This window comes from Pezoporus occidentalis, unplaced genomic scaffold (genome assembly GCF_034315485.1).
Source record: "Pezoporus occidentalis ecotype Australia unplaced genomic scaffold, CSIRO_AGI_Poc_V1 ctg134, whole genome shotgun sequence".
Taxonomy (NCBI): Eukaryota; Metazoa; Chordata; class Aves; order Psittaciformes; family Psittacidae; genus Pezoporus; species Pezoporus occidentalis.
The window spans coordinates 1,591,626-1,663,474 of NW_026913146.1; the positions used below are offsets into that span (position 1 = coordinate 1,591,626).

General features: G+C 39.4%; 2 protein-coding genes across 4 annotated transcripts; one reads left to right on the forward strand and one right to left on the reverse strand.

Moving 5' to 3' along the window:
• Positions 1 to 29,268: 29,268 nt before the first annotated feature.
• ATP23 (ATP23 metallopeptidase and ATP synthase assembly factor homolog) lies at positions 29,269 to 34,006 on the reverse strand. Of its 2 annotated transcripts, XM_062609087.1 has the most exons (6): positions 33,789 to 34,006; positions 33,042 to 33,087; positions 32,857 to 32,938; positions 32,460 to 32,597; positions 30,563 to 30,646; positions 29,269 to 29,656 (listed from the first exon to the last, which is right to left on the reverse strand). In XM_062609087.1, exons 1-6 carry the CDS (start codon positions 33,970 to 33,972, stop codon positions 29,453 to 29,455), a joined length of 738 nt encoding a protein of 245 aa, XP_062465071.1. In that variant the 5' UTR covers positions 33,973 to 34,006; the 3' UTR covers positions 29,269 to 29,452. The 2 variants fall into 2 exon arrangements, with proteins under 2 accessions (XP_062465071.1, XP_062465072.1); XM_062609088.1 differs by lacking the exon at positions 33,042 to 33,087 and having other exon boundaries at positions 33,789 to 33,925.
• A 162-nt stretch (positions 34,007 to 34,168) lies between these two features.
• RPAP3 (RNA polymerase II associated protein 3) lies at positions 34,169 to 52,754 on the forward strand. 2 transcript variants are annotated; one of them, XM_062609089.1, is made up of 17 exons: positions 34,169 to 34,260; positions 35,888 to 36,046; positions 36,407 to 36,547; positions 37,046 to 37,168; positions 38,377 to 38,504; positions 39,098 to 39,219; positions 39,991 to 40,061; positions 41,051 to 41,182; positions 42,937 to 43,064; positions 45,270 to 45,391; positions 45,833 to 45,903; positions 46,051 to 46,164; positions 47,549 to 47,760; positions 48,986 to 49,181; positions 49,628 to 49,725; positions 51,077 to 51,177; positions 52,282 to 52,754. In XM_062609089.1, exons 2-17 carry the CDS (start codon positions 35,894 to 35,896, stop codon positions 52,371 to 52,373), a joined length of 2,004 nt encoding a protein of 667 aa, XP_062465073.1. In that variant the 5' UTR covers positions 34,169 to 34,260; positions 35,888 to 35,893; the 3' UTR covers positions 52,374 to 52,754. The 2 variants fall into 2 exon arrangements, with proteins under 2 accessions (XP_062465073.1, XP_062465074.1); XM_062609090.1 differs by lacking the exon at positions 35,888 to 36,046 and having other exon boundaries at positions 34,173 to 34,260; positions 52,282 to 52,753.
• The last annotated feature ends 19,095 nt before the right edge of the window (positions 52,755 to 71,849 follow it).

Here is a 71,849-nt window from a genome sequence, read left to right on the forward strand (position 1 = left end):
GTGCTAAGCGTTCAACACTGTCCCACACGACATCCTGGTCTCTAAATTGGAGAGACATCAATTTGATGGATGGACCACTTGGTGGATAAAGAACTGGCTGGATGGCCACACACAAAGAGTTGTGATCAATGGCCCAATGTCCGGCTGGAGACCAGTAACGAGTGGTGTCCCTCAGGGATCGGTGTTGGGACCGGTCTTGTTTAACATCTTTGTCAGTGACATGGACAGTGGGATTGAGTGCACCCTCAGCAAGTTTGCCAATGACACCAAGCTGCATGGATCGGTTGATATGCTGGAGGGAAGGAATGCCATCCAGAGGGACCTTGACACACTTGTGAGGTGGGCTGATGCCAACCTGATGAGGTTTAACCATGCCCAGTGCAAGGTCCTACAGCTGGGTGGGAGCAATCCCAGGCACAGCTACAGGTTGGGTAGAGAAGAGATTCAAAGCAGCCCTGCAGAGAAGGACTTGGGGGTGTTGGTCAATGAGAAAATGAACATGAGCTGGCTGCAGTGTGCGCTTGCAGCCCAGAAAGCCAACCGTATCCTGGGCTGCATCAAAAGGAGCGTGACCAGCAGGTCGAAGGAGGTGATCCTTCCCCTCTACTCTGCTCTTATGAGACCTCACCTGGAGTATTGTGTGCAGTTCTGGTGTCCTCAACATAAAAAGGACATGGAACTGTTGGAACAAATCCGGAGAAGGGCCACGAGGATGATGAGGGGACTGGAGCACCTCCTGTATGAAGATAGGCTGAGAAAGTTGGGGCTGCTCAGCCTGGAGAAGAGAAGGCTGTGTGGAGACCTCATAGCAGCCTTCCAGTATCTGAAGGGGGCCTATAGGGATGCTGGGGAGGGACTCTTCATTAGGGACTGTAGTGATAGGACAAAGGGTAATGGGTTAAAACTTAAACAGGGGAAGTTTAGATTGGATGTAAGGAGGAAATTCTTTCCTGTTAGGGTGGTGAGGCACTGGAATGGGTTGCCCAGGGAAGCTGTGAATGCTCCATCCCTGGCAGTGTTCAAGGCCAGGTTGGATGAAGCCTTGGGTGAGATGGTTTAGTGTGAGGTGTCCCTGCCCATGGCAGGGTGGTTGGAACATGATGATCTTAAGATCCTTTCCAACCCTAACTATTCTATGATTCTATGATTCTATGAAATGAAGGCTGAGGTTCACAAACCACACGCTTAGGAAATATCACCTGTAGGAAACTAGTCATGCAAACTCCTGCCTGATAAGAGATGCAGGTTGAGGTATGTCCCCATGGGGTCTCTTCACTGTGTTCAGGATGGGCTGGTAATGTCTGTTTTTAGAAGGATGGACAGTCAGGAACCATCCAGTGTTTCTAGTGACAAAGGTATAAAGCCTGTGTGTGTGTGAAATAAATACTAAAACAGCCAATAGGGACTGTACATTTCTTCCTGCTATAGCTTAAAAGAAGACACCTTAAAAGGTGGTCTTCAATATTTGGAATTTATTTACATCTATTAAAAATTCTTGCTTCAAAACAAAACTAATTTGGAGGAAAAGTTTTTGCTTGAATGCTGTTTTTATGCAGCCATTCCCAGCCATCAAGCTTGCTGGCTTATAACTCCAGTTTTGAAGTACTATTCACAACAACTAGCTAAAATGTCAGTTTTCAGTTTATCAGTCATTGTTTGATTAATTAATTGAATTTAAGCTTATTTTACAGCACATTTTCTTTTGGTTTTCAAAACACACGTTTGCTAGCCACTAGACAATAATAATTGTTTAATAACACAATTAGTTGGGCTTTGATTTGCAAGATATATGACTTGAAACCATATGATTTCCAGGATTCCAGTGGTATGGAAAACCTCTTTGGTCAGTTTGGGTCAGATGTTCTGTCTCTGCTTCCTCCCGGCTTCCCCTCCTCCCTGGCAGAGCATGAGGCTCAGAAAGTCCTTGGCCAAACCAAAACATCCTTGTTATCAGCTCTGTTCCCAGGCCGAAAGTCAAAACACAGCACTGCACCAGCTATCAAGAAGGAGAAAAATGACTGCTACTGCTGAACCCAGGACAGAAGGCAAGTCAGCACAGGGTTAAAATGAAATGGAATCTAGCAAGTAATGTCTAGAGCAGATCTGTCATGGACCAGCTTCTCTGTGGATACAGTATGAGAAGGTTTAAAAGCCTTCAGTGCAACAACATTCATTTTAAATAACCCAAAGGAAGCAAGCACTCTGGATATGAAGCACTGCTGAGCTTACTCTGTTTAGGTTTTCAGTACTCAAAAAATGTAAAAGAAGACCCCAGTTCCTTATGCAGGAAAAAAGCACTGATTTTGATACATACTCATTAACAAAATTTGTAAAAATATCCTTATAAATACCTTTTGATATAAACAATTAATTTTTTGAGAAAAAAAATATTTTCAATAAGCACTACATGCACAGAGATGTATCCTGACCAAAAGCCTGGTAAAATAAGTTGATTAATGTAGAGGACACAGAAATTAAAAGCTGAGCTGAATTCTGCCTCACGACGCATGATTTCCATCTATGCCCGTACTACACAGCTGCAATTTTTCTGAGCCCACAACACAGGAAGAGGAAAATGTTATTTACTTACAAAATTTATAAGAAAGTTCATTTTATGCACTCACTCATTTGCTCATAGGCTTTATTCACTTACACACTGACACCAACTTACTTCAATACCATGCATGTACTCGGAGATGGTTTGCTTACAGAGAACAGGGGATTATCTTTTTTTATTTAAGTTTGTTTTACCATGTTAGCATTTTTTTAAACTTACACTAGGAGATACCTTTTATAGTTTAGAACACTGATTTATAACTCATTTTTCATCAGCAAAGATATTATGAGTTTCCAATTTCATTTTCTTTTCTCAGTTATTAATAATTTTGGGTCAACAGCATCAGAATTCATGTAATTGGTTCTCAGGTCCTTTGGCTTCAATGATGATGATAGGACACATCAAATCTTTTGGTGTATTTGCACATTAAAATACAGTCCTGATACACACCTTGTTGATGATTAAAAAAAGCTCCTTTTCAGTGTCAGCAAACTTTCCTGAACAAAGTAAGTTGGCAGTCTAAGACACATTAAATACACTAAAATCTTCCTTCTTTATATAACATAAATTTGAATAATCTCTGTTGCGTAGACTTTGAGCATGGTATTTTTAATTGTATGATTCCATCTTGCTTCCGTCGACTCGAGGCAGCCCAGCCTTCTTTAACTTACCCTTTTTAATTTTTCCAAATATGGCAAAAGTCTTCATGGCTGTTAAATTATTTTTCCCCAGGTTTAGAAAGTACCTGCATACCACTTTCTTACTGTATTTGCTGAGCAGAATTGAAGAAAAGCGGCTGAATTTATGCATAAGACTCTGAAAATGCATTTTGTGATAAAGTGCTTTATGTTATTAAGAATTGTAAAATTATTACTGCACATCAGTTTCATTATGTAGCTAATTTTTAATGAGGCAGAATATTTTAATAGTTCAAGAAAAGACGTATTTTATAACTTACAACTGGAGATATATCTGTAATTTTTTGCATAAAATATGCATGGATGATTTTCAGCTCCATTTAACTAATGTGTTTTGGGAAGTCTTTGCAATAGTAAATGCAACAAATCTCAGGCAAGATGGGAAGTAATGTGCATGTGTGGTTAAGAGTAACTTTTCATTTTGCAGTTCAAATTTTTGACCAAATGTTTCTTTATGTAAAAAGCCTCAGTATTACTCCGGAATGCAACAGTGATCACCAGGTATAAAATTACAAACTAAGTCAGAAATAAAACATCATAAATGACTCACAGTGTATTTGCTACAGGAAAAAGAAGTGTGCATCCTTAAACTGGCTAGGACAACCTCTGAGAGCCGACTATCAGCTGCTCCACAGGTGGATGCAAAGACATTGTCCTGAACTGAGATGTGCTGTGCACAGAATAAAAGACAGTCACTGAGTAGAAGCAGGGGTTAGTTCACACTGCCCAGTGCAGATGAGAACAGTCTGCAGTCTGTTAAAGTCTCAGAATGCACAAGGCATCTGGGCCTGTAAAAGCCCATTGCCTTCTGCCCATCTGCTATGCAAAGTACCTCACACCTTTCCTCTGATGTTACCCAGACACAGATCAGCAGTGCCAGGAACTGGAGGCTTGTCCCCAGGCTTTCTGAAGTTAGTGGGGAAAAAAAAACTGGTTCCCAAAACTGAACAAAGAACAGCAACATATATAACTTTGCAAACAATTGACAAAACACACCACATGTACCTTAACGGTACTGTTGGTAATTATCTACTAAAACAACAGAAAGTTGTCACATCAGAAGCAGATTGCTAAAGTTTTAAAACTGCAAACAAAATTCCTGAAAACCCAACGGAAGAATGGAGCTCAGGAAATGAGCGTCCCAAATGCTCCCTTACAATCAATATCTACAGCTATTCATCTCCATAGAGCAATTCAGCACACCTGCAATCTTAATCTGTCAGCAGTGGACCTCCTGGAAGAGAAGAGATTTTTACAATAGACCATACAAAAACACAGTTCCAGAGGGAACAGAACTCCTCTTTCATGGAGTGATACTGGAGAGAGTTCAATGGTGGTCCACAAGGATAAGTAATGAACTGAAGCACCTGCCATTTGAGGAAAGGCTGAGAGAGCTGGGAGTGTTCAGCCTACGGAAGGCTCAGGGGGATCTTATTAACAGATATAAATCATATAATCACATAATAGTTAGGGTTGGAAAGGACCTTAAGATCATCACGTTCCAACCACCCTGCCATGGGCAGGGACACCTCACACTAAACCATATCACCCAAGGCCTCGTCCAACCTGGGCTTGAACACTGCCGGGGATGGAGCATTCACAACCTCCCTGGGCAACCCATTCCAGTGCCTCACCACCCTAACAGGAAAGAATTTCCTCCTTATATCCAATCTAAACTTCCCCTGTTTAAGTTTGAACCCGTTACCCCTTGTCCTATCACTACAGTACCAAAGTGGAGAGTATAAAGAAGACAGGGACAGGCTTTCCCTTCAGGGGTGCCCAGTGACAGAACCAAAGGCAATAGGTACAAATAGAAGTATAAACAGGTTCTATCTGAACATGAGGAAACACTTTTCTACTATGAGGATAATGGAGCACTGGCACAGGCTGCCCTGAGTGCTTGCGGAGATATTAAGAAGCTATCTGAACATGGGTCTGAACTAATGGCTGTAGGTGGCCCTGCTTGAGCAGAATGCTGGACCAAATGACCCTCAGACCAAATGACTTCTAATCTCAACCACTCTGTGATTCTGTGAGCTTTGGGGTTAGGCTGTTAGTCTTGTGCAAATAATCTAAACTATGAGTTGCTGTGCAAAAAGGGACATAACGATACTGTTCTTGTCAATACTGAACTTTGGCTTCTCTGTCAACTGGCGCAGTGTCCACTGAGAGAGAAACAGCAGTGTTTTAAGGAGGGTGAAGGCATCCACCATTGCAAAACAGGTCCTGCTTGCCATTCACAAGTTAATTAATTGCAAACAGGGTTATTAGGTTTAAGAGATATGTCCTAAAGAATAAGCAGTTCTTACTCATGTAACTATTTGTACATATGACTTAGACGACATCTGCAATTAAATAACATGGCAAGTAATGAACTTCCAAAGGGTGCCATCATTCAGCTCAGTTCTGTGGCCAAATACCACTCAATTTTCTCAAGACAAAGCCTATGAGCTTAAATGAAATTCTTATGCAAGAGCTGTAAAGTTCAGCCCTCTGTGTTTCAGCCAGCAACACTTCTGCCATTAAATGCTGTGTAACTGCCTCACAAGACTTGTACATCTGCAAATATTGTCAATATACACATATTTCCAGTGTTTGAAAAGCTGCCTTGATATATTTTGTTTTTAGATATTATAACAAAAAATGAAAAACAATATGAGAAGTAAAATATTGTACTTCATATGATCAGTAGTATTGAAGTGAAACCATAGTTATACAGTCATTTTACCTAAAAAAAAATGAACATTACTATTCATGGAAAGGTGGGATTGAAAATGAAACAAACAGAAATCCAAATAGTAGAAGAAATAACTCATGCAATGGCAATGCACTATTTGTTACTAGGTAAATTGCTCCGTTAACATGACTTTTTCTGACCTTGAAATATCACACTGAAGACAAAAAGGTAGTTTTGCCTCAAAGCTTGTTGGGTTTTGCATTTTATGTGGAAAATGAAAAGATATCTGGGATATTTGTCCATTATGGGTATATCTGTTGCTACTCCCTGTCAAGAACATACATTCAGCATAATCTTCAGATAAGTAACACTTGAAAGATAGGTCAACTAAACAATATTTGAGCAAATATATACTGCAGATTGATCTAACATTGAATTTCCTAGCAGGGGGAAATAGCTGAGGATTAAAGGATAATAAATTAGGTGCGCAAGTGTCAGCTCTGCACATAAGAGAGGTTTTAAGATTCAAAAGCAAAGGTCACCGCTGCCTGGAAGGCAGACCTTGAATTTGCTTTTTTGTACCAGTGGCAGATCAGGCTGGTGTGTATCACAAAGCCTATTTGTTCCCAGCAAAAAAAAAACAAACAACAACAAAACACCAACCAACCAACCAAAACCCCCCAACCAAAACAACAGAACTCACAAACAACTAAATCCTTTTCCTTGAGTGCCTCCACTCTGACTGATGGTTGCTCCATCTCATCCTATTTCTAAACAAGACAGTATTATTAACCATAGTATTTTTAATTTAGATATTTATTCAACCACGAATAGATTAGGTGACCGAGAATTAAGTCAACAATGTTTAATATTTCAGTGCTCTGATACTAAAGGGAAGAATGGAATAACATTTTGGAAATGTTTTACAACTAATAATTAGTTTTATTACCATGGATGGTGGTTGTTGGTGGTTGATAATTTCTTTTTTAATCTTCACACAGTAGGAAGTCAAACCCCAGAAAAGTAGCAGAATCTTGAGGAGTATTTGGCTGATTTCCCTTCCAAAGGCGAAATTAACTTCAAGAAGTTAGATATAGTGTATGACAACAACTGGGACCTAACCGAGGAAAATGTTTTAGGCACATTGCCTGAAAAAGCTCTGATTTCCAGAGGGTGGTGTCAACTTCACTGAATCAGATGCTTATAACATGTTAACAGTTTACTCAGACCAGAGTCTTATGTAGCAGACATGGAGGAAGTATCCTTTTTATTTTTCTATTGAAACTATTAACAAACACTTACTTTCATATCAAAATGAGAAAATTCAAAGGCACTTGCTCAAAATCTTGCAGCATTAGTATTACAAGTTAAAGCCTCAGTCCAACTTCCAGTTTGAAATTATGAATATCTTATGCGAATATGTCTATTTATGTATCTGTGTGTGAGAGTGGGGCAGAGTGCATGCTCTTGTGCACATGCCCGCATATAAAAAAAAAGGTATTGATAATATAGTAAAGGACCATTTAAAAAATGGTGACATCATGCTATTGATTTCAAGCTCTGAAATACAGTCTTGCATATAAATATTTCTTTGATACCAGAGGAGTACCAATATTTTATTCTGGACCAAAACCACACACAACGCAATGCCATTAATGAGGAGTTTCATTTAAATATGAATAAGATTCCCGTCCCCCCTCCCCCCAAGAGAATTATCTAATTTTGCAATTTATATTTTTTTTACTGAGGAGACTATTTCAAGGTAGTAATAGCAGCACAGTTTGCAAATTATTTTTTTAAGAGTTTTTCACAGTGGAAGTGAAAGATATTAAAGACATTAATTATCCTCACATTAAGATATGGATTTATAGAGGATACAAAAATCAATTTGGTAAGAAAATATGAAGTATGAGTGACTGTTGGAGGTGTATCTTAACTTACGTTTTTTGCTATCATATATTACTCTATGAGAGCTGTGTTTTCTAATCTGAAATTGGTGTACTGTTGTTCCCCTTTAAAGTGAATTATCTGACTTCACTAAAGTCCTTGAGAATTTTTATTTCTAATTTGAATAAGGCCATCTCTTCACCTTTGACTTTTCTAAGATACATCTAATCTAGAGAGTTCTTACAAGTAATAACCTTTTCAATAATTAATTATGAGAGCAGTATTGTTCTCTTTTCCTCCTCTCCTCTATAATATATAAAAAAAATAGTTTATCATTCTACACTTAATGAACCATGTAACTTCTGCCTTACCATGATGTACTAACACTCCTGAGTTTTGTATAATATTTCTTGAACCTAAGAGGAGATGACAATAAACTTGACATACCATTGCAATAATGAATGTAGAGTTGAGATTCACTAGTTATTCAATGTTTGCATGAAGCAGGAATATTAGCATATTCTACAGTAAAAGTTTTTGAAAATGGTAAGCATGTGTTTAGCATTTCACTTTTATCTCTAAAGACATCTCGGCTTGAAGCGTTTTGTAACCACACTTGATCAAATCTCACGCTCAGTGAAGCTGTCTTTGCAAAGGTTCTATCTCTCTTACTCATGTGTGAGCCTAAGAGCCCCAAATGTTTGCCTTGTGGCAGAGAAGGATCAGCTTGCTCTTGGATTATGTTGCAAACTGCAAAATACATACATAAGTGTATTTATATGCATATATATACACATCTATAAACAAACTTCTATTGTAACACAAATAAAAACATTTTTTGTCTCCAAGTCCACTTATCCAATTATCACATGAGAACTGAGAAACGCCATTAAATTAATTTTTCATTCCAAGAGTGGGTTTTAAAATATCTTAGGATGTACTTTTATCATAATTAGTTTTTATAAACTGGAATTTACCATTTCTTTAACTGAATATTAAGAATGTGTCCTGGTTTTGGCTGGGATAGAGTTAATTTTCTTCCTAGTAACTGGCATAGTGCTGTGTTTTGGCTTTAGACTCAGAATAATGTTGAGAGCACACCCATGTTTTAGTTGCTGAGTAGTGCTTACCCTGATCAAGGACTTTTCAGTTCTATTCATATGCTCTGCCAGTGAAGAGGGAGCAGGGACAAGACATCTGACCCAAACTAGACAAAGGGGTACTGCATACCACAGAACATCATGCTGGGTATATAAGCTGAAGGACTTGGTTGGTAGGGGCCTATTGTTGCTTGGGGATGGGCTGGGCATTGGTCAACAGGTGGTGTGCAATTGTGTTGTGCATCATTTGCATTTGGGATTTTTTTCGGTTTTATATCTCTTTCCCCATCCCACCGGGGGTCTGAGGGGAGAGTGAGTGAGCAGCTGTGTGGTACTTTGCTGCCAGCTGGGGTTAAACCACGACAAAGGGTTTTTCACTATTACATCAATTAAATAAAAGCTGTCTCATTTCTTCAAAAATTTTCTAAATAAAGTAGTATGAGCACAGCCATTCTCCAAGAAACCATAGACAAAGGTAAAAATCTTGTTACTTTCTTTCACTAATTAACAATGTTTAGGAAAGAAGACTCACTTTTTAAAGTATAGCTTTCCTTTTACTAAGAATGAACCCTTTCACAGCATGTCTCGTCTGCAGTCTGAAACATAGTTAAACATTATTATACTTTCTCTTTGCTGGGAAAATAGGAGTACAGAGAGGTTGCCATCACCTTCCCCCCATCTGTAGAGTCAGATAGTGGTATGTAGAGCCACTATGGTACTGGCTCATCTGGAGCCCACATCCTCACTCCTAGGTGCATTCCTCTTCCCAAGAATCAATTTTTGGAGGGTATCCTGCCCATCAGTATATGAAAAGATTGCTTTTATTAATTTTTCAATACAATTTTGCTTTAGGAAAAAAAACAGGGAACAATTACAACCAGTGAGTGCCCCGTGGTCTCCAAGAGGCACTCTAAGGCAAGAAAGATCTCAGAAACACTTCCTAATTTACCTAATAAATTCAATGAAGTAACACTTATAATCCACATTTATAATCCACTTTTATTAAGGGTATAAAACCAGATGTAAATATTGTGTCACAGATTGGCTAAGTACAGGATAAACACAACCCAAGATGTGCTGTTATGTGTGTTGAGCTAAAAGTTTTGGGGTCAAGTAATAGGGTTCATATCTAAATTATTCATACTCCACCTTAATGTGTTTTAAACCCCTGTACATGGCAGGTAAAACTGTATTATTAAAAATCTTCTTTTATGCTTTTTTTTCTCAACAGTAAATATCTGGCAAATCTTTCAGATAGTCCTAAAAAGATACTCTTAAAAGAAGATCTTTAATGTTCATGAACAAATAAAAATTCCAAGTGTTTGGCCTTGAGTGAATTTCATTTAACTGTAACTTTCTTGACGTCATGAAGAAAGAGAGATTGGTGGGAATATGTTACTCACTGTTGACAAGAAATTTACTCATCCAGTTATCAAATGAACAAAGCATGATCAGAAGATACTACTGGTAAGGACTGAAGTCCTAGCCACTTCTGTACCTACATGGCACCAAGTGTTCATTTAATTAAGACACCATATGTGTGAACAGTGAAGCTGAAAGTTCTGTAAAGCAAGAAAATAACTAATGCAAAGCACATAATGGTTTCCAAAGAATGTGTCATGTCCTTTACAATATAAACCAACAACACATCTACGTCTCCCCACATTTTGTATGAACCTTTTACTCTCTTCTCCCTTCATGACAATACTCTCAGCTTCTTCAGCCTCCTACCATCAGCACCACTATAGCACCCTCAGTCCTTCAATGTAATACCTCCACTTTCCTGTCACCCATTCAAATTTATTCTCAGACACTTCTGGTGTTCTCAGTTCTCTCCCTTTCCTGCACTTTTTGGGAACATGGGAAATGGCTAGGATGGATGGACAGTCACATTAGCAGTATTGCTCTATCAGCTATATTTCTTTAGTGAATCAGGCTGGATGGGGATACCCATTCAATATTTTAGAGGCATCCACTACCACAGAACAGAGGTTTACCAGCTGTACTTCAGAGTCCACTCACAGACTTAGTTTCTCCAGTAGCCTAACGTGCCCATGCTCTCAATTCAGCCACACCAGATAATGCACCACCTGAAAACTCCGGGTTCAAAGTTCAGTGTATGCATCTTGCACATCTGATGGCACAGCCCTCCTTTTGTCCCTGTAGACCCATAATTATCATTCAAATAAGTGTATCACAATAAAATCTGGTGTTACCTGCAATATTTCATTATGCAGCACATCAGCCAGGGAAAAGACTGAAGTAGAAAAAGGGACTAAGTTGCGCCATATGGGTATGGGATGGATTTGTCCACTTCCTCTCTGGTTTATTAAACAAGTTAAAGTATGGATATGATGAGACATTCTGAATGCTGTTCCAGCTGCATCCTCTGTGCAGCTAACCATCACATGCCTAACAAGTCTAGTTATGAACAGTTTCAGCAGACTCACATTGTGTGAGCAGATGGGCTCTTCAACACCTACACAGGGGTCAACACGTTCACAGTGCAAGTGCATACCCAAGGGCAGTAGATTGGACTAGCCAAGCATGCAAAATATAGATGACCTGAACATGGACAGCTGTCATTTGTCCTGCCGCTCTTTTGAGGGGACTTCTGGGCACCCAGAAATCCCAGAGAAAATGGCTAAAGCTGGTAGGAGAGCAGGAAGTGAGACATAAAAGGAATCAGCTCCTGCCAAAAGCAGTAACATTAGCAGGTGTGTATTCCCTCATCTGCTCCTGAGGCAACCTGGGTAGGAATATTGTAAACTTACAGGCAGGACACACTCTGAAGCTGCAGCACAGCAATTACTGTACAATACAAAATCTGATGTTCAGTTTTTGTCTCAACAGCTACTCACTACAGAGTAAAATAAGTAGTTAACAGTTAAGGTAGGTACTAGAAACATTGCCATCAATTCTATTCTGTGGTAAAATTACTACACAACATCTAGCTAAAGCTGTCTAAGAGAAGAATTTGATCCGTTATGTCTCTTACAAGTATTTGTCTTACGCTCTCCATGCTTATTGTTTCACCTTTTCAGATTGATTTTCTCGTTTTATTTACTGTTCACTCTTAGATAGGTCTTAGTAACAACCACCTGGCACAGTATGGCCATGAAATATTTATCAACGGGTTTTTTGGTTAGGTTAACCATTAAGATCATTATGATGCTTCCTATTTTCTTTATCAGAAGCAGAACTGCAATGGGAAACCCCATAACAGACTAGTATGCATGATTTTGGCATTTATGCACATGTTAATGTGTTCTCCAAATAAATTACACATATTGAAATGTATTAGAGCACACACAAAATACGGTAACATACAAAAAAGACATTATATGCATTTTTTAAAGCAGGCAAATTGCATGTTTGTCTCAATAGGTTACAAACAGATGGACTGTTGTGTTCAGCACATTTCTTCAGAATTTCTAAATCTGCCTGATGGGAATTCCATTACCTGCACCAGCTGTACAGGTGACCTCTTTGACTTCCACTTGCCAGGCTCTGAATATATGAGGCAATGTTGGCATGTTTTTAAAATAAAGTGTATGCAAATATGGACATATTTGACATGTTGCTCTAGAGCCTATTTAAAATGTATTCTATCTAGTTTAACCCTTGAACCCATAATTATAAAGTATTTCAAACTGTCTATGCAATAAAACGTTTTAATGTCTCTCTCTTGATTAATCTACACTACTTTTTTCCTTAATCAAAAGCAATTAGGATTTCTTTTCGCCTGTAATTCTAAGTCTTTTTTTGTTTCATTTTGTTTCAACTTGTGAAAAGGTACTACAGTACTCCTAAGCCTGAATTTTCCAGGCATTGAATGCCTACTTCCCACCTTAGATGCAAATGCTCGGGAAGAACTTGAAAGCCTTCCATATTAGTAACCTTAGTATACAAGAAATAGGATATATTTTTTGTTTTCATATAAACAGAGCACATAAAACATTCCTTCTATTTCAGTCTCATTTATTTCAAAATACCGAAGTGAATGCACCCTTTCTATAATGTTTCAAAGATAAACTAAGATTCATATTGAAAAACTGCCAGTAGTTGTGTTGGTGTATAGTCATTCTCTGGCTAAAAGCAACCACACACTTGAGACTCTCCCCCTATTACACAAAAGACAAGATGTTCTTTTCCTAGGAGTATGAATACCCTGTGTAAGACAATAGGCCTGGTTTTAAGGAAACATACACTTAAATTTAGGTGTTTTCCTTGGGATTCAGGTGCTCATACGAGTATGGTTTTGAGTGAGGATGTATGGCCCCAGTAAGGTTATGGTTGATCAGTACTGTAGAGATTAATGAAAATGTAATGTGCCCCAGCAAATGGACCATCCATGGAAAAAGGCTCTGTCCCTCCACATGAATCTGGTCTGTGGAAGGGCTTCTAAGTTTAGCAAGGTACAGGAATAATGGGCAAAACCTCTTTAGTCCCTTGAATTCTGACTATAATATTTTTCCATTTCCAGTATTTAGTGTTGATATGATCCGTGTTGCAGCCAAATGTACTATATATGTTACCTTTTACCTATGTTAGATACTATTCGTTTGTTCTCTTTATTATCCCTAAAAGCAGTTTGGTCCAGCTCCAGGCATTCCTTTCTTTAGCTGACCACTGGTGAGCTGTTTATAGCCTGGTGTTTACAGCACCAGACTGTGCCCATCTCTTAGCATCCCATGTCTGCCCTCCTCTGTGCCACATCCCGTGTCTCCACTTCTCAATTCCAATGCTGTCCTACCAGGAGAGTATTTCTTTATAGTATGTCTTTATTCATGCCAAAAATAACTCATTCTACACAGAACAACTTCTTATTATTGTTATCTCAATAAAACTATGGTCATACCCTACAAAGATAAAGGAAAGTAGAACAAATTAGTAATAACCACCTAGCTGTCAGTAAAAATGCTGTTAAAGCTGACTCACATAAAACAAAAACAGTTCAGACAGGGCAAGTTTGACACACCTCTGTCCTGGGACTTGCAAACTCATTTCAAAGCCTGTGTCCAGATACTAGCAATGTCAATATGGTATTGCAGGTCTACAAGGTCACAGAATTGTGTGTGTGTTTTTGTACCTATAACCATACTGCATGAAAACACACCAGAACTTATTCTCATTTTGTGTCATGGCTTTTGCCGCAGATCAAGCTGCATTGTAACAAATTCCCCTGCTGAGCTATCATCTGGCAAACTTTCATGCTCTGTACTTTTACAGGAGCTCATCTGATTAGTGTGCAACATGCATCATGACCTAACACACCCTGATGCTGCCTAGAGTCCTCCTCTACCTCGAATATGCAGTCTGTGAGAGACCTGACTGCTGCTGCATCAACTGGGACTAGAAATTTGCACATTAAAGTGAAGACAGAAACTCCAGGCAACATTAGGAAAGAATTAGCAAGCAAATGATGTGGGCAGAAATAGGACAGAAAAAGGGATTGAGTAGGTTTTAGAAATGGTATAGTGGGAAGAGCAAGAGGTCGCAAAGAGTTTGAACTCTCAGGAGAGGAAGAGACATGAAAGCAGCTCCATGTCTCTTACATGCAAGGGAGAGAACTCATGAATGTGCAATTAGCAGCATGTTTACCTTCAGCTTCACAAACCAAATCACTATCAGATACATAGAGTAAATTCAAATACCAGATGCCTAAGAATTGTCATGAAATGGCTAGATTAAATGTCAGATTTATCATCTAAATTAACTTCAACAAGCTCTACAGATCCACCCAAAACCTGAAACATTTTAGATTTCCTCTGGCTGCTACTAACCCTCTCTTTATATTTCTCTTCACTGGTGAATCTAAAAAATGTGTTTACTTTCAACCTTAAAACTGTCAGGCAGGAATAATGCCAATCTAAATTTACAAGGATCAAGTAACTACTTAAGGAAAATGTACCATAGGTATTGCAGAAACCATCCATAGTTTATGATTGTCCAACAAATACAAAAAGAGGCTATGCCTGTAGACCATAAAAATGAAGTAAAAACATAAGATTGCTACTATGAACTTGAAATATTGATATAAAATCAATACTTAACCTGGCATCATCTAGGAAAGTGATTGCAACTTTTATGTTATAAAATCTAGATAAAACAAGAGTTCTGCAGTTTCTAAAGTTTGAGGTATGAAAATAAAAACCATCATTCTTTAATTTACTTTGAAAAATATTTGTATTTGTCATCAGAAAACAACTGAAATGTGCAAGGATTTATCTGCATTTAAAAGTAGCTTTGAGAAAAGACAGTAATCCCTCTTTAGACGGAGAAGCTACCTGTAAACCAGTATTTTCCACAGATGATAAGGCAGCTCAGTATAATGGAACCCAGGTGTTAGACTAATTTCTAATTTAACCATAAATGAAGAAAAGAGAAATATTAATCCTCAATGCAAGTTGTTGTGGTATTACAAAATCTATCATAATGAAGAAATGCCCCCACTTTGCACAAAGGTTAACTGTACAAATGGTACTGCATCGACAAAGATGTTAATGAGTTCCTCTGGCAGCAGGTAAGCAAGAGCTAGCAGAAGGAAGCTACTGTGATAGGCAGATAATTACAATGGAAGTCATGTCTTTGGTAATGACTAGGATTCACATCACATACTTTTCAGTAACAGTACAATTTCTCTAGCTCTGTTTATGGTAATCTATGGGATTATTTGACAGCAAGGTGACACTCTGACTTTGGAACAAATTTCTTTCATAGACAGAATAATTACTGATATTGTGACATTCAATTAGATACATCACTGCTGTATCATTTTGATTTTAGAAAATATACAAGCATAAGTTATATTTTTCATTAGTACATGAAGTTTTTTGGTTCTCAATTTGGGATCCATGATCCTGCCCCTCTACTCTGCTTTTGTGAGACCTCACCTGGAGTACTGTGTGCAGTTCTGGTGTCCTCAAAATAAAAAAGACGTGGAACTGTTGGAACAAGTCCAGAGAAGGGCCATGAGGATGATCAGGGGACTGGAGCACCTCCCGTATGAAGACAGGCTGAGAAAGTTGGGGCTGTTCAGCCTGGAGAAGAGAAGGCTGTGTGGAGACCTCATAGCAGCCTTCCAGTAACTGAAGGGGGCCTATAGGGATGCTGGGAAAGGACTCTTCATTAGGGACTGTAGTGATAGGACAAGGGGTAACGGGTTCAAACTTAAACAAGGGAAGTTTAGATTGGATATAAGGAGGCAATTCTTTCCTGTTAGGGTGGTGAGGCACTGGAATGGGTTACCCAAGGAGGTTGTGAATGCTCCATCCCTGGCAGTGTTCAAGGCCAGGTTGGATGAGGCATTGGATGATATGGTTTAGTGTGAGGTGTCCCTTCTCATGGCAGGGGGGTTGGAACGTGATGATCTTAAGGTCCTTTCCAACCCTAAGGATTCTATGATTCTATGATTTTATTAATATGTATGAGTCAGGAGAAATTTAACAGCTGTGAGTTTTTAACCATTCAACTGCAGGATTAACAAGGAAAGGAGAGAAATTATGCTTGTAATTCTCTTAAAAGTTCATCTCTGTTTTAAACTCTACTACATAACAGCAAATATGTAATATGTTTTTCAAAAGGGAATTCTGACAGTAGTCATGCTAGACACATGCTATATCATATTCTAGGCCAAATCCCCAGCTAATCTATTTACCTCAATCTCACCAAACAGCTACAAACAGAAAAATATTCAGGTGAAGAATAAAGCGTGTCACCCATTCTTCCTCTTATAGAAGTAATGTAAAGTAACAGGGAGAGGGCAAGAGTGACAACAAATGTGGTGAGTAGCTCCTGAGGCTCCAAGATATCCTTGGTCCATGACAATAAGGAGGGTCTCACTGTGAACATTTCACTGCAGAGAGCAGAGACTACAGCACCCCATGATTACTTGCATGTGAGAAGTGTTCTACATTCACAAGTGATAAAAGATGTTGTTTGGCAAACAGCAGTTTTTAAGAAAAATGTTTTCTGTTTGAAATTCTTCAATAAATGCTTTGTGAAAACATAGTTTGGCTTCTGGGATAATCTGGGATAATCTGGGAAGCATTTTATCCATGTTTCATGTACATGTTTCAGTGCCTGAACTTGAGCAACTGGTTACCTAATGCACATTTTGTTACTTGAATTCTGTAAGATAGCTGATCTAATCTTCCACAGCTGCCTCATCTGAAAACCGTCTTGCTTTACAAAGTTATGTCTTCACAAACACAGCATTGTAAATATTAATTTTAAGGGGGAAAAAAGGATAATAGAAGAAAAGGTATGAATATGTCAGAAGCAAAACTTGTTTAGACAATAAAGAATTTCTACAAATACATTGCCTTACTATTAGCATAGTCCTACTATGTCCTACTAGTGATTTCCTCTCCCTCTTGGTGTAGGTTTTAAAATGTAAAGTTTATGTATCTGCCTTCTTTGTACCTCTGAATCTGTATGAAATATTCGTTATCTTAAAATATGGGATCTAAATATTAATCGAAGAATGGCATTAAAGAACAATAGCCATTCTTACTCTGCGTGATGTCTGCATCATTCCTTCTATTTGAACCTAGGTGTAATTTTTTATACTCAATTTGGATTAGAAAAGTTGGCTTAGGCAACTTACTTATAATCATTATGTGGAAAAAGACTATTTTCAATCAGTATCCTATTATTTCCACTTCTGCTCAGATATTTGTGACCTGAATGAACAAAACCTAAGGCTTTAATGGGATGTGGATACAGCTTACACTTGTTAGCGTAATCACATTTTTCTCTCTCCAGTGAAACAAGCTGCAATCATAATGATCTTACATTTGAGGAGTGGTTTTCATGACAAAGGATTCTCAAATGCTCTAAAAACTTGACAAATTCCATACATGAATCTTACTGCTCACCACTGAATTTCAGCCGCCTCTGTTGTGAAAGGTTTTTAAACAACACAGAGCAAAGTCTAGTTCACTTTAGGACAAGATATGACTATTACAAAGAAGAAAGAGTCTCAGCAGGCAGACAATAACACTTCAAATGGAAATGCAGAGAGAACACTGAAGTTAACATACTATTAAAGAAGTGTGTCACGTCAATTTAACAACTTTTGTGTTTCAAGAGGACCATACATCCAATAACTCATTGAGCAAGTCCAAGTGCACTTGAGGCACTTAAAGCACAGTTCTTCAAGGTGCTGAGTACTGTGGTTCACACAGTAAAAGCCTGTAAAAATGACATAATTAAATGCAAGTAAGTGCTTACGTGCCTCACTGATGAGAACTTCCAGAGCTGTGTAAAACAGACTGTGTCTCTGAGAGCCTGATGTTCATATTTTGAAAGCAGGATCCCTGAAGGAAACAGAATCAGTGACAGGGGTCGGTATTTTTCACTGGCACAGTTTACAAGAACAGAAATGGGTAATTCCCCTCAAATCTTTTCATCCGTTCATTGAGAATTTGATTTATAAGGCTAAAAAGAAACTAAGAAATTTAGACAAAACATAGGTCTCTAAAAAATTTGTGCACAGTTGTTAACCTAACCACAGAGATGTCTATTGCTATAGACATCTCCAGTGCTGCAGCAAAGATTGCACAAGAGAGAGAGGTCTACCATAACCACTAGTTTAAGAGTTTCTCAGGCGGAGGCAAATGTGCCTGAGGACTGAGAGCTGCTGCAGCCACAGCTGCTGGTGCTCGGAAATGGAGAGACCAGGCAGCAGTCTGATCAAACTCTCAGGAGATAAGGAGCTTGTCCAAGAGTCTTGAAGAAGCAATTGGAAGAGTCACCACAGGGAATGGTGTTTTTAAATAGGAAAGTCCATTATCCTGGTGTTTTCCAAAAGTTCATCCACAGGTGCCTCAGCCATTCTTGGGCAACCTCAGACCATCTGTCCTCAGACACCCAGCCTCTGGGGACCACATCTGCTTTTATGCTAGGTAAGAGCAGACATAAAATGCTTTTATGTCAGCATTTGGGTTGAAGTTCTATGTGTTAAACATGTCTTGAAAGGTAACAGTTATGTCTCAAAAAGCATCTATGAAGGCCAGCGTGGCAAGACAGAAGTGACCTAAACTCATAATACTTCTTACAGTCAAATCTAAAAGAAATGCTACAGGAGGTGTTGACATTTCCTTTTATTTTTCCCAGGTTAAGACACACTTTTTAAGACTGTAGCACTGCACATGCAGTAGACACCCTACTTCATGGTGATATATACAGTGTACAAGTTATATTCCTGGCTTGTCTGGGAGGGGTAGTGTATTCCTAGAAAAAATCTTCAGAAAAGCCCATTTTCCACACAAGGTAGGTGACCAGCATGATTTCTAAAAACCTAACTGCACCAAGGACTCAGCTACCTAGGATTCATTGACTGAATGCTAGAATGCTTCCTGAGACCCTGTGTCTGAAATACAGATAATTTTTTCCTTTCTAAGCAAAAGTCTGAGGGAGTTTGAACCTACATTTTCCACCTCTTGGGAAATGTCCTATAAGACTATCAGTACTCTGAAGAGCAGAAAGGGGACACACTTGATACCTTTTTGTGCATGGAGCAACTAGAAGTGTATGAGAATCTGAAAGAGTTGAAATAACATCCAGTCCTCTTCAGTTAGTGTCTGGCAGACAAATTCACTCTATCAGAGGCATCCAAAGAGCAGAAGGAGAGGGCTGTTATGTTAGAGGTGGCCTTTTAAGTCTGCTCTTACCCAGCACTCTGAAAAATGCATCAAGATGGAAATGCGTACCTGTGACCTTCTTTTCTTGTACTCCCAGTCCTACAGGTAATTAGTCTCCTACTCCTCATACTAAAGCAGCAGGTGTGAAACCTGAGGGTAATATATATTCTGTGATACCCACTAATGCTGCTCAGTTCCCATGAATGAATATTCAGCCCTGTCAGAAGTGCAGCTCAGTATCAGCATGAGGTTTGACTAGTAATTCCCACTCCCTGTCACGGTTCCTATGGCAAAGAAAGATACTCCCAAATGGTTTCCCAAAGAGATTCCAGTAAAGTGTCAAATCAAAAGCTTGACTGTCAGCTGGCAGCTCAGCATGAGTGCAGGGAGCATAAGGGCAGCTGGGGAATGGAGGAGGGCAGTTGCTGAAGCTGGGGTGTGGGAAGTCTAGGGGAGGCACAGTCAAGATGCAGACACATGCCTAGGTTTATTCATGGACACACAGCCAGAGGTCAGAAGGAAGCTCTGTAAAAATAGCACCAGAGGGGAAAAAGATTTACGTCCTCATTCACGGTCTGCTCGTGGGAAGCTCCCACCTTGTTCCTACCAGAAGTGAAGTGATTTGAAGCAATCAGAGTGAAAAACACTGCTGTGAGATTAGGAGGTAGAAATTGAAAAAGGACGCTGGTATGAAACACCCCTTATCCTCACACATGTAGCATAGCAGATTGGTTTCCAGATACAATTTAATCTCCCTTCTGCCTTATGTGCATTGGAGAGGCAAGTAGATAACTAGCAATGAAAGGTAAAGAAGGGCTTTCTTTACTTGCACACACATACACGAATAGGAGGAAGTTGAGGAGGAAAGAGAGGCAAGTGCAATGTGTTCATTGAGAAGAAACTACCACAAACAAGAACACAGCATGACAAAAATGGAGATGAAGGGAAACCACTCAACTGTGAAGGATTTTGGGGAGAGAGAAAGGTGTTTGTGAGTATGCTCCACTTTGCACTGAGAAGGAGGGAGGGTAACTGATAAATGTTACTGGATACCAGAGTCCTCCTGCTCCCTCTGCAGCCATCACTCTGCCTAGCTGTCACCCAGCCCTGCCTTGTTTACAGCCATTTCCCCAGCTGGTGCAGGTGGGTGGGGATCATCGGTGTAAATCCAGCAAGCAGTGAAATAGTTTTTTGCTTAGCATTCAACAGAGCAGGAGCTGAAACCAAGATCTCTTCATATATTGGTTCCTTACCCACCAGCACATAGAGGCCTTTGTACATGCCCTTGTCCTTTTAATTCTTTACATCTCCTTTTCAAGGAAGGTAAGAGTAATGGTTTCACTCTCTGCCAAGCTCTGAATGAATTTCTCATTTCCCATTAGAGAGCTACAACAAAAAAGAACAACAAGCCTACTGAATAAAAAGATGATGTAAATCTCTTGTTTCTAGTTTTCTTTTTGATCAGGCTTGCACGCAAGAGGATGAATGCTAGTTAGTGATTTGGGTGGAGTTCTGGTGGATAATAACTTCTTGGTGATGAAGCCTTCAATCCTAGCAAGAGGTAAAACTCCCTGAAAACTTCTGAACTTTTCATTACATCAGAGTTGGATTTTTCTGCTTACTGATGATTTTTGTTGTTTTTAGTTATAATTGCTACTGTTCTCTAAAAGAGCTTTGAGAAAGTGCAATCCACACATGAAGGCTCCTGTAGGGAATGGCATACATCCATGCACCTGACAGCTAGGTACTACAGACATTAAAAGTACCTCTGCCAAGGAGCTAATCAGTGAGGTACCTCTTGGATAGTGTTTGTTCTCTAGGAAAAAGAAAACACCTGAAGACCTTTTATTAAACTGCTCTTCTTTGTAAAATTCTATCTACTGTTGGGACAGTGGTGCTCTTTTCCTCCTTTAAGTTTTGTCAAAACTTCAAAATCATTCAGATTAAGGAGACAAAATGATACTGTAGTGGAAATCGAGGCATGAGGAACAAGGAAGAGAGCTAAAGTAATTTGCATGATTCTGATTACTAATGGTGGGTCTTTACTGCTTTACATTTTGGTCTGACACATGCAGCCCAACATTTATCTAACTGCCCCTGCAAACACAGTCACACTCCAAAACAGCACAGATGGCAAACGTATTTCCATGTTTCAAGGTGATCTTCTAAAAGGAGTGAATATTCTGCAGAAGCAGAATAATGTGATTGAAATATGATTAATTTTTTACCTATTCTAACATTAGGGTTATGCAAATCTGATTAAACCAGAGACTGAAACTCGAACTGAACCGCACACTGAGCAACAGCTGTGTATGGTCTGCAGCTGGCTCTCTACAGCAGCACGCTGTTCCGCGGTCCTTCGGCTCCCTCTGCTGCTCAATCGATTCCCGTGGTTTTCATATCCGCAGTGAATTTAACTTTTTTTTTAAACCTCTGTTTTGAAGATAAAAAATGATGCAGATTAAAATTGCACCTAAAGCAGTTAAATGATTGCTCTAATTGATAAACACTGTGTGCAAAGTTTTATGTAGTTACTGGCTCTCCTCTCAGGGAATGACAAGAAGCCCATCAGACCCTTCTGATTGCTGGGGCTTTGAGCAACCTGGTCTAGTGGAATGTATCCTTGCCCATGGCAGGAGAGCTCGAACTTGATGATCTTTAAGGTCCCTTCGAACCCAAACCATTCTATGATTCTGCCATTACAATTTGACTTGATGGAACTGAAATGTATCTGTTGCTTTAGCTGATATTTCCTGGTTATGTAATTTTATTTCACAGAAACATTTGATCATTTAGATTGGAAAAGACCTTTTAGACCACTGAATCCAACCATTAACCTAGCACTGCCGAGTCCATCACTTTTAAGTCTTTTAAGTACCTCCAGGGATGGTGACTCAACCACTTCCCTGAGCAGCCTATTCCAATCCTCGCAACCATTTCAGTGAAGAAAGTTTTCCTCATATCCAATCTAAACCTCCTCAGGTACAATTGAGGTCATTTCCTCTTGTCCTGTCACTTGTTACTTGGGAGAAGAGCTTGAACCCATCTCACCACAACCTCCTGTAACATAGTTGTGGAGAGTAACAAGGTCTCCCCTGAACCTCCTTTTCTCCAGGCCAAACAGCTCCAATTCCCTCCTGATCAGTCTGCCCCTTCTTCCAAAAGTCATAAACCCCTTTTTGTCCTGAATTCCAGCCAGAGCTCTCTGTTCAGCCAGGCCAGTCTTCATCCCTGCCAGCCCACCTCTCAGCACATGGGGATGGGCTGCTCCTGTGCCTTGAAGATTTCCTTCTTGCAGAATGCCCAGCTTTCCTGGACTCCTGTGCCCTTCAGGCCCTCTCCTGGGGACAGGTCTGCCCTCCGGCAATCCAAGGAGGCAGCTCTGCTGACATCCCTCCTCCTCTTCCCCCCACTTACTTCTCTGAGAATAGAAAACTCTGTCATTCTGTGATTTCTATGCCCAAGAGGGCCTGCAATCATTACAGCATATTTCATGTGAGGGATTTTTTTAATAATTAGTTTTTTATATAGCTCAATTTAATCTTTATTACCAGTGTCTCTTGCAGATATCTTTGGAATGCTTTCCTTCCTAGAGTTTGATGGTGTTCATCTATCAAAAATGATAAAGAAAAAAAAAAGAAGCTGCTTACATATTCTAATCTTTATTACTGTATTTTCCATATCTAAGTAGACTTGACAAAGCTTATCCTGGATAGCAGACCACTATATATATTCTAACAATATATTGGTCAAAAGGCAATATAAATCCAATCCATGCAAACATACACATACATTCATTAAATAGAACTTTTGCTAATAAGGTATAATGAAGGGAAGAAATTATCTGCCAGAATATGTGTGAGAAGTATTATAAAACCTCAGCATCATACATCATGCAGAGTAAAACAGGGATTTGAAAAGCAGTAAAGGTTAAGGGAATATTAACACACAAGATTATGCTGTACCAAGGCATCTTTGATCCTCAGGGGATTTTAGAAAACCCTAAAGGTCTATCTAGATTGCATCAAAGATGGGAAGCTTAGATTTCAGTGTCTAATTTTCGCCATAGGTGTGTATGGTATCACATCCATTTTTTTCTGTTCAGATATTCAGCCGTGCAATTACTTCTGTCCTGGATGGAATTAACCCAAGAAAATAATATTATGATATCTCCATTTGGAATTCTGCAAGACTACTGAAAGCACAGGTTTGGGGAATCTTGGCCAAGATGTTACTTCCTCCAAGACAATGAGGATGACTTTCTGTGGGATCTGCATTAATGCTTAGCCCCAGAAGCAATAGTACCTGTGGGTATAAAGTATGTTATACCTGGGAATAAATGCAACCCACGTGTAGTCCAACATGAGCAGAGCAATTCAGACAGCTCAGCCCTGATCACATTTCTCAGCCCTACTTGGATGTTTTGTTTCGTCCTTTGTGAGGACAGTGTTTATGTTTGAATCCTTTCAACTGCTGCTGTTGAGGAAATGGCTACACATTGCTGAGTCTGCTCAGGGGACAGGGGAAGTGTCTGTCTTTGCTATCACCTTCTTCAGGCTGCTTGTTCCTGTGTGACACCTTAGGAGCAAGCCCATTGGGCCAGAGACTACATGACTGAATTCTTCTCAGGAGGAAATTCCAGAATGACAGTCAGATCCAAAAGATTGTAGGCATGTGAAATAAATAGGTGGACTGCAGGAACCAAAGCTGCAGTCAAACAAGAGTCCCCTCAGAGGCTGCCTAATTCTGGAGGTACTTAGGAGGACCTTCCCTTTGCAGCCATAGCATCAGACAGGCACATGAAATTTGTGCATATCCTGACCTTCCCTTACGTGAGCAGTTCAAGTCTCACCAGGGAGTCTGCTGTCCCACCTCAGCCAAATCTTACAGTTATGTATTGCCTGAAAAAAACCCAAAACTTCTTACACTGATAGTCACAAAATACATAGGGATGCTGAATATGAATACAAGAATATAAGGACACTGAACAAGAGAAGTGAACTCTGATCATCATACCCACCTCATCTCACCACCAGAGACAACCAGAACATGAGCAGCAGCTCATACTGCACATGCATAATTGTCTGCTTCAGATCTCATCGCCGAGGACCAGACTGACCCAGCCCTGCCATTGTCACAGCTCAGCTCAGCACTGGAGCTGTCACACAGGACTCTTCATCCAGAGGCTGCAAACACAGAGCTGTGCACTAGTGCCTGAACAGCAGGAAATAGCATCCAGCTGTTCAACAGAAATACCAGTCATCCCTACCAAATTAATCAAATAAAATTTCCTTTCTGACCCCAATTTTTGTGATTACTTTGACTTTGAGCATGTGAGTAATATACACCAGGATAGTCCTGTAAGGGCTTAAGATCTCAGTCCATTAAGCTTGCCCTAACTCAGTCTTACTCAGCCTATCACTGTGGCCTACCCAGTGCTGCAGGGGAAGGCAGAGAAAAACTGGAAACCAAATTTATGTATTTTGGGGGGTGGAGATGATAAAAGAGGAAGAACAGCACTTTCCTTTACAAAGTTTGCCAATGACCAGGAGAAATCCTGAAATAGAAGATTACTACAACAGGAATAAAATAAAAATAAAATGAGCATACAACAATATAGTTTCAGTTCATCCTTTTTTGAAATATCAAAAGACTTTACATTTCTCATCCTGGTATCAACCTTTTCCCTAAACTTTTCAACCTCAGAATAAACAATGCGTATTCCTTGTTCTCTATCTTATTTAGAGCATCTATACTCTTTTGATGCTTATATACCATCTTCTAAATTCCCATTTAAATCAACCATCACCATTTTATAAGTGTTCAACCTTGTACCATGATTTGAATTCCCTCTCCCAATACATTTATGGAGTCATCACTTCCACTCAGATCCAGTTTTTCTTGCTTTCTTTCCAGACTTTGTTGATTAAGACAGCTGAAGAAAGCAAAATGTACAGCACCAAGGGAAGCAAGAGCAGAATCACAAAATTGTGGTCCTGTGATAAAGACATTCCTCTGGGAGTGGATGAGTGAGAACCTGGGCTGCAGGACGTGGCTGTTCAAGTCTCCCAGGACTGCTTTTGCATTTTACAATAAACGGGGAGTAGATAAAATGCCTGTATATATGCAGCTATCCTTCCAAGTGATTAAGCCTAAGCTCTGGGTTCAAACTGCAAATTTGCACAGTGACCTTACATGCTGTCTAAGCCCATCCAGGTGGCAGGTGGCAGTCTACTGCTATTTTCACATAGTTTTCAGACAACAATTAGCAGAGCAGAGTGGCTTTTTGCCTGACTGAATTCCATGTGAACAAAACATGATTGGCAGATTCTTGTGCTTAGGATTCAAGTACCAGGTTCTTGACCTATTGCTACATCTACAGCAACAAATTAAACATGCCTGCGATGGTTTTTGACATTTGAGGTACGTTAGCAGAACAATTCACACTGGTACTTTCAAACTTTTTATATCTCTGCAGTGCATGTATGCTAACTACCTAGCTGAGATGTTCCCAAGGTCATGTTGATTCTTTAACCGTATCTGGGGCTTACACACAATAAGGCCAGACATTAATGATGTGCTCCAGGTATTGGTATCAGTGCCAATTCTGTTTAACCTTAACAACCTGGAAGACAGGAGTAGTTCAACTTCTGCAGGTTTGTAGACAATACAATGTTGAGGGGAGTGGTTGCTACACCAAAGGTTTGTGCTGCTGTTCAAAGAGACCTTGACATGGCAGAGAGGAACCTGATCAAGCTCAAAGGGGTATGCTAACTCCTACACCTGGTAAGGGGAAGCCACAGGTACCAGCACACAGCATGGACTGATCAGCTAGCTGGAAAGAAGCTTGGCAGAAAAGGCCCTAGCAGTGCTGGTGAACACCAATTTGTATGCAGGCAACACAGTCTTGAAGCTAACAAGGCCAACAGTCTCCTGAGCTGTGTTAGGGAGGGTGTTGCCAGCAGATAGTCCACTCTGCTAAGCTCTGGTGAGAAATCTGGAGTGCTGGGTCCAGTTTTGGGCTTTCCAGTACAAGAGAGACATAGACATAGTAGAGCAAGTCCAGAAAACTGCCATGAAGATGATAAACAGAATGTCTGTCCTACAAAGAGATCAAAACCTTCAGCCTGGAGAAGGGAAAGTCCAGGAAGATCTTCTCAATGTGCATAAATACCTGATGGGACAATGGTATTAGTAGAGAAGACTGAGCCAGAGTCTTCTCAGGGGTGCCCAAGGAAAGGACAAGATGAAATTGGCACAATCTGAGATACAGAAAACTCCATTAACATGTAAGGAGAAAAAACCAAACAACTAAATCAACCTGTGAGGGTGATCAAATGCTGGAACAAGTGATCCTGATAGACTGTAGCATCTCTGCCCTTAGAGATATTCAAAACCCAACTACACACACTCCTCAGCAACATGCTTTAGTTGACCTTCCTCTGTGTAGCGTGGTTGAAACAGCAGTTTCCAGAAGTCCCTTCCAACCTCAGCAATTCTATACTTCTGCAGTTGTGAACTTCACACACGCAATCTGACACCACCACCACGAGTTACCTTGACATCCTATGAAGTTGAAAGCCTGTCTAAAATGTTTTGCATTTCATATGAAGTAGTAATAATCCAGGCGCGGCTCCTTCTGTGGAGCTAGATTTCCCAGCTGGATCTGAGTCTGTAACTATCACAGCAGCTAAGGTTACAAACCTTTGACTGGCGATCCACATTTCCATTAGCAGTCCTGAGGAGGACTTGCGTGTTGGTTGACAAGAAGCTTGACATGAGCTGGCAGTGTGTGACAGCCCAGAAAGACAACCATATTCTGGGGTGACTCAAAAAAGGCACGACCAGCAGGCTGAGGGAGGTGATTCTCCCCCTCTGCTCTTGTGAGCCCCCACCTGGAGTATGGCATTCAGCTCAGGGGCCCCAAACACAAAAGGGACGTGGACCTATTGAAGAGAGCCCAGAGGGCCATGAAGACGATCTGAGAGCTGGAGCACCCCTCCCATAAAGACAGGCTGAGAGCCTTGGGCTTGTTCAGTCTGAAAAAAAGGCTCTAGCAGCCTTTTATTACCTAAAGGGGCCTACAAGAAATCTGGAGAGGGGCTTTTTACAAGGGCAGGTAGTGACAGGACAACAGGGAATAGTTTTAAACTGAGAGTAGATTTAGATTATGTAAGAAATTCTTTACTGTGAGGGTGGTGAAACACTGGAACAGGTTACCCAGAGAAGCTGTGGCTGCCCCATCCCTGGCAGTGTTCAAAGCCAGGCTGGACAGGGCTTTGAGCAACCTGGTCCAGTGGAAGGTGTCTCCACCTGTGGCAGGAGGGGTGGAACTAGATGAACTTTAAGGTCCCTTCAACACAAACCCTTCTGTGGTTGTGTCACTGAACTGTGCCTGTGGTTGAATCACACCTTTAATTACAGCAAAGAAGAGAACGCATCCATCTCTTGCATCCATGACAATGATTTCTTATACTTGAAAATAACATAGGAATGAAACAACTTACCCCAGACTTAGGATGATGCTAGCTGCTTCTTGCTATCCTCAGATGGACTTACCAACTTAACAAGTTGTCGTGGTTTAAACCCAGTCAGGCAGCTCGTTCTCTCACTCCCCCCCTTCTTTCCCTCCCCCTACTCCCAGAGGGAGGGAGAGGAGAATCAAAAAGAATGCAACTCCCATGGGTTGAGATAAGAACAGTTTAGTAACTAAGGTATAACACAAATCACTACTGCTACCACCAATGATAATAATGATAAAGGAAATAACAAGGGAAGAGAATACAACACCTCACCACCAGTCGACCAATAACTCGCCCCCCAAGCCCAACCAAGCACTGACCGATCCCTCCTCCAACCCTGCCGTCTCCCAGCCCTTCCGGCTAACTCCCAGTTACCTCCTGGGCATGACGTGCTGTGGTATGGAATACCTCTTTGGTCAGTTTGGGTCAGGTGTCCTGTCTCTGCTTCCTCCCGGCTTCCCCTCCTCCCTGGCAGAGCATGAGGCTCACAAAGTCCTTGGCCAAACCAAAACACCTGTGTTATCAGCTCTATTCCCAGGCCAAAAGTCAAAACACAGCACTGCACCAGCTATCAAGGAGAAAAATGGCTGCTACTGCTGAACCCAGGACGCACATGGAGGAAGAAGACGGTGAGTTACACCAGTTTCTTCAGCAAAACTCAACCTCATGGACAAACTCTCAGTAATGCTTATCCAGCATGTAGGTTTGATCTGGTAAGCAGAATTATCAAACTCCTAAAAAACCCAAAGGAAGATAACTGTGAAGTTAACATTAGATGAGCTGGAATTCCAGGAATTTCATGAAGTGTTAAAAAAAAAAAAAAGTGGTAGTTTATTTAATTTGTTATTAAATCTAGGACCAAGAGCTGGGGTGCCCTTTAAAATGCAGTGATGGTCAGATGCCTTTTAAAATGCAGTGATGAAGATCCCAGGTTTATGACTGTGTATCAACAATGGTGCAAATTTAAAGATTTTATGAAAAGATTTATTCAACAAGAACTTTAGAAATCAAGATTTATTCAACAAAAAGATTGATTCAACTAAAAGATTTATTCAACAAAAACTTTAGAAACCAAGTCCTAGTGAGACAGAGCCAAATGCGCATTGAAATGTGCAGACAGCTATTTGACAAGTCATTTGGTGTACTAAATGACCATGCTGGAATAAGGGGTGACAACACAGTTTTCAGCCTTGCTCATTTACTCTGTTTACTTCCATGGAAGTTGGCTTCTAGAAGAAGTTTACAAAAATCTATACATTTGATAGAATTGCCCCTTTTCACCAGCACTGTGGGCGCAGACTGCAACTCCTGATGTTACAGAGGAGTAAGATATTAACATCATTTTTCATGGTTTTTTTTTCTTTACAAATTAGCGTTGTAGCGATCTCTGTTCTGAAAGTCTCTAAAAGCACGCTTTGCATCTGTTTTACTGTGAGGGATTCTTCCAAAAGGTTCCAAATCATTGAAGCAGGCATCAAAAACTTCATCCACAGCTTTTTCTGCCGTTTCTTTGCTAACTTTTCTAACAGCCAGAATGGAACGAATTGCTCTGTCTCGTACACACGTCTGAAGTGGGAATCAGATAAAGAAAAGTATCTGTCATTATTAGTATAAATATTTTTTTCCAGATTTTTTCAATTATTAACTCCTACTACATATGCAATAACTTTGTATCACAGAAGAATCAAACAGTACCTGTAATAAGCATATTTGTTCTGTCCCATGTTTAACTATGTGGTTTAGTTTTTCATGTGCAGATAAACCACCAGAGAATTTCTTAGAACAAGAATTAAAATACAATTTGGCATTTGTTCTAGGTATCAAATATTTGTACAATTTGACTTGGACACAAGAGAAAAATATGGCACAAACAGACAAAAATACCAGTTAGCACTTTTCCAACTGAAATGTTATAAAATGTAAAGGAATGACCCCTCTGCGGGCCTTCATTTTGATACTTCTCTTTACAGCAACTTTTGCTTATGCAGTTTGCCTACTAAAGATGTAAACATTACAAGCTAACTGACAGTCTGACACGAGCAAGTACTTCAGACTCAACCCATCATCTTTACTATTAAAAAAAGTGATTTGTGTAAGACTTCACACACATGCTTATCTAGAACCTTTGTCATTCACCTTTCTCCAGTTTTCAAAGACTTTTACCCACTTACAGTGGTTAACGTAATCCCACTGCATTTCCTGTTTTTTGTTTGGTCCTTATTAACTATCCATTATCAGTGGTAATGCCCTATGATAAGACTCAGGGGATTTCACTCCTACAAAAATAACAACATGGAAAAAAATCGTATCATTAAAGGTTATTAAAGTTTAATTAAGAGAAAGCAGCAAGTTCATGGCATCTACTTCCTTCTCTGATATTTTCAGCTATGAAAGTGTAGAGGGCCAAGATCAAGTAGGTAAAGATGGATGGCTCATAGCAAATCATTAGACTTTAACATCTACAGTTTTTACCTGATGGTGTCCTTTCAATCCAAATTTAAACCTTGCTATTTCATTCATCAGTGTACAGTCCCCACTGAGATTAGCAGCTCTAATCTATTGAAGAAAAAAGAAAAGCCACAAGATCAGAGAAACACATGGAAATATGAAGTCAAAAAAGCTGTAACAATCCTTTTTCTTCAACATCTTTCTGGCGACTGCTGATAGAGAATATTCCCAGGGCCACTTCTTACTTATTAAGTACCTATTACCCTATCCACCCTCTCAGACTCAATGAACTATGAAGTACTACTACAGAACCTGTAAGTTCCTCCAGGGACAAGGTCTTACACATTCCCAAAGCTTAAGTGAATGATCAGAAGAGATCATAAGAATGTGCGTGTGTGTGTGTGTGTGTGTGTGTGTGTGTGTGTGTAAATATACATAGTGAACTGCTAAAAGTACATAGAAATAATATTCTATCAGAAGCTGATACAAGAGTCAGGAAGACAGGCAGATATCTTTCAAAGACTACAGCTACAATAGCCAGAAGAGCAGCAACCCTCCTGCTTTAGGAAAAGCCACATTTAAATAAGTATGTATGTTTTAGCTCAACTGTCTTGTCCTGTGCATTGTAATTTCATTTGTCTGCCAACTGTTTCACACCCTACTCTCTTAGTTAGGTGTCCTGGGTTCAGCAGTAGCAGTCATGTTTTTCCTTTGTGTTAACTGGTGCAGTGCTGTGTTTTGACTTCCAGCTCTGCACAGTTAACACAAAGGAAAAACATGACTGCTACTGCTGAACCCAGGACATTAGGAAATATAACTAAAACTAGATTTCCTATAATTAAATACAAGAGTGAGAATAAATGCATAGAAAATAATAAATGTAAAAATTAAAAGCTGACAATATAAATTGTAAACACTATATAATAAAATACGTATCAACAGACCTGAAGCAAACAAATAACCTAGATAAGAGCAAGAACAAACAAAATCTTGTTACATATATGCTCTCTAATTTTATGTTTGAGGCTTACATGCTTTATTCTGCACTGTGTAGATCTTGGACAAAAAATGTAGGTAATAGTTAATAATTCTGAATTATTGTATTAGGTTTACATGGCAAGATGTTGGCAGTGGGGGACCTGCTGAGGTGGCATCTGTGAGAAGAGACAAGGGGCTCCCCTGCATGTCAGGATCAATTTCTGCTGGTTCTAAACCAGACCCACCACTGGTGACAGCTGAGCCCATCAACTGCACCAGCACTACCTCTGTGATGACGTATTTAAGAAAGAATTAAAAATACTAAATAGGAGCTGTGAGAAAAACGTGATAGAAACAGCCCCACAGACACCAAGGTCAGTGAAGAAGGAGAGGGAGGAGGTGCTCCAGACACAAGAGCAGAGATTGTCCTACAACCTGTAAAGACCACAGTGACACAGGTTGTCTCCTTGCAGCCTGTGATGGAACACAGTGGAGCAGCAACACCACAATTCATCAAAAAATACATGTTATAGGAAAAGACATATTTGTCATTAACAAAAAAAGATCTAAACAACAATAAGGTGTTAACCATACAGCTGTGATAACTACACAAAATACCACGACTTGCAGAGAAGAAAGAGAGCCCTATAAATATTTGATTAGTGTGTGAAAGTGTTTTTATGTCCAACTCATTTGTTAATAATGTGATACTCACAGTGATCACATTCTATGTAATATGACACTGACATATTAATATTTGTGAAAACTAAAAATCTGTTTTCTGAATACAACTACGTAGATTGACCTGACAGAAAGAATAAAACATATTAACAGGATTAAACCACATGAAGGTTTGTGTAACAGATGCCCATTTAAACATCAAACACCCCCCTCAACCATCAACAATTAATATAATGACAATATTGGAAGCCTTTTAACTTACCTCTGAACATGCTAAATGTTTGACGTTTTTAAACCAGTCAACATGTGCACGGCAGTGATCAAAAGCATGAATTAATTCATGTGTGACCACCCGGTTCATATGGGATTGGTGGCGAATGTTGTTCTGACATAGAACAATCTGTAGAAGAAACAATAGGCAGTCTTTTCACTTAGTTTCAACATCTCCTTTACTTCTCAGAGATCAAGTACTTATCACCTACAGCATTTAGACTCTTTAGATCAGCACTTTCAACATTACAGCCTCATCATTCTGCAGAGTACTAGTTCTGATACCATAGAGTATCTTCCATTTATTTTGTTTTCATGACTAATCCCAGTAACAAAACACTAAAAAAATAATTGTAGTCCTCTGAAAGAAAACAATGTCCATTGCCTACCTGAGATGTGGCAGAATCAAAACCTCCACCAACACAGGCATCACAGTTTTCACAAGAAAAGTGCCGGTCATTGAAGACAGTGCTGAAATGTCCAAACAAAGTTATAGGGAAGAATCTGAAAAAGACTAGTAACTCCATATAACAGTGATGCTATTGCACAAAACAAGATGAGTTAGGTTACATACCAACCAGACTGCTTCATAGCCTCAAGAAGAAGTTGAGCATATGGATCTAGAAAAACATTGCTGCAATCAATTTCTCTAGACAAAAGTTTTGCAAGTCATCTATAATCAAAATATAAAGGCATTCAAGAAAAAAAAAAAAGAAAGCACTACACATGCAAATTCATACTTTGCAGTATTTAGTCCTAATGTAATGCAACTGGCATCTGATACAGCTCAGACTCTGGAAAGTGACACAGGACCATGATATATAGAAAACTATTCAGGAATCATGTCACTTTTGACACTCTTAAGAGTAGCAGACATAAGTAATGGCATATAGTGACCACTGGTTTTGGTAACATTTGCAGTCAACATCAGATTGTGAGAAGCGCACAAATGAACCAAAAATTGACAAATCCTCTCAAATTTTCAAGGAAAAGAAGCCGAGAAGGACCTTCTGATAGGAAAACAGCACACAGCCGCTTCTGAAATTGTGTTTTCTGTGTCTTAACCAAAGCTAACGAGTTCATACAGCAGCAGCCCCATCCTGTCACCCGTCCAAGCCCTGTCCAGCCGCCCCAGGCGTGAGCAGCGGCGGCAAGGTAACAGCTCCAGCCCAGAGACCCTGCGGCCCAAGGTCACCACGGCCAGCCGCAGCTCGCCGTACCGGTGGCGAACACGGAAGCTCCAAGTGCCACCCAGGGCATTCTCCGCTGCTCCAGCGCCAGTCCCGGTCCCGGTCCCGCCGGGGGACAGGGAAGCACTTACTCGTTTCCAGGGCCATCCTGAGCATCACCTGGCACTTGTTGTGGTAGGTGAACAAGCTGCGCACCAGGAAGCTCTGAGGGTTCTTGTTCCGTTCCGGGAAGAGCCGGTAGCCTAAGTCATCCTCCTCCTCTTTCCCTACCCTCTCCTCGGCCGCCGGCGGCGACTCGGCTTCCCCCTGCTCCATTGCCGACCCTCACCCCTGCCCCGCCTGCCGGCCACCGTCCTGACGGCAGGGCCTTGCCGCGCGTGAGGTAGAGGGGGCGTGGCCAGGAGGCGCGGAGCACCGCGGACCGGGAGGCGGTGGATCGCGTGCGCATGCGCTGTCTTCCCTTGCCGCGCTGTGCCGCTGCCGCCGCGGGGCTCTTGGGGTGCCGGTTAGGTGTGCCGGGGGGTCGCGCTGCATTCTGGGAGGAGGCCCGCCCGCGTGTGGAAGGCGTCTGGCGGCAGCAGAAAGAGGCGGGACTCGGTACAGGTGAGGCCGCTGTAGGACTGGGGGTGTGGAGTTGTGCTGCAGTCGGCCCGGTGCTAGTTCTCCGTGGCCCATAGGCGGCTTGTCCGCGCGTAGTGGCGTGGCGAGGTGGAGCCTGTGGAGAGCCTACCCTGAAGGAGTGAGGACTTCGTAACGCTGGGGCGGCGGAGAGGCAGGTAGTGAAACTGCAGTGGGGCCTCCCGTGGCGCAGCCTCGGGGCCCGCTCCGCTATGGCCCGCTGGGTGCAGGTTCGGCCAGGTCTCTGGGGTGATGCGGCTGCCCTCGGGTGTTGGGTCAGGTGAAGGAAGAAGTAAAATCGCCTTAAAGGGTGTGTGAGAGTTGAGCTAAGAGGAGCCGGTTGTCGACGAGTGAGGCCGTTGCTAACCTGTGTGCAGCAATGTTAGACTAGCGGGAAGCAGGAGCAAGCTTTCATTTCACACTTCTGTAAGTCACTTATGGGTGCCAGGAAACAAACTGCTAGAATTTCACACGTATAAAGAACATTATTTTAGTCAGTGACGGCAAAAAGAAAAGTTCAGCAGATCACAACCTAGTTTCTTACATCTTTTGATGTATCTTTTTCTAACTACTGTTGGCCAGGGCGTAGTAGGCTGTATAGAATATTCAGTATGTCTATGGCCAGGTTTCATGGAATTACTGGCTGAGTATTGCAGAGACAGCTCAGCATGGGGCAAAAGCTGTAGGTGGAAAAAATACAGTAAACACCTAAACTCGTGAATAATATACATTTTTGGTTTCATCTAAAGTCTCTTTCCACATTTCTTTTTTTAATAGACCAGGTATTTAGAAGATTTTGCGAAAAATACATTGCTAGAGGTAAGCATGTTGCCTCATACATATAAACTAGCGAAAAGTGCAGCTGATACAGTGGGGCATCTACTTGGCTACTTGATGGTGGAAAAACATTTCTGCTTTGGTAGCATCAGTTCACTAGTCATGCAGCATGTTTTTCCATCTTTTGAGACTCCTGTCCATAGTTATAGACAGCACAGTGTATTGCAGAAATCATTACTTTGGCTCATGCAGACTCATTCAGAGGATATTTTGGACTTATAATTCACGAGGCTTAATAAGAAAACACTTCATATTTTTACTGTTTCCATGCTAAAATTATGTGCGTATTTAAGCATGCTTTTACAGGCTGAAAGTGCTTCTGGGAGTTGGTTTGTCAGCTGTTTTGTTTCTGTTCAGGTACAAGGTATCCTGTATAACTTAGGGGTCATTTTTCAGTTAAAACTTGAATGGTAATGTGTTAAACAGCTGGGGAGTACTTCAGAAATTGCTTTAAATTAAGGTGACTTTGTAATCTCTCAGGATTGTCATTGGCTTGTTAGGCACTTTACCTTACACCTAGTTAGGAAAGCATTACTTGTTTATTATGATATACTTTGTTTTATCTGAATAACAGGGCTTCCCTTGTTTTTTTTTAAAGGCATTTAAATTGTGTTTCTTCTTAGGCTTTTAGTATTTAACATTTCTCTTAGACTGTTGGGAAGCGTGTCTTGAATGTCAAACTTCTTGATTTTGAAGTAGCTAGCTTCTTTCAGTGCATACTTTCAAATTTTCTTTAGAAAGTTCTTTTTTTTTTTTTTTTGGTGAAATTTGGCAGCTTACAATGAGTGCTCCAAATAAAGCGATAGAACTACAGCTGCAAGTGAAGCAAAATGCTGAAGAGCTGCAGGATTTTATGAGAGAATTGGAGAGCTGGGAAAAAGATATTAAAGAAGTGGATTCTGAACTAAGGAAGCAGAGCGGTGTCTCGGGAGAGGTAAAAGTCACAAGACCACTGTTAACTCGGCTATTAATAATGTAATAGCATTTATGATGATTACTTCCTGCTTCAGCAAAATTACATATGTTGACTTAAAATATCTGAATAGAATGTATGAGCTAGCTCAGCTGACTTGTTCCTCATGCATAGTAGACCACAGATTGCCCTGTAAATTCTTCCAGCAACAGAGCTGTGAGGCAGTAGCATCTGGAGGTGGTGGGCCAGTAAATTTTCAGTCAGTTCCATGTAGATCTAGAAGAATACTATATCTGATTACAGGTGCTGTAGGTGCTTCAATACAAGTGACTTTCACACATCTGTTTTATCATATTATCATAATTACTTATTTCAATTCAGAATTTGCCACCAATTCGAAACAAGGCTTTTAAGAAAAAGAAGAAAAGCAAAAGTAAAGTCACTTCAAAGATAACCACTGAGGAAAACAAGAAAAACAAGATCAAGTCTTATGATTATGAAGCATGGGGAAAACTCGATGTGGTAAGTCAGAACATTTGCATATTAACTGAGTCTTGTCCCCAGTTAATTCTGTTTTAAATAAGATTTTGTTACAGTGCTTGAGAGTTCAGTCCATGCGTCAGCATCCTTCTGTGCTGGGTACTGTATGAACATGAAAATAGCTTTCTCCCAGAAATGTTATGTGCTTAAAATCCATAAAATTGAGAAATACTTGAGTTTTCCATTGGCTGTGCTCTCACCCACTAGATTGAATTTGATTTTAAGGGGAAAAAAAAAGAAATGGATTAAGGATAGATCTCTTAGGAGGTCATCATTCTAATAGAACACAAGACTAAACGCAGCTGGCAGTATCAGAGGATAGATCTCCCACTTTTGAAGTATGGAATACTCCTTAATAAAGAGGACTTAACCAGTAGAGATTTTTAAAAACCCATTACTAATTCTCCTAAAGTCTGTCTCGTATTATTTTTGTATTGTTAAAATATAATGGAGGTAATATTTTATTTTATTTGTTTTCAGGATAAGATACTTGAAGAACTTGATAAAGAAGATAGTACGCATGATTCTGTATCTCCAGAATCAGACTCTGAAGAAGATGGAATTCGTATAGATACAAAAAAGGCTCTTGCAGAGAAGGAAAAGGTTATAGGATTATAAATATTTATTTGCCAAGTAGCAGTTTAGCCCTAGGAGCACTTCCAGTTTCTTTTAAAAGATTGTCCACTGAGACCACACTTCTGGTGGAAGAATCGCCCATTTGGATGTTTTATTTTTGTCTGCCTGTTATTCCAAAATAGAAAACTCACTGTATTTCTGTTTCTTCTCATCACCAATTGCAGCAAAGCCTGTTAGACTTTGCTTAATGTATGCTTATGATGATTAATATGTTGGTGGTTTTTGTTCTTTGATAAGTTATATTTCTGCATGGAACTGTCATAAGGATCAAACTAGTGTTTATCTGAGCACAAGGTCTGAATGCCCCAACCTAAATCCCCAAGATTTTAAGATTAATCCATTTGTGAAGCCAGTACATCTGGGAATGATGGGTAAACTTGTATGCCTTCCTTGCCTTGGTAATGGCAAGTTTGTACCAATTCAGTTTTACCTTATTTTGCAAGTGGAATACTGCAACAGCTATCTCATTCTTCATTGCCATGTGAGAGGCTAAGCTGTATAGCAGCTTCTGTGGTTCTGAGAAACTTCTTTGTTTACAAGCAATCACCTAACACCATCTGTAGGTCCATACTTTTCTTCAGTAGAGTTTCTTTCTTTTTGGTTTTTACTGTCCGCTGCATACATCTGTGTTTTCCCTGCTGCCATGGAAATTCCTTGATGTATATAATCTGCAGTCTGGGCTGAGAAATTTGGATGTCTTTGACCATTATTATCTTGGGTGCAGTGAAGCATTTGGGCACACATAAGAGTTATGTCCCAAAGGAGGCAGCAATGAAAATCTTTACCCTGGAAAGGAAAGGTGCCACATCTCAAACTTCAGTACTTCTCTAATTTAATTTAAGCAGTTATGTATGTGCTTATTATAGGCTTCTAGAAATGACCTACAGATACTGAAAATCAGTATATAATAAAACTCTTGTTATTGCATTAATCAGAAATATTTAATATGCAGTACTTAAAATATTCTTAGTTGAAAGAAATGTTTCACAGTAAAGCAGTGCACTTGTGAGAAATGTTTAAAAAGTTCTAAAATACAAGCTTTGTTGGTTTTGGTACTTTTTTTTTGTTGTTTTTTTTTTGCTGATTTCTGGTGGAAAGAAAACCCAACAACCAATGTGTCTGTCAAAGTATGGTAACTTTCTAAAAATACTTTTTTTTTTTTTTTCTATTCACAGGGTAATATCTACTTCAAACAAGGAAAGTTTGATGATGCTATAAAATGCTACACTAGAGGAATGCATTTTGATCCATATAATCCAGTATTGCCCACAAACAGAGCGTCAGCTTTTTACAGAATGAAAAAGTAAGATTTCAAGTTAAATCCATAGTATTTTCTTCTTTGAAATGCTACCTTCAGATATTTTTGTTTGATTTTAAGTCTTGATTATATTACTTACCATACTGTGATTAAGTCTATTTAAGACTGCTGTTGCTACCTGCTTTGCCGTTTCAAAGTAAAATAGGAATCATCAGGATAAGGAATCTGGTAGTCTCTTTTATCTTTTTTTCCTCTGCTTTCTACTACAAATTCACCATATGCTGTTTAAGTCTGTGTAAAACTTAAAGAAAAAGGGAAAAAAAAAAAGGAGAAAGTTCACTGTCTAATTTGTCTTTTCATTTCACGGAGTTCTATTTCTAAGGCTTTGATTTATCTGGGGAGAAGAAACAGTACAGGAGATTTGGTTATTCCTTCTATGGCAGTAAATGTTGTTGACCTTTGTTTTCTTTCCTGTCTTGATGTAGTCTGAATTGAGACATGTTTAAATACTCATTCTATGCTCCTTCTAAAGCATTTAAGATTTCTACTTTAGAGAGAGCCAGAATAAGCTAAATTGCTTAAGTTTTAGGGTTTGTTACCTAGATGTGTCCAAACTAACTTGTTCATATTTTTGATAGGTTTTCTGTTGCAGAATCTGACTGCAATTTAGCACTTGCCTTAGATAAAAATTACACAAAGGCTTATGCCAGAAGAGGGGCTGCTCGCTTCGCTTTGAAAAATCTTCAAGGTGCTAAGGAAGGTGGGTCTTTCTTTCCTTAAAATATGTACAAACTATTCCCATGTCTGCTTGATTAAGGTTGTGCAACGTACTTATTGGTTTAGGAATTTAATTTTTATTTCCCATTAAAAAAAAACCAACAAACATATTGCGTATTCTTCTGGCAAGGTAAAAATCAAGCAGCAAATCTGAATGATAGCTGTAAGGAGTAGTAGTTCTAGAATAATTTAGCTTTAAATGTTGCCCAACATAAGAATGTGGACCTGCAAAGTAACTTCAGAGGAGGGCTGCAAAAATGAGAGAAGGCTCTGGGAACACCTTCTTGTAGCTTTCCGGTACCTAAAAGAGGCCTAAGAGAAATCTGGAGAGGGACATTTTACAAGGGCATGTAGTGATAGGGCAAAGTGGAGTGGTTTTAAACTGACAGTGAGGGTTGATTTAGAATGTGTATTAGAAGGAAATTCTTCACTTTGGGGGTAATGAGACACTGGACCAGCTTGCTCAGGCAAGCTGTGCTGCCCTATCCCTGGCAGTGTTCAAGGTCAGGTTGGATGGGGCTTTGAGCAGCCTGGTCTAGTGGAAGGTGTTCTTGCCAGTGGCAGTGAGGTTGGAACAAGATGATCTTTAAGGTCCTTTCTAACCCAAACCATTCTATGATGTGTTGCTTGCCGTATTTTGGGCTTCTGGGGTAACTACAAAAAAGGGTAATCTCAGAAAGAGTGTTCTTACTTTATATTCTGGTTAGTATTCTGTAAATCTAACCTTAAACATAGTTTTCTGATCGTTTGATAGATTATGAAAAAGTTTTAGAGCTGGATGCAAACAACTTTGAAGCAAAAAATGAACTGAAGAAAATTGATCAGGTAATAAAGTTAATAGTCTCTAGCATAAGTTAATACACCCCGTTCAATTTATATTTGTATCAACTTCTGTTTATAACAGTAGAATTCAATGAAATCTCATGCTTTTTCTGGCATTTGAAGTTCAGTAAGGTTAAAATATGTAATTGAGTTTCTTCTGGATTAACTAGCATGTATGCAAACATCAGTGTAATAGTGGATTGTCAGACTAAGACTGGATACGTGCACCAACATCAGTGTGGGTTTTCTGTTTGGGGGGGATGGTTGTTGTGTTTGTTTTTTGTTTGGTTATTTTTGGGGGGGGTGGGGGTGGTGTTTTTTTTTTTTGTCTCTTCCTTCAGATGTTTCTCTGCCTTCTGTGATAATGTTTTTTCAGTCATGCTTAGTATTTTTGTACAAAGTAGCACTACATTTGAGAGAACCTGTATGGTTTTTTTTGCTAGCTTGATTGTGGTCCCACTGATTGCTGTGGTCTGCCGAATCAGAAAGTGGGTTTAAGCCTAGCAGAACATAATATGCTGATGCATGTCTGATCCCTGTCACAACAGGGAGAGACTGCTGATCATGATGACTAGTAAATACAAGCTCACCTGTTGCTGTTAGTGTGAATATCCTTATACCTCGTCAACTGTAGTTTTGAAAGCGCCTGAAAATTGTATATTCATAATCAAGACCGAAGTCTTCAGTAATTGAATAAATAAATGATTTGTGAATTGGAATGTATGTAAAGACAGATTCCATGGGTCATCTTACATAGTGTTTTAGAAATCGCATACTTTTAATTTACCGAGTAACAGTCTTGACTCTCAGTCCCTCATAAAAACACATTTTCAAGTTTAGGACGGTTTCTTCAATTTGCATTCTGCTTACAACACAGGCACTTCTGTTAAGATGCTTTTTTTGCATCTTAAACATTTCGTATTTATTGTTGTTTATCTTCTGAAAATGTGTAAGTGGGAGAAATACTGAGGAAAAAAATTGTATCTTTGCAGGCTCTGTCATCAAAAGAAAGCTCGGAACAGAAAGAATTTGATAAAATGGTCAGACCTGAATTAACAGATGAAGAGAAGCAGCGCATTGAACGCCAACAGCTCAAGCAGAAGGCTATTACAGAAAAAGATATGGTAAGTCACAGGAAAGAACTAAAAAAGGTCTTGTGTTGTGCTGTTGCAAAGAAAAGTCGTGTGGTGGGGCTGTTCAGCCTGGAGAAGAGAAGGCTGCCTGGAGACCTCATAGCAGCCTTGCAGTATCTGACAAGGGCCTAAAAGGATGCTGGAGAGAGACCTCATTAGGGATTGTAGCAATAAGGCAAGTGGGGATGGGTTCAAACTTAAACAGGGAAGTTCAGGTTAGATGTAAGGAAGAAATTCTTGACTGTAAGGGTTGTGAGGCACTGGAACAGGTTGCCCAAAGCAGTGGCGATTGCTTCATCCCTTGCAGTTGTTCAAGGCCAGATTGTATAGAGTCTTGGGTGACATGTCCTAGTGCGAGGTGTCCCTTCCAATGGGAAGGGGGTTGAAACTAGATTATATTGGGGTCCTTCCCAACCCTAACCATCCTATGATTCTGTGAGCTATGTAAATGTGTAAATTAAACCTGATATTGTCTTTAACTTAAGTACAGTGTCCTTGATACAATCTTAAGTGTTTCCCATTTGGGATTTTATAGGGAGGGGGGACAGTGGATTCTCTTTGGACTCTTCTGGAGGAATAATTATACAAGGTAGCTTTTGCAGGCCAAATTGTATAAGAAAATTTCAAATATGTACCAGGATAAGTAGAACTTGAACTGTATTTTACAGAGATCCCATTTCTCTGGTACTATAGGCATCTTAACCCTTGCTTGTCCAGGTAGAGTTGTGCGCTGGTTTTGGTGTTTCAAACTTCTGGTTACATGGTGAAAAATAGTTATAGAAAGGACTTCAGGGGGTGCAGGCAACAATGACAATAAAAATGTATTTTTGGAAACATGGTCTTAACTCACAATTGGCATATTGATTTTTCCCTCTCCTCACTGTTGCAATTAAGAAATAACATTATCAAGTAAAACAATTTTCTTTTTGTTCTTTTACCTAGCTATTTAATTTAGGAGTTTTTATCAATATTCAGGCTTCCTATACTGGTTGTAAGACCTAATTAATAGGAAAAGACTGACAGCACATGTTAAGTGCGTAAAAGAAACGAAAGTTTGAAGCTACAGAAGAGAAATTTCAGCGCAGTGCAGTACTTCATTCATTGACTCACTGTGGGCCTGTTCCTGGCAACATGGATCCTTTCAAGTCTGAATTGTGCCCTTTGCTTTTTTGCCAGTGAGTAGAGTAGTATCAAAGATAATACATGGCTTTATATTAGTACTGAGAAGCAAAAGATAGTTTTAGTTTCTTGGAAACACAATGATGTAATTTTGTTGTATGGAGCATTAACTGGAAAACAAAAGCAACATTTGGGCCCAAGTAATATTTGAGGATAACAGTTTCATGAATGTGGCAGGATAAAGATAGATTTGCACAGCTTTTGAAAGGGGAGTTGTATAGGTTCAGCTTTGTTCAGCATGTGTTTAAATTCAGGAGGCACAGGGTGGCGTATTCTGCACATCCAGCATAAAGGTAAATCACAAGTTATTGATTTGTATGTCTGCACTTAAACTGTGTATGCAGCAAAACTTTTTATATCCTTGAAGTGCTAGAAAGAATTAAGGTATTTTTTGTGGTCTGCCTCCCAGCTTAGATATGAAAAAATATTCCAATAAATACTGGCCCAGATGTGGGTGTTCTTTGTGATCCACATTCCTGATATTGTGACCCTTTCTACTAAAAAGGTTAAAAGCTCATTGCTCTAGATGTTTCTCAACAATATTTTTTCTAACCTAAATATTACAGGGCAATTGTTATTTCAAAGAAGGAAAATACGAGGCTGCAATAGACTGTTATACCCGTGGTATAGCAGCAGATGGCACCAATGCGCTTCTGCCAGCTAACAGAGCCATGGCCTATCTAAAGATTGAAAAGTAAGTGGGATTGCACGTTACTTTGTGATGAGCTAGATAGAAGAATGATCCAGTAGATTTTCACTCAGGTTTAGTATCGTGGTTTAAACCCAGTCAGGTAACTCGTTCACTCACTTCCCCCACTTTCTTGCCCTCCCCCTGTTGCTTGGAGGGACGGAGAGGAGAATCGAAAAGAATGCAACTCCCCCGGGTTGAGATAAGAACAGTTTAGTAACTAAGGTATAACACAAATCACTACTGCTACCACCAATGATAATAATGATAAAGGAAATAACAAGGGAAGAGAATACATCATCTCACCACCAGCCGACTGATAACTCTCCCCCCCCAGCCCGACCAAGCTCCGACCGATACCTCCTCCAACCCTGCAGTCTCCCAGCCCTTCCGGCTAACTCCCCGTTGCATCCTGGGCATGACGTGCTGTGGTATGGAATACCTCTTTGGTCAGTTTGGGTCAGGTGTCCTGTCTCTGCTTCCTCCTGGCTTCCCCTCCTCCCTGGCAGAGCATGAGGCTCACAAAGTCCTTGGCCAAACCAAAACATCCTTGTTATCAGCTCTGTTCCCGAGCTGAAAGTCAAAACACTGCACTGCACCAGCTACCAAGAAGGAGAAACATGACTGCTACTGCTGAGCCCAGGACATTTAGTTACTGTCATTCCTAATTATACTCAGAATTCAGTATAGAATAAATCATATTGAAAACAGTAAGGGGGAGAGAATAACTCAATATGTGTAATTTTACAATGCATTTCACAGGAAATAAGTTCTGAGGTAATAGAATAGCGTCAGTATGAAATTATAGTTACTTAAGTTTGATTTGTTTTCTTTCTTTTATTTATATAGAAAGATATATATTCACTTTTCTTGAAGGACCTGCCCAAAACTTTGTCTTTTTTGACTATAAACCCCAGTCAGCTATAAAATGTTGCAGTGTAAAAAGAACTGGATTATAACTTCTGACTTCAAAGGGAATGGACAGGAGCCTTTTTGGAAGTAGTCATCTTTTTAAAGTATTTTTCTTTAACTCCACTAATGGAGACATGTATGTGTAGTTTATTTTTAGTTAAGCTTAATTCAGATAATCCCATAACAGTAGGAAATGCATGCTCCTAGCAAATGAGAGAAATTCCACATGACTGTTTTTGAAATCTTAATTTTTTTCTCTTTTCCACTCCTTGATGGCATGGTAGTTTAAACCTTTTAAACTGGTAGCATGAGCAGCAGAGAGATGAGCATTATGTTGGTCATCTGTTTCAACATGATGTGGCTGGGTGTCTGTGGAGATACTGATCTCAAATTATTAGATTACAAAATAAATTGCACAGGTAGTATTTCTGACAAAACATTTGTAATTTAGTACTGAAACCACAGACGACATCATAATGCAAATAATGTTTGTAGAGTATCAGAGGAAGTGATACCTTAATTGAATGACCAAGCAAGAAATTCAATTCTGTATGATAAATCTGTGTATGTATTGTGGGTCTTTGCATTTCAAAGAGGACCAAACAATGCAGCAGAAGCTCACTGATGTTCTTACAAAACTCTAGAACTAGTAAGAACTAAAAAAAAACAAACCCCAAAGCTGTTTTTATGAATTTAATGATAGATTGAAGGAGGAGAAGAGAAATGAATGAAAAGTTTAATATGCACATAGTGATATCATAATCTAATATAACTAAATATAGCTGGGATGAGGAAATTTGATCTTACAGTGAAGCGAATGACTTTAATGCAAGGATATACTGACCTGTTATTCTGAAATATCTTGGGACAAGTCACAGGAATTCAGATGTAGAGAATTTTAATCTCCTATATGCTTGCTTCTCCTTTCCTTTTTTCCCCTCTCTCTGTTAATATGTTTGTAATGGCCTTCCTGTTTTACAGTAGCAAAAAGCTCTGATGCCGACTTCTTTTTAAGGCTTAATGTTTAAAGTAGATTCTGACAGGCTTTAAGCATTTATTTTCATGGGGGAAGTGAATTTCTCTGTGATAATAAAAAGATTCAGCAGTGTGTCGTGAGATACCAGGATATTTGGCTGAAATTTCAGTGTGCTGAGAAATCATATTTTATGCGTTCACTTTACTTTACATTCTAGCTCAGTGTAATTAAGATACGACTTTATGTTTTAATTGTTTTGGGTAGCTGTGCCATTTCAGTTGGAACTCTTGAAACTATTAATTTTGTACTGTTCTTTCCCTGAGATATGAAGAGGCAGAAAATGACTGTACACAAGCTCTGCGCTTAGATGCCTCTTATTCTAAAGCCTTTGCCAGAAGAGGAGCTGCCAGAGTTGCTCTTGGAAAGCTAAAAGAAGCTGTGCAAGGTAAGACTTTGAATTATCCTGAATGTGTTGGGTAAGAGATAAGAACATCCTGATTTTTTATTTTTTTTTTAATTTTTTTAATCTTCTAGTAGCAATTTAATCAATTGCTGATTAATTGAGGTTATCATACAAGCATTAAGAATGATTGGGTTTTGGTGAGTTTCACTGAATCTGTATAATGTCTTATGTGTTGGTATCTTCAGGACTGGAGAAGTTTTGTATTAAATGACAACTATTGTCACTTACAATAAGTAGCAAGAAATAGTTTGAAAAATGTGTCATGGTATAAGTATTAGGATAGCTTACCTGCCTTTAATAATTTTAGAGCTCTGAAAGGAAAACAAAAGGTACAAAAATTCACCAGGTGTACTTTGTAACTTGAAATATCTGCAGTTTTTTATTTGTTGTTTTTTTGTTTGTTTTTTTTTTCTTTCCATGTAGATTTTGAGGCTGTTCTGAAGTTGGAACCTGGAAATAAACAAGCAATAAACGAACTCACTAAAATAAGGAATGTATGTATACTTGTGGGGTTTTTATTGGGTTTTGGGGTTGGTTTGTTTTGTTTTTTTTTGTAAGCCTATAGCGGTAGAATGTTTTCAACATATCTTGTCATTATTCCTCAAACTTCTAATCTTTTGGACAACTTACCATTTTTTCAGGAATTAGCTGAGAAAGAACAGTGGACTCGAGAATATCCTGCAGTGTTGATAAAAGAATCGGAAATAAAAAATATAATGAAACTGAGTCATAATCCATCACTCCTGAAATCAACAGTAAGTTGTTTGGTTTATAGTGAGGTGCTTTCTATAATGATGGGAAAAATAGGTCTTGAAGATAAAATTCTTACTTATGTAGACTAACTCCTAATAGATGCATGTTGCCTACAGAAAGCCCAAAATTTACAGGCCTTTGATATTTTTCAAGAACATGAACTTCAGCATTTCCATGTGTGTGTAACAGTAGCCATGCTGTGAGCATTCAGCCTGCAGTTCTGCACTTGGAAAACACAATGTATGTGTATATCTGTAATATGAAATGGGGAAGCAACCCCACAGCTCTATCCTGGGCATAGCTTACATTGCAATTGAGAGTAAAGGGGTAGCAGTTGAGTTTACGTGTTTGATTGCAGACTTCAGAAAGCTCTGGGTAAACTTCCCTTTTCATCTGCTGTTTGCAGTTTCTGTAGCAGCTGTAATTGTAACAAGACATGTTGCCTACCCATGCCATAGGCTGGTGTCATCTATGGCTACTGCAAGAGCCTTGAGCCTCCGTTTTCATCCATGTAAACTGTAGAACAGCCTAGTACTTGCTTTCAAGAAGTGATATTTTTGACTGTGAGTTATCAGCACTTATAGTAAGATTAATGAATTACATATGACAAAATATGATAATAAAGAGAATAATATCAGCTCCATATATTAGGCATCCATTTTTAGTACACTTAGTCTTTATACATTCCGGAGAGAGTTGTGTAAATGCAGAGCATGCTCACACTTTGTGCGGAATACTGTAGTGTTCTGCTCTTGATCTGTCCATCTAATTTGCATGGATTTAGTAGAGAATACATGACTATTTTGATCCTTTTTTGGTGGGGGAAGTATTAATGCACTCTGTATAACCATATATATATATTTATCTTTTTTTTTTTTTTTTAGAAACCTAAATGAAATTTGTTGTGAAGTAGCTGAAATGCTCTAGACAATTATAAAAGTTTTCAGTTTGGCTGCTAAATTAAGTGGAGATACTAGGTTGATTTTTTTTTTTTTTTTTTTTTCCTTATTCTGTTTAAGGCAGAACAAGTATAGATGAAGCGTCTGTGCTTTTAGTGCTGCCCAAGGGTTGCAGAGGGAGCTGCAGTTTTGTTTTGTTTGTTTTTTTATTACTGGAAAAATAGAATACAGAGTCTGAGATCCTCTACAGTGAGGATACCGTGGTTTATAAGGGTAAAGCAAGAAAATGATCGTAACAGGGCTTCCTGTGGAATGCAGAAGTTTCCTTTTTTGGCTGTGTATCTTTCTTGAAAATGTCTTTCATATGCACCACTACAGGTGAAACTACTTATCTTGACTGTATTTTAAAGTAAGTGCAGCTGCTTATGTGGGGCATGTGTATGCACTGGTGTTGAGGCTATACTCATGATACATGTATTTTGTTTAGACGCCTTTGCAAAGAATAGAGATTGAAGAAATCGATGATGACACAGTAAACAGTGATTTGCCCAGCACTGCTTCTTTAGTCAAGAACTGTAGGAATTCAGTGACTGTTGAAAAAACAGAGAAACTAGGTCAGGATGATCAGTTGGGTACAATGGACATTCCAAAAGCAAAGCACTTAAAAATAGAAGAAATCAGTGATTCATCAGCATTTCAGTAAGTATAAAAATTCTCATCCTCTTTTTAAAATATAAATTTAGCTGAAATCTTCAATTTCAGATTTCTGCATGTGGTGAAGTATCAAACATATTTTAGAGAATTTGAATCAAAAAGGAAAAACTGAAAGAAACTGCCATTCTTAGACATTTGCCTCTGATCATGCTGTGGTTGACACAAGTATGATCTATTTAGTGTCAGGTGGAAAACTAGTCTTATTTTTACAATTCTGGTATAATGAAGTTCATAATATTTTCCTGTACGCCATACTCTCTTCCTTGTGCACTTCATCTGGCCTAGCTGTGATTTTTGTTTATAATGTTTTAGAGCAGATTTTGAGCAGAGTTCAAACATTCTTTGCACACGGGTTGTGTGAGAGTTGTGTTCCTCCACTTAGCGGGAAGCTGATGACTTCATGTTTGCTCAGACTTCCCAAGTTCTACTGCATTAGCTAGGCAAACTCAAGTCTAGCTGGCTGAAACTAGGCTGAAGTATCCTAACTTCAGACCACTATCCTAACTATCCCTGCTAAGTGTTGAAACTCTACATGTCTGCTGCACTGGCATCACCTAATTCTATTAACTGTAGATACTTTTTATGGAATTCTGATTGAAGAATTTCTATGAGAAGCACCCTCCCACGCACAACTTTTCCAGCTCAGATGGTTTTAATGTGAAGAAATGTTGAAAGAAAAAAGTATATTACCCATTTTATAACTTCTAAAAAATAAATGGACTTAACTGACAAATTGTAGGACAAAAAATTTGGCATGTAATCAGTGTTGAAAGCAGTTTCTTCATTTGACATAGTTATGTGTTTTGTGTTGTGAAATTGCAGAAAATGTAATTATTTTTAATTTTCAGCTGTGTATGGTAGAAATCTGTACTAAAAAAATGCAGTTATTTCCAGAAACAAAGGAGACAGGCTGAGTATAAGTATTTGTAAATTCGTGGCTTTTAGAAAAGGTGAATCATGAAACTTCCATAAGCTGAAGGTTAGGGTTTTTTTTTGTTTTTTTGGGGTTTTTTTTTTTTTTTTTTTTTTTGGTTTTTTTTTTAGGGTTTGGTTTGTTTTTTTTTTTAGGCACCTGCTTAAACTAAAATACATTAGTTTTAAAAACATTGGTAGTATGTTAGCTTTCAGTGGGTTGAGAGGTCTCCAGTTAGGTCTTAGTGTAAGATTTCCTTGAAACACAATCAAGAAAAAAATTAAAATCTCTCTGCAGGCTTCATGGTAGTGTGAAAGGAATTTCAGCAGTACTGGATTCATCACTCCCTTTGAATGGACAGAGAGAAAAAGAAATCAAAAGGTCATTTAAATCTGCTTCTGCAATCCCTGCCATTCCTGCAAATTCTTTTCAGCTTGAGTCTGACTTCAGGAAGTTGAAAGACTGCTCAGAAAATCTGTACTTGTACCTGAAGGTATGAAATGTAGTATTGATTGGCAGTGCTTGGACAGTTTCTTCAACTGACATCGAAGAAATAGGTCAAACTTAGGTAGAAAAGGTAGCTATGATTAGTGTATCTTAACAATGTACAACAGTCCCTTTCTTTAATTGCCTTCACATAATACCAAGTAGTTTGATCCCCATTTGAGTAATTCTCCTCTTGTCCCTGACTTCACTTAACCTCACTTTGTGTACAGTCCCTACATGATCTGTTTCTTCTTTCAGACATAGGCCCTGATGTTCCAAAGACTTAAATACATTAGTAACTGTGTTAAATTCTGACTTTTCAAATGAATGCTTTTAGGGTAATTAGACATTGCACTTCTCATGACTCAACTGCTTTAATTTTTTTTTAATTTTTTTTTCCTAAAAGTATCTTACTTTTTTCTTTTTTTTTTTTTTATTTTTATTTTTCCAAAGCAAATAGAGCCTTCACTTTATTCAAAACTGTTCCAGAAATCCTTGGATCCAGACTTGTTTAACCAGATACTGAAAATTCTGCATGATTTCTACATTGAGTAAGTTTAACTCTTTTGTTTCACACTGTATATTGCTGTTGGTTTTTTTGGGGGAGAGTTTTTGGTTTGGGCTTGTTTGTTTTGTTTTTTTTTTCCTCCCTAGCATCACCCTTGGGCTTAAAAATAAATATTTCCAGCCTGCATGATACAATAATTACAATGATTCAGTTTCTCTTTCTTCAGAAATTAAGCATGTATTGAAAAATCAGGTAGAAAAGACATAAGGAAATAAATAGGTTTTGAATTCAGTTCTGCTACATTGCTTTGGAAATTGAGTATCAGACTGTATGGAATAATATTGTTCATATTACTGTGTGTTCTGTTACCACATATAATTGCACAAAATTAGCTTTCTATATTAACTTTTTAAGATAGAAAAATAGAGAGTTTCATTTTTGTGTAATGCTTATTGTGATGCATTCTGACTTTAAATTACCTGCTAGTATTTTACAGTAGCCTGTAATAAATGTGTGTTGGAGCTAGAAGTTCTGATAAGAAAGGACCTGACAATTATATTTGAAATTTCTATCTGTGCTGCTGAGTCTAAAAGTTCATTTTGCCTGTCAGAGGCAGCTTACTGCATGTCTGGATTACTTGGAGCACACACTTCAGAATGTTTTTAGGGTGGTGTTTTATGAAGAAAAACAAATCTAAACTGATGTTTGCCTTTCCTTTAGTTTCTTTAAAAGTAAATACCCATCATGTGTGTGATGACAAGAGATAAGGTCCTACATGTGGTGGTATGGCATAAAAAGTTTAGGAAGTTTGAATTGTGTGCAGTAAAGTAAAATGTATTTCTTCTGTAGGGAGGCAGGTCAAGTTCTGAAAGAAAAATACTATTTGCTGTTAGCTTTTAAGACAGGGACTGTTTACTGTTGACCAGAAGAATGTAGAACAAACACAGTCTAGGAATTTTCTGTATGGATAAAAATGATGGAAACTGTAATGTGCTTTCTGCTGAGCCTCTATGACCACAGAGGCTGCTTCCTGACCTCGCACACCCCAATATGTATAAATAGGGTGATGTTACAGCAAGGTGTAACCACTAAATCATATAGTAGCTATTCATATATGAACAGCAGTCAGTTTGCATAAGTCTAGGGTTTTATATTTCTTCATTCTTGCTCTGTATCCGAATGATACTTGCATCAAGATTTCTGGATGTTGACTTTTTGCTTCACACATGGAAGAATAAATCAGAAAGATGAAAAGCGGGGAATATTAGACACAGAGAAGTGAATTTTGTTGGTCATTTAATTTCTTGTTCCCGAAGTCTTTTAATATTGCTTGCAGCTACTGAATCTTTCTAATCAACAGTAGTTATTTTTATATTTCTGATACTCTTCTTCAGGAAAGAGGAGCCATCTCTCATCCTTGAAATCCTTCAGAGGCTATCTGAATTAAAAAGATTTGATATGGCAGTAATGTTTATGTCAGGCACAGAGAAAAAAAGTAAGTAATTCAGTACTTACAAACTTACAAGCTTTCTGATACTGTAGACTCTATCAAGAAATACATAAACTTTAGTGCTGTTCTTGTTGTTTATTCCATTTAATGATCAGTGAAGATTAGTTGTCTAGCTTCTTGATTGTTTTAGAAGTTAATATGATTTTTTTCTCAAATCTGTTGATTCCTTTTTAATTCTTAAGACTTAAAAACAAGAGGATTTAGCTGTAGTTTTGATCAGTAATACTGTTGCATTTTAGTCTGATAAAATAGGCTTCACTAGCATTTCACTTTTGTAGCTGGTAATGTTACAAATGTATGATTTTGCATGAAATTTTCTATCCAAAATGCAAGGTATCCAAATTAGTTTCCACAATTTACAGTAATTTCTTGGCAATCCTGACTTTACTGTTGTCAATAAGAGTGCTTAATGTTTCCAAACTCAGTCTGGTCCTCTGTCCTGTTCTTGAGGCATCACTTAATTTGTAATTCATGTTGATATTGGCTTGAGTTCATATTTCATAGAAGTGTGTGGGGTTTTTGTCTCCAGCATTTTCTTTCTTTATCACACCAGATCACCTGTGTAACAGTTGAGGCACCTGCAAACAAAACGTTTCTTTGGGACCAAGTAATGTCAAACCTACTGTCTCAGCAAAGTTTCACCAATAGCCGTTACACTTTCAAAACTGATATGTGAATCTCCTTAAAACAAAATTACTTGTTTGCCATACTGAAGTGCAAGTGAATTCCTCTTATAAATTTCATTCACGTCTTTAACCTGATGTAAGCCTTATCTACCATCTGGCATTAACTTTTACCTTCTGCATTTAATGGCATGGTGTCAAGATAGTAAACAAAATAAAAGCTGTTTATGTTGTCAGGATTATATACCTGTTTAAGGAAATGTTGTTAGGCAGTTCACAGGCTTCAGAGAAAAATGAGAGCTTCCCTTTGCTATTTTTTTTCATCCTCTTAGTAGTTCTAAACACTCACTTGTATTTCAGCTCTGTAAATCCAAACCTTACTCTCCCGTAGGAAAGAATTGGACTAATTTACCTTAAGAGTGAAAGTCACAGAAATAACTGTTTATGTTGGGATTTTCTTCTACAGTGACACAGGTATTGTTCAATCATGTGAACCAGATGGGATTGAAAGATGCTTCTGTCAAAGAATTGGAGAAGAAATACGGTATTTTCTCTTAGTGAGATGACTGATGTGTAAATTTGTTTCTGCGCCTTCTCAATGTGGAAATCAGCTGAAGGAGCCTGTAAAGACTGGAATTTTGTTGCTTTTGTATAAGTAATGAAACTCTTAAGCTTGGTTTAGCCAAATGGTGAGTGCCTGAAGAGATAATTATTTAGTTCTGCAGGTACATTTGCTTTCCAGCACCTGAAACAATACAGAGCTACATTGTCTTCAGTGGAATATGTTTGCCCCAAAAACAGTTGGGCAGTTTGGCATTCAGAATTTGACCTGTAGATAGAAATCTTTATTAAAATTAAAGTATTTATAAACATGTCTTTAGTAAGAATCAAATGGTGTATATTACAGATGTGCATGGTTTTTTTTATTTTAGGAAATAAACTGTTGAATTGATACTAAATTTTTAAGGATTTTTTTTTTTAATAAGGTGTCTAAATCATTCTTGTCTAAGAGTACACTACATCAGAACCTTCAATGTGCAAAGCAAACATGAGGTATGGTGGCCAAAAAATCCATTATTCTTTGATTTGAGTTTAGTCAAGCTGAGTTTTAGCATTGGTAGCTTGAGATTCCTGTGAACCTCAGCTCTAATTGCAGAATAGAAGGAAGACATTCTGTAGAATTAAACTACAGGTATAGGGCAAAACCACTTCTGGTGGTCTTTCAAAAGTGCTGTTAAAATAATCTGATGAAACTTGTCTTTTTGATCAGTTATTCCTAGCCAGGTAGAGCCCTTAAGAAGCTCCAAGGAAGCTAAGCAGAATACCTTTCCAGTATGAAGACAACAAAGGCATGCAATCACCTGAAATTCTTAAGGTGATAAATAGCATTAGGCACAGTAAACTGTTCATACTGTTCATGTGACCAGAAGAAGGAAATAACAGCACTTGTTTAACTGTATTATACAAGTAGTGGTGTCTAGAAATGTGCCTGTATCTCTAGGCTTGACCGCTGTCTCTTTCAGCCTGCCAATACTAGTACTCTTGTCAGTTTGCTTTCATCCTGATTCAGCCCTCGTGCTTTACTGGTGCTTTTCTGCTTCTCTGATAGTGGAAGCCTTCTGACATTAATGCTTTTTGTTTTGGTAGTTGAGCTGTTTTTCAGAGGAATGATTAAACAGGTACAGCATTCAAAAGGACTTCAAACACCCAAGATGGATTAGTAAGAAAATGTAGGAATGTTATCTTCTGTGTAGTCAGTATTAGAAAACGAATTTTAAAACATTTGCAGCTGTGTGAAGTCTTAGTTTATATATAATCCAGTTAAAAAGGAAAAAAAATGTAACTGAGCTACATCCTTGGGCTGGGTAGTAACTGACATGAATGGAGTGCTAGATTCCTAATGTAGCTTCCAATTAGCCCTGGAACTGAGCACTAGGAGAGCAGCCAGTGTTACTGGGGAAATGGAAGAGCCTATATAACACTACCTGTAGCTTACACACAATATGAACTGTTATTACTAGGTGTGTCTCAAATTACTTGATAACTGGCTATTTCTTCTGCTTGTAAAACATTTCTGATAACGTACCGGGGATACATTACTGCTGTAACAAATAGACATGAGGGGGAGGGAGTAGTTACCTGACATAATTTTATGAATACAGATTTTGTGGACACACTGTTTTACGGACTGTAACGAGTTGCTCAGTGTACAGCAGAGGTAGGTTATAGTAATAGAGCTGCATTCTCAGAAGCTGCTTCTTGAAGTGCGTTAGATGAAAATAGGTGACTGTAGAATGGATCCATGGCAGTAAAACCAAAACAATAGCAGAAAGGTTTGAAAACTGTAGGGTAGTAGTCACCTCTAAGTCCACTTCATCCAGTCTGCTATGCTTCTGATCAGAATAAGCTGCTATATTTGGTGTCTGGTTCTACTCCTGCTTTTACAGAGGTTTCTGTTAAGGATTTGTGTCTGGTAGGAAGGGCTGATTCAAAGAAAGGTGTTCAAAGGAAGGTGGGGTGGATACAGACATTCATGTTGTTAGTGTATGTAGGCCACCAAGAATTGTCTTGCTACTGTAGCCTTTTGCTTGTATTTCTATATGCAACATCTACTGGTGACTTGCTAAGTCCCTGAGGTTACTTTTCAGTGCATAGAAAACAATGTAAGATGGAGAGCAGAACACAGGCTAGCTTCACTTGCTCCAGGAGATGGCAGTGTTTTTCCCTTCTAAAAAGATGACCAAATCTCTGAACTGAAGATTTAAGGAAACACAAAGATCTGAAGTAAGTCAAGAATTCTTTCAGGGGAAGGAAGGGGTTTGTTTTTGTTGTTTTTTTTAATCCAGTCCCCTTTCAAGGTTATATTCCTGTTGTCTCAGGGGAAAACAAGTCTAAGGTAAATAGTGTTAGGCAATACTTTATATAGCGTGGAGTACTTTGTTATAGCATTCAAGGTGTCAAAAATCTGAGGTCATGTTTGCTGCAGTGACTGGTTCAGCCTTGAGTTTTTGAATGATTCCTTCACTTATAAATATTAAAAGTTATGTTTTTATAGACAACTTTTAAACTTGTCTGGATCACTTTTTAGTATTTTTCTGTAGATCTGAACACTCAAATAACCGTAATCTAGGCTGTTAGAATATCAGTGGAACCGATCCTAGGACATACATCTGCAGGACATCCTTACAGCTTTCTGTTTTGACAGTAAGTTTTTTGGTTTTTGTTTTTTTTTTTATTCTCTCAGATAAGTGTGTCTCTGCATTCATAAATAAATATGTTTATCTGGGCTGTATTTGTCTTGCTTTGTAAGAATGTCCTGTGGTAGTCTGATGTCAAGACAAAGATACTTTGTTTACTGCTTTTTCATTACACTACTGTGGAAGAAAGGATTTTTAGCATAACTCTTTCTTGGCTGACTTGTGTCAATTACTGTGGAAAACGTAAATAGGTACCAGAGAACTTGTTCCAAAAATATTTTTTAGAATTAAAAATTAATGGTCTCGACTGTGGTCAAGAAATCTCTGCTGCCTCTTTTCTTCCCTTTCTGTTTAAAAATAGGCATTTCCACTTGCCCATTTGCAAATACAACTAGTACCATGACTGGTTTTGAGGCTACTTTTAAACATATTAATAAATGAATTTTTAAAATACCTTTTAAAGAAGTCTTTGGAGCCTAGAGAACCTGCAAACATAAAAATTCATGAAACTTATGTTCTAACCTATTCTTCTCTTTTACTAGGCAGAGTTCTTTCTTTGCCAATGATGCGAATACAGTTGCTTGTAGTTGCCATCACTAGGGAATACTGAAGTGGAAACAGCCATTGAGCAGCTCATTTCTAATGTCATTAACTGTCAGTTGTTTTTCTTCCATCTTGCATAACTGACACTTCCCTTGGCTTGGGATTTTTTTTTCTTTTTAATGCAGGTGCATTACTTACAGAGCAGTCTCTTCTTACTCTTGTCGACTGTTGCTTATTTTGTTTTCTTGTTTTGGTTCTGATATGGTCTGCATCTTATTGTTGTTCCTAATTAATGATACTTAAAAAATCTGTCCTCATTTCCATTACTTGCCTTACATACTTTTCTGAGATTGTTGAAGAACTCTTTGTTGGTCTGGTTCCCTTTTTACACATGCTATACATTTGCAGCACATTGGCATCATTTGAGCTTATTGTCTTGGTATCATTTGTTTGGGAACTGCCATGTCTCCTGTGCCCTTTCTCACCGTTAGATTTTCCTCCCATCAAACCTTACTGAACAGTGTTAGAACAGAGGAAGAAGTATAGACAAGGCTAAGTACATGAACCTTTCAAAGTTGCATTTAGGTGCTGTGGTATCTAGGCAGCTTGAGATTGCTCTGCTGTTAGAAACTTGGAATTCAGGCATTAAATATACATCCTCTTTTCTCTCTTCCACTGATGTCCTATCTAATGGCAACTGTAAGCCAAGGAGGCTATGCCAGTCTTGCCGGCTTTTTATTCTTTCATGAAATTAGTTTTTTTTCTAAGAATAACAAGAAAGGTTGTAATAAAAGCATAGGGCTGCACATTTGTGAACTTTTGCTTCTCCCCAGGCAAGATTCACCCTGTAGCTTTTCTTTTGTTGCAGCTGTCAATCACGCTATATTTTTCTTTCTCAGATCTTAGAGAGCCAGTGGTGTTCTGAACTGCATTGTGTCACTGCTCCCTTTGCATGATGCTTTAGTAACTTCCTTCAGGTATATTTCTAATGGTTGAGTTATTCAAAGGACAAAATTACGTGCAAAATCCTTTGTTATTGATTATCCTTGAGAGAGCAGGAAACTAGCCTGAACTCTCAGGAACACATCTTAAGTTTTAATTTAATTTTCATTTAGTATTGGCAGGTACAAGTCTGCCAAATGACCCAGAATTATATTAGTGATTGATCTTATCCACTTTGCTGGTTAGGTGTAGGGAAGATACAACTTTTGGAATAGAATGTAAAATCGTATTTTTCACTGTTACTATGTCTGTTAAGTATGCAGCTCAGCCTGATTGCAGCAGTGAAGTTGTGTGGGTTTTATGCATCTGTCTGTTCCTTTTTCTCTGTACTGTTTCACATGAGCTGTTTGTATCAGATCTTTCTCATTACATCTGTCACCATGTGCTGATTCCCTTTCTCTGAATTTCAGTCCTCCTTTTCACTGTGCCCTTTGTTTTCCATTGGGTTCAAAACATTGTATTCTCCACTGTCTTCCCTCTCCTGTCATTAGCTGCAAGCAGTTCAGCCTTTAAAAGTGTCATTTGAAGGCTCCTTTTAGTTTTCTAAAAAATTCTGCTCAAAGCTCTTTGTTCCTGAAAGCTTCTTCCAACAGCTCTGCTTCTTCAGCTCCATTTTGTAGGAATGATCTCATCTAATGTCTGGCGTTATAAACTGAAGCAAGTACAGCATAGAAACCAAATACAGCATAGAATTTTTTTTCCTCCTTGCTTCCTATTCAAGTGGTTGCTGAGTTTGAGCTATTTTGAACTAGTACAAACTTATCAGTTTGTACTATTGATAGTAGTTGTGGAATATTTTGCTTTCTTAATAGTAGCAGAAAGTACTGTTTGCTTTCCAGACTCCATTTTCAAACCCCAGCCCTTTCAGTCTCTCTTCCCACAGCTGTTGCACTAATAAAGTTTAAGGTGACAGCATATAAATTTTGTGTTCCTTCATACCAAGTAAGTCTACCTGACTTTTAAAGCAAGAAGGGCACAATAAGCACAAAACCTGATTATGTTAACCAGTAACTGAGTATATGAAAGTCTTCCTTTTCCTAATGAGATAGGAGGTACTGGTATTCTGTATAGACTTGTTTTAAGTCTTGTTTTTTGACTCCATACTTGAAGAGGTTTGCCACAGTGAGCTGAGCAGCAAATCAGTCCTAAGTGAGGAAACCCGCTGAAAATGCCCCAATACGCAAAAAGAAAAAGCCAAAACCAGACTTTTTGTTTTTATATCTATTACAGTTATGGCTGCTTGTACTTCAGCTTGCAAGGGCACATAAGTGGAGGCAGCTTACTCCCTAAAGAATCAGCAGTCTATATGAATATCAATAAAAACCAAAGAAGGATTAAATGGTTGATTTGCCTAATGTAATTGTGATGGGAGAATAGTATCTGACTCCATAAGTCAAAATCTTGTGTCTTTCTGGCTACATCAGGCTGAGAGCTCCGTTTGACAAGTGATGCTTGAACTTGGCGTATAATGAATTGCCGTCTCTTTTGGAAAAATGGGGAACACTTTGCTGATTTCAGACTGCTGCCAATATTTTTTTTCTAAAATAGTCTAAAGTTCAGATTGTTGAAATAAGAAGTAATGAGCTACTGCTGTATGCTGGAGCCCACGTGTAACATCATGTGGCATGTGAATATTGAGGACCCTAATTCTACCCCTGGTGTTAAGATTTCTTTGCATTTTGTGATTGGATTCTGGTGGTTGTGACAATTATTACAGGATTACATCTTATTAAATGCAATATTTAAGTGAAAAGGTATGTGTTTTCAACAGATGGGTAAAAGCATTCTGGGGAATATTTTTCCATACACTTTGTAACAAAGGAAGAACATGAAATAGGTGCTTAAGAATTTGTCAGGTCTCTGGGATTTTCTTCTTGTTTCATTCTGTGGACAAGCCTGTCTGATTAATTGGTAAAGCTGGCATCTCTCACAGAAAAATCTGTAAGCATTAATTTAGCTTAAGGAGAGCATCATCTTTGTTTAAACTTTTGTCATCCCTAGACTGTAAAATTAAAGCAAGAGAGAAAAGATTCACTTCTTGCACTAGTTTGCAACTGTAAAGGTTTGGCTTGATCTTCTGACCTTGGGAGTGCCTTTGTCCTGCATCGGACCCCCAGTTGCCCTTGAAATACTGCTTCCAAGTGAATCGATGTTGCCTGAAAAATGAATACAGATCACAGCAAGTGGGGTCTTACACGGCTGGGTCTTACACGGTAAGGAGCTCAGGAGCAACCACTACTTCATTTTTGTTATATTTTAAAGATGATACCTATAAAAACAAATGTTGTGCAGCTTAATTAACTGCCCGCTTTGTTCAAACTGTAACTGTGTTGCATGGTTTGAAGTACAGAGCCCTGGTAGTCCCTGGGGCTCTGCTTTCAGGTTGTTTTCCTACCTGTCACAGAGCTCTGGGTGAGGCAGATGCCCTGTGGGTCTTGTACAGGAACTTGTGGTTTAGTGGCTTATGGTGACACAGAGTCCTTCTTTCAGGGAACTGCAGTCTAAACAATGTATAGCATAGTCTGTTAGAGATGTGGGACTGAATGTTGGGAGAGGCTAAGGAGAAATTTTCTTTTTCGCATCAAAAACCCTTGTCTTGAGTGGTCTGAACTAACTCAGTTTTCACTGGAGTGGGAAGAACTTGGCTGCCCAGCTGAGGGGGTGAGAGATGGTGCATCTCTGAGCTGTGATGGAGGCAGGGCCATCAGCTGACACATCACATCATCTGGGATGCAAAAGCGTATGTGTTTTACCAGTGTGAGTGCCAGCTCATTCCCAGTGTAACACAGGAACTTGGTGGCTAGGGGAGGGGAAGAACAGGAGACGTGATTTGCTGTTTCACAGGTCTCAAAATATGTATTTTTTTAAAACAATAATTCAATCTCAGTTTCAATACTCGGTGTTTTCAACATTTCACTTCAGTAAAATCTAAACATAAATGGATATTTTTAATCTGAGATTTGGAGAAGTTAGGAGCTGAACAAAACCTAGCAGCCCTTTTTGATTCCTCGGCCTGTTTTAGTACCTTCAGTTAGCTTTCCTCTCCCAGAATTACATTGGTCCTTTGAATATCAAACACCCACAGTCTTCATCTGTATTCCTACCTGGTTTGTGCTGATAAAAACAGGAAGTGACTGTACCACACCACCAGACATCCAGTCCCCACTCATTTCATAAGGCTTCTTTTTCCAGCTACAGTAATGGCAATGCAAAATAAAATCATAGGGATGAGCTTCTGTGTTCAGAGACTGACTAGGGGTCTTGCTTATTCCTATTCAGCTACCTGGAGTAACAATATAGAGCTCTTCCTCTTAAGCCTCACAAGCCTTAGAGCTTGATAAAGGAAGTCTGTTTGTCATTGCCAGTTGCCTAATGCAGTGGAGCTTATTCTAATCTTCATTCCCTTCTTTCCCCCTGCTGATTCTCTCTTAGCTGATACTTGCCATCCTTCAGCCTGCCTGTGCTCTCTGTGATTGCTAGTTCCTGTCTGAATATAGCCCATGTGTTTGTCAGAGCAAGAGGAACATTTTGAATGGGTCAAATTAAATCAGAATAATAGACTAAAGCAACATTTCCCAGTGCCTCAATGTATTCAGGCTCTTCATGTACAGGATTCCCCCAGGTACAGTACTGTACACTGACAGATTTCAAGACTTAAGGTGGCTGTATCCAAACTGATGAGCATCTGCTGGGAGGCTGCCAAAGACACTGTTGACCATTAGATGCCCATATGCCTCTGGATCACTGGAAAGAAAGGCTGCATTATACAGCCTATGATCCAGCTTTACTGCAGCTTTATTACAGACCACAGGAACACAAAAAGAAGGGAAACACCATGATGAAGTAAGTGACAAAACCAAGCCCCTCTATCATTATCTTCCATTATTATAATGAATTGCCTCATGTTGGGAATTGCCCCACGTCTGTGCATAGCCCCATGCCTCAGACAAGTTTCTTCCTAGAAATTAGTTGTCGTCCTGTAAGTTCAAGGTTAGAAATTTGTTTTCAACTTTATTGGTAAAATAGGGCTGTGCTGGTTTATCCTTCTGCTTAGGTTCATGAAGGAGCAAAGCAGGTTTGATTAGTTTGAAAGTCATGTGGAAAATTGAAAAGACAACATCACAGAAGGTGTCTCTTTGAACAGAAATAGGTTGTGTCATCTTGCTAACTGTAAAACCTTTCTCAAAGAGCTAATTTGCAAGTGTTGATAGTTTTTTTGGTTGTTGTTTTTTCTGTTGTTTTTTTTTTTGTTGGGGTTTTTAATTCTTTTTATTTTTGAAAGCATTCTGGGTTTTCCACCCCAGTGTCTCAGGCCAAAAATTATTAGAGGAGCTTCCATATGTCATCTATGACTTGAGACATTTAGAGAGAGCGTGATTTCCCTCAGGAAATCTTTTTCAGCTAATTCTCCATGTAGATAGCCTGATATGTGGCTTCCTTGTGGATTTTTTTTCTAGATTCTTATAAATACTCTCTTCCCTGGAGAAAATATATTCCAATAACTACATTTCCAATAAATACTCTCTTTTTCCATAATTGCTCTCTTATTTTTTAGCCTGTCCCTTCTACCGCCTCCCATATGCTGCCTTTCTGCCCTGGAGCTCTGACATGAGTCTCCTGTTTTAGCCAAGCCAGCTCCTGGGTATTAATGTGGGTCCAACCTGTGCTTGAAGGATGCTGTCCTTAAAAGCTTGCCAGTTCTCTTGAGATCCTTTCAGAGATGCCCTGTGGGATCCCACCTCCCGCTTACCCGAACAAGCAGTAGTGTACTCACCTAGCGTTCAGGGTTTGTGCTGTACTCCTTTCTCACTCCTCACAGGTCCTTGGACCCCACTGTTACGCGGTCACTACAGCCATGGCTGCCGCCCACTATCACATGCCCAGCTCTCTTCATTGTTGGTGAACAGCAGATGATGAAGAGCATCGTCCTGCTTGGCCTACACAGTACCGGTATCAATAAGTTCTCCCTGACACCTCCAGAAATCATCAACACTTGGGTCTTGTCCTGTTGCCCTTCCAGCAGTTGAAAGGAGGTTAAATTGCCCCTAAGATCAAGGATCTGTGATAACAGAGGCATGAGCTATTTGAAGAAATCTTTGTGTTTGCCTTCACCCTGATCATGCGATGTGTCATCCTCCTCCTGTAATGTCACTCTCATTGGTCTCTCCTCTGATTGTGATCCCTGAGCCTGCACCCAGCCCATTACCTCTGCTTTGCACCTCTGAGCTGCTCCTTCCCCCAAAGGCATTTCCCTTCCTCTTCTTCATGGCCTGTTTTAGGGTAGAGCTGATACACACCCATGCAGACGGTTCCAGCTGCTCTCCCATCCTGCAGTGATCCATAGCCCTGGGACCCCAAAGGCATCCCTCCAGGTTGTTTCCCAGGCTGTGCAAACCAGGTGGGGTCATCAAGATGCTGCAAAGCTTCTGTCATGTCATCGTACCTGTACCCCTCGCTCATGCACTGTCACTGTTGCCTAAGAAATAAATCATCAGTGTGTGAAATTGTAGTGCAGTAATGGAGCTAGAGTCTCCTTATACACAGAAGGTGGAGCACCTGAGGCTTTCAGAGATAATTAGGAAGACTTGCCTAAATGTAAGGATGAGATTCTCCATTGGCAGAAGGTACAAATGTTTTCTCCTGACAGGAAAGGCAGCTCTAGGTCTGTGGGAGAGTTGGGGCAGAGGGAGGTGCACTAAACTGTTCAGTGGGGCAGGAGATTCTTGTAGGAGCCAGATGAAAACTCAGCATTAGGAGGGAATAACCTCAGAGCAACTTTTGGGTTCATGTTGTAGCTAAGAATGCTTCTCATTGAAAATCATAATTTGATGAAATTTGCATGAAGTATCCTTTTCCCTGCCTAATTATAGAGCTGGCATAGTGATTCAAGAATATCTACAGACTATTTATAAAGTGAATTTTGTGAAGGGAAGGCTATGAACTATATTTGATTTGTTTAATTAATTTGACAAGCTTTGAGTCTGACCCAGCTTGGAAGCAAAAAGATGTTGGCAGGGAAGGAGAGCACAAGGCCTTTATTTTCACTGAATTACTTCTGCCATCAGAGAAAACCTTTGGCTCTTTATTTATTTCAGTCCCAGCCTGATGTTTGTTTCTTACCACCCAGTCCTGGATCATCTTGACTTGTCATACAGGATCACAGTTCCTTTTCCGTCTTCTACCTAATGCTAAAAATGAGTATCTCAATTCCCCTCCTTACAAACAGCCTACCAACAAGGTGTTTTTTGACAGAAAATTTTGTAACTGCACAGAATTGCCATAAAATCCAGTATCGAGGAGGAAATGATCATCCCTAACAAGATGGCAAGACCTGGGAATAGGTCTTCCAGGCTAATGTGTCTTGGGGCATTACCATTGCTATTGAAGAGTAGCGCATGACAGGCACACAGGGAGGGTATGAATGCCAGCATAAACAGATAGAAAGAGCCAGTATAATCATAGAATCAACAAATAGTTTAGGTTGGAAAGGACCTTAAGATCATCTAGTTCCAACCCCCCTGCCATGGGCAGGTTCACCTCCCACTAAACCATGTCACCTAAGGCTCTGTCCAACCTGGCCTTGAACACCTCCAGGGATGGAGCATTCACAGCCTCCATGGGCAACCCATTCCAGCGCCTCACCACCCTCACAGTAAAGAACTTCTTCCTTATATCCAATCTAAACTTCCCTTGTTTAAGTTTCAACCCATTACCCCTTGTAAGTGATGGCTAACCTTTGGCTTATGGGTAGCTTTTCTCCCCTGAAATGACTTGCTAGCACTATTCAGAGGCAAAGGAAATAAGTCAGAAGGGAGCCACAGCTTTCTGCTCTTACCGAAAGAGCAAAGTTTGCCACAACTCCCTGATCTTTCTGCCCTGATTTATCCCAGAATCTTTGAGGTGCTACCGTAGCTGATGGAGATTTCTTCTGATCAGTGATGCATTCTCTTAGACAATGTAAAGTGTGCGTACTGATTAATAGATAAATAGGATGCATTGGCTGTACTAAGCCTACTCGATCATACTTGCATACGATCATGGGAACAATGCTTCTTATTAGACTATGAGTACAATTGCAAAGTCAAGCACTCAAAAGGCTCAAAATGTCAGTTAGTTATCCTTTAGTCAGCCCGTTTGTGCATTTCTCATATCATGGTATAATTAATTGCATGCTACAGTGAATTTCTTGCCTTCTAGCAGTGAGGCTTAAAACGTACTTATCCTCCTGTAGTCAGTGGATTGTTTGAATGCCTATAGCTTTTTTCCAGGAAGATTTTTAGTGCCTGTTGGTAGCCGTCAAGAGGGCAACCAGTCACTTCTGCAGCACACTTCGTGCTTTTAAGCTTTCCACAACGCAGTTGTGCAAGAATATCTATCAATGAGTTGCAGCAACAGGGAGGAAAGTAAAGTGAGACTAGTGGCCCTTGTTCAGCTGGTTGTTAAAAATTTCATGATGGCATTGATGACACACAGTTACTCTTCTCTCTATTCAAGTACTTTTCCATTTTCGTGGCACCAGAGAGGGACTGGTCTGACAGACATACCTCTGTGTGTGTGTGTGTGTGTGTGTGTGTGTGTGCTGGTTCAGCTGGACTACATGCCACATAGTATTGCTTTATGTTAGTATGGGAATGAAAAATCACTGTAAAACTTACAGCATCAATGTATTTTTAATGAGTATTTCAAGCGCTTTGCTGTTATAAACTTCCACTGGTTTTCTTCATTTTTGTTCTCCTTACTCCTCTAATTTTCCTTCTACTTTTATTTATAAGTGCTAATTAACTGTGCCTACAAGCCGTAACACTTCCCTAATGAACGAGCCATGGGCTTTGTGAGAGTACCTCAAAAGACATGGAAAGAACTGATTCCAGCTGGGCCAAACCCAGCACATCTCCTCGTGTCAGCCAGACGGTGCGAGAGCAGCTCTATTTACCAGCCTTTTGGAGAGCAATTAAAAGAAAGCCTGCAAGCAGCAAGAGCATCGGTGCTTGGCTGTGGCAGCAGCAAGGGGGTGAGTGCCTTGCTGTGAACTACGTGCTGGGAGAGAGAGGAGCACTTCCCAGGAGCCTGCTGAAGCTGTGTTGACTCCAGCTCGTGCCATCATCCTTCAACCTTGCCTGAAAATACAGCACGTTCAAGAAAGAAAAACGTCTGAGGACAGAGTGAAAGGGAAGAGCCAGCTCAGCAGGGGGATGTGGAGTCAGTGTACTTGGAGGTGCATGGGATTGCCTTCAGATGAAGGAGACTTTAAACAGAGAGGAAGGATTAAGTACTTTCTGGGAAAAAACAAAATGTGAGAAATTTGCTGCCTCCACACTAGCATCAAATGAGAGGGCTCTGTATTTCCGTCCGTCCTTTTTACAGGCAGAGTCATAAACAAAATAGCTCTTCAGAGCCATTACATTCTGCAGCATAATAGCCCAAAAATGGCACTGGGAAGAAATCATCTAATTCACAGTTTCCTTATTTTTTTTATGCATTTTCAATGAAAGGCCCCATGTTGAACTGTCTTTACAGTGTTAACATAAATACAAGTGATGGGAAAGAGAGAATAGAAACAGACTTCCATTTGAAGAAATTAAAATCTTTTAACATAATGCCAAATGAAATTGTTGTTGTGAATCATTGTGTAACAGAGAGAGAAAGAATGGATGTTTGATTTACAGAAGATCCTGCTTTTATGATTCATGGCAAATGAAGCAAATGCAGTTTTATTGCATGAAGGAATTTTCAACTGGCTTGAACTGTTATGCATTCCATTTAGCCCAGAAACTAAGTGAGACATGCAGCAAGAATGGATATTATGTAAAATAGGCATAAGTGGAGGGAAAGCTGCAAGAATGAAGCTGCATGAGGCTAAAAAATACCTTTCTTAAGTTTTTCCTTCTTCCACTTTTCCACAGAACGGCACCTGGAAGAAATCCAAAACAGCATCACTCAGGCTGAGCTTACTTTTCTATATGGAGAGCAGCAGCTGTGCCATGCAGCAGCAAAGAGGGAAGGAGATAGCTGGTGGGGTATAAAGGAGCACCAGGTCCCCCTCTTTGGCTGTGAGACGTGTCTGACTTTTTGTACCCCATCACTTGCTGAAATCACAGCAATTATCCTCGTGAAAAGGCGAGTTTGCTAAACACAAAGAATGAATGGAAAACACTGCTTTCAGGCTCAGAGCTGTATGTCACACGTTCCCTTCACCAGCTGAGAATATCCAATAGCATATACAGTGCACGTTTCCCTTCTGTGGTTTCAAAATCACTTTTCCTCAGTTAAGTCCACCTTATGAAAACATGACAAATATGAATCTTTCATGGTTCTCTGGTACTTCTTTGGATTTACACTAGTCTTATTCACAGCACAAAGCAAAACCAGGTTAGAGCAACACTGATCTTTCCTCAATGCACTTTTATCTGTGAGCTTAAACAGAAGAAAAGCCAAGCAATAAATAGCTTTGTAGAACACCTTCCACTAAAAAGGGTCGTTATGTCAAAGAGAGAAAGAAGAGTGAAGTGAAGAGAGGTGAAGAGTGTGTGGTCACACCCAAAACTACACTGTGAGTTTCTGTTTGATTGGAAGGCCATGCTGCAAAAGCCAGCATTAAATCTGATTTAGACAAGAAATACGCAGGGAGGAATATCTAATCAGAACAACCTGACTTCCAGCCTTATGGTTACATTTGTAGCCTGTAATTTCTTTCTAAATCATCTTTAAGAACAAGAAATACACAGAAAGTATTACTAAAAAGAGAAAAAAAAAGCGCCCACTGAAAAAGCTGACATTAACAAAACCAGCAGTACATAGAATAAAAGCAGATCAGGCTGAGCCCAGTGCAGTTTGCCCAAAAGCCTGGGTTTTTGAATTAAATTAGGATAAAAATAAAGTCTGGCTTTTTCCTTTCTTAAGGTGTTCTACACTCTACACTTCTTGACTTGTACAGCTTGCACTTGTGAGCACAAATATTGCTATTTTGCATTCTTATTTAAGACGGCTTCTTATCCTTGGGGTTTAAAATTACAGTATTTCTGCTGGAGTCTCACATGTCATTTAATAATTCTGTGGTTTAATTATTGAAATGATTGCAATCTACATTCACTGAGCGCAGCAGCATGGCAGTGATTTGAAGGGTGTGATATATGTGTATTCTCTGCAGTAGAGGAAACATAAACAGTCATCAGTCATGTTGGCTCCTCCACATAAAGCAATGATGGGGAGAGAGGTTTTTTGGAGGTCTAACAACCCAAAGAGGATTTGGGACCCAAATTAATGTGTGAAAGTCTTCTCTTCCCTTTCCTCCCACCACCCCAAGGTAAAATTTCTTCAGCACATCATTTTCTTCTGCTGGATTTTCACAGTCATCTTAAGTTCCACACAGTGGGCACATGTAGACCACCAAAATCTGGGAATGATATCGTTGCACAACACTTACTTGATGCTGAAACCAGCTTAGGATATATCTTTATCTCCCCTATCAATAGGGGAGTTAAATCTGTTAGTTTAACTCAAAGGAAAACTTGATGTCCCTATGCATTCTCTAAGATCACAGTGGGTGAGCATTGAAATGAGAAATCCTGATTCAAGTTTCTTTCTTTATCCTTATGCCATAGGCCAGTATCTTAGAACATCCTGGGACAGTGGATCCCAAATCCCTTTGAAAATTCCACTTTGCACAACATAGAGGTCATGGTTTACATTAAAATTCTTGGTTTATATTAAAATGGGGATTGAAATGCCCCAAATCCTTAGCGTTTGGTAAAAGTAATTTCTTTTGCATTTTTGCATGCAAAGGGGGGCATATTCAATAGGCAATACTGTTGGAGCCACTTTTTCCACTTTAAGACCACTTAAGGTCCCTTCCAACCCTAACTATTCTATGATTCTATGATTCTACATTCTGGTGGAGAACAGCAGAAAGTGCAAACTTGGACAGATGAAAACCCTGAATTCAGCTTTATACCATCCCAGGTATGTTTGCCCTCACTACTGGCTTATCTACTAAGTCCTAAACTGGTATCTCTTTAAAATGAGAAGGAACCCTGATAAAGCCATTTTAAAGGTATTGAGCATTAACAGGAAACTAACGATTATAAAGCCCAGGCAGAGACAGGAATCTCACCAAGTGAAGTGTTAGGTGCTGCTGTCTTCAAAGAAGTGGAGCTTAAGATGTGCCTCTTTCTACAGTTTTTAAGAATTCTTTGAGAAATTTCTCTTCTCTTGACCACCCAGAGAAGACATGGACTGAAATGTACTCATAGACAACAGAGAAAATACTGTCTGCATGGTGAAATTGTGCATTACAGTTCAGATTTCCAAGGAGATGGAACTACCAGTTGCCTCAGATACTTGCAGGGCACTTGTCTACAGGTAGACACTTGTCCATTTTGAAAAGATATGGGGAAACATGGTAGAATACAAAGAAACAAAACTTGATTCCTCTCCAGCTGCTGAGAAGTTGCATAACCAGTTCATAACTGCATAAATACTGGATCAGTTGCTACACCAGTAGTCTCCAGCATGTGGACCACTTATCATATGTGAAGTCCTGTGCTAAAACTGAGGCCGCTGATGGAAAACAAGCCATGATGTAATCTGCAGAACATGCACTTGCCCAGTATTAGCTGTAGCAGTCAATCTTGGTGTGCCTGCTGACTTTCTGGTTTGGGTATGTACCACACTTTCTTTAACTCTCAACCCACTGCTTCCTGTTGAAATAAAACCCACATTCAGGGAAAAAGGAACATACAGCAGCTTCCAGGCAGATCTCCAGTCTGGATGGTCAAATCCCAAACTACGAGGTTGCGGTGGTTGTCTGAGAAGAACCTGTTAGAATAAATAATTTCCTTAGGGAAATCACTGACATCTTCATTTGTGCTGAAGCACAAAGTCCACATTCCCAGAGTAGATTCCCACTTCTAGCTCTGATAATAGAGAGGGAACAAGGTTGATGGAAAACTGGCAACATGCTGGGGACAAGCGTATGTGTTGCCCAAAGTGTTTTTTGGCGCAGTAGGAATCCATGCACAGACAGACATTATCAGAGAGAGAAAATGCCTTGGCATCTCAGCCACATTCAATGCGTGGGAGAGCCTCAATGCCAGCTCAAATATAGCACAGTGAGCAGATGTCTTTACTACAGTAGGCATACTTAGGCCTCCCTGGATTCACAGAAGCAGCATAGAATTCCAGTCTCTCTCATTCAAAAATTATATCAAAAATCTGTGTTGCCACTCACCTTTTATATAGGCGTGGGAGGCTACAATACTCACCCACGGCAAGGGATCTGCAGTAAAGACAGGAAGGAACAGGAGAAGTTAAAGGAGGAAGGAAGCAATTTCCATTCTTCTTGAAGCCAGACTTCTTTATGTAAAAAGATGCAAAACTCCTTGTAGCCAAACTCAGGACATGTAGACTGGATGTGGTGACTAAAGGATGGGTAAATATCTGGATGGACATTCAGATTTCAGAAGTACTGATAAATCATTTGAAGTGATAAATCATTACCAAATGGCCTGTAATGACTGGTGTTCCTCAGTGATTGATACTGGGGCCAATAATATTCAGTGTCTTCACCTGGACAATATGGTGTAATGCACAATCAACAAAATAATAGGTGGCAGGGAATGGAGATAGCAGTTGACACACCAGAGGGCAAAGCAGCTATTTGAAGAAACCAAAACAAGTTGGAAGAATGGGCTGTCAGGAACCTTATGAAGTTCAGCAATGACAAATATAAAGCCCCTGTAATGGAATAAGCCTACGCCACAGCAGAGATTCTGCATTGGCTGTCTAAAAAGCACTTTACAGAAAAGGACCTGTGAATTGTCCTGATGGACAAGATGAACCTCGGATCAGCAGTGTACCCTTGTGGGGAAGGACAGCCCCATAAGGTATTAACAAGAATGCAGCCAGCACATCAAGGGAATGATTCTTCACTTCTATTTAGCAGTTATGGGCTTGCTTCTGTCCTGCTGTGCTCATTTGTGGGCTGTAAAGTATAAGAAACATCAACAACTGGAAGTTCAACAGAAGGTTCGCAGGCTGGTTGGGCACTAGACCTGTGAGGAAAGGCGGAGAGAATTGGGCTGGTTCCACCTGCAGGAGATACATGTTCAGGGGCACCTAATTGCTGCCTGACCTAGCTGAAAAGCTGTTCTGGCTTTGAGACCTTCAGAACTTCCTTACAAACTCTTTTCCTATGATTTTATGAATCTCAGAACCCAAGAGAGAAAGCAGGAAATAGAAAATCTGGATTTTAATGCAGTGCTTAAAGCTTTCCCTGAGAGTGGCAGTTTCTGGGCAGCAGAGAGCCCTGGTGTCTATTTCCATATCTGATGGCAGAAGGGTTCATGCCTGAACTTCACGAGTTTAATACCAGCCTTACAAATTACTGTTCCCAGCCTCTGAGCCTCGTGCCTATAAAAATCTCATGATTGTGGATGTTTCTGCAAACAGCTATTAGGAAAATCTTTACGTATGTATGAGAGACACTGACAATTATCCCCACCTTATCAGATATATAAAGATATGTTAAACTGCTTGCTCCCCTTTTATTGGAGAGATTTTCACAGCCCACCTCACAATGTTTATTTAAGCTATGAACCACAAACATCATGTCAAGTTTCTAGAAGACACTGCTCCACACCTACCCCTCTGGCTTTGAAACAGCTCCCCAGAGAGTCACAGAAAATTGGTAGGTAGAGGAATTAATAAATACATAGCAACAACAATTACTATGAATACAAAACAAGGCAGCAGGAGAAGTAACTACAACGTTTAATCCCTTCTAGCACCCTTCCTCTCCTTGAAAGTGAAGCTGGTTGAAAACATCATATAAAACCTCACTCAGTATGGCTATTGTGGACACACTGGGTTTTGGTTTTTTTTGCCTAAATTCAGTGGAATACAGAATGTACAATCTTAATGGAAAAATCAATTTCAAATAAAACTCATTGGTGATTTAATATGAGAAGCTACTATTGATGAAGTCTTAAGAAAAAGACACTAACATAAATCCTTTTTTGGGATGTTGTCATTATAAACAGCCCTCCTTCTTATTTTAAATCTGAATTACTGGAAAACAATATGAAGGTATGAAATGTTCCTGTTTTATGATGATTCTGAAGGTACAGAATTAGATTTTTTCTGACAGATTTACTGTTTTTAATTAGAATCAAAAGAGCAAAGTCATAGTTATAGCAAAATCTTAAACTTGCAGTAATATTTTACTAAAGGCACCCGAAGCAGCCATTTTGCCCAGAAGAACAGGTCAACTCACTGAATATTTGGTTTCAAAAGCTAAATAGAACTAAAAATATTAACTTAAACATAAAGTATTAAGTATTTCAACCGGGTTCTGCCTTGAAGACATAGACTATGGGACAGCAGCAATACAAAAGAAGCAATTTTAATCTTTTTATTAGACTTTTAGCAACAAATATATGGAATTCTAACTGAATGCCTGAAGTCAGGCCTCTACTTTCTTTTTGTAATGTAAATGAAAATCAATTATTCATGTAGCATTTCCTGAATGGATACTAAAAACTGCTTCATCTTTTTTATTAATCTCTTAGGCATACACTGCAGTTTGCATTAAAAAGAAAATGAGATATGAACCTACTGAGCCAAGAATTTACCCTCTCCTAGTTAAAATGTGTGCTCTGTGTGCATTCATTGCCGGTATCACTCTTTGAAGAGAGGAGAATGGTTCTGAGCTGCATTAGTAGCAAAATTCTCCAACTTCTTTCTCCCCTTGCCCATTTATTACTTGCCCCACCTCTAAAAATGCATATACAGTGGTGGGTGAAATTCAGTATGTCACCTGAACATGGAAAATAATCAGGGGACTTTCACTTACTGCTGCATGAACTGGTTTTCCAGTCTCTATTTATATGTTGTAAACAATATAAATTCAAACTTAGTTTTATCCTTTAAAAAGTACAGAGGCATCTGAAGACCCTTCTGAAGAAGCCCAAAAGTACTGCCTTGACCCCTGAAGCAGTGTAAGTACATCGCTGTGACCCAGGCAGCCAGAGGCAAGCTGCCAACTTTCAGCAAGGCTGGGCTGGCTCGAATATCTCTGCATTGTGCACCTTTACATAGCCATGCCAGCCACCACATCTTACTGGAGCTGGGTTGTCATGGTTTCCTCTCAGGGTTGCACCTCACCCCAGACACTCCAAGACACCAAGGCTGCAGCTGCGTGTCTCAGGACCACTAGATTTATCACCACCCTGTGAGATATCACATATACAGTGAACTAGATTTCTCTTTCCTGTCCTTGTATTGAGACGAAGAGCTG

What these genes read in the sequence shown, in the direction of transcription:
- ATP23 (XM_062609087.1), bottom strand. Translation starts at nt 33,972, where the DNA reads ATGGAGCAGGGGGAAGCCGAGTCGCCGCCGGCGGCCGAGGAGAGGGTA. An exon ending in CAGGATGGCCCTGGAAACGA is followed by an intron (nt 33,088 to 33,788) that starts GTAAGTGCTTCC and finishes ATGTTTTTCTAG; the next exon opens with ATCCATATGCTCAACTTCTT. An exon ending in AACATTTAGCATGTTCAGAG is followed by an intron (nt 30,647 to 32,459) that starts GTAAGTTAAAAG and finishes TTTCTTCAATAG; the next exon opens with ATTAGAGCTGCTAATCTCAG.
- RPAP3 (XM_062609089.1), top strand. Translation starts at nt 35,894, where the DNA reads ATGAGTGCTCCAAATAAAGCGATAGAACTACAGCTGCAAGTGAAGCAA. An exon ending in AACTCACTAAAATAAGGAAT is followed by an intron (nt 45,904 to 46,050) that starts GTATGTATACTT and finishes CCATTTTTTCAG; the next exon opens with GAATTAGCTGAGAAAGAACA. An exon ending in GTCAGGCACAGAGAAAAAAA is followed by an intron (nt 51,178 to 52,281) that starts GTAAGTAATTCA and finishes TTTCTTCTACAG; the next exon opens with TGACACAGGTATTGTTCAAT.